This window comes from Patella vulgata, chromosome 8 (assembly GCF_932274485.2).
Source record: "Patella vulgata chromosome 8, xgPatVulg1.2, whole genome shotgun sequence".
Taxonomy (NCBI): domain Eukaryota; kingdom Metazoa; phylum Mollusca; class Gastropoda; family Patellidae; genus Patella; species Patella vulgata.
Window position 1 is genome coordinate 40,462,726 of NC_065886.2, and position 63,077 is coordinate 40,525,802.

At 37.1% G+C, this 63,077-nt stretch overlaps 3 protein-coding genes and 2 long non-coding RNA genes across 7 annotated transcripts; 3 read left to right on the forward strand and 2 right to left on the reverse strand.

Annotated features, from left to right (window-relative positions):
• The first annotated feature begins 963 nt into the window (after positions 1-963).
• On the forward strand, positions 964-3,078 carry LOC126830693 (uncharacterized). The gene is made up of 3 exons (XR_007683924.2): positions 964-1,087; positions 1,784-2,031; positions 2,744-3,078. It is a non-coding gene; the product is annotated as an uncharacterized LOC126830693 (long non-coding RNA).
• Positions 3,079-7,095: 4,017 nt separating this feature from the next.
• Positions 7,096-8,492, reverse strand: LOC126830684 (tubulin alpha-2/alpha-4 chain-like). Its single transcript, XM_056103069.1, has one exon. The coding sequence runs from the start codon at positions 8,448-8,450 to the stop codon at positions 7,137-7,139; it is 1,314 nt and encodes a 437-aa protein (XP_055959044.1). The 5' UTR covers positions 8,451-8,492; the 3' UTR covers positions 7,096-7,136.
• A 12,004-nt stretch (positions 8,493-20,496) lies between these two features.
• On the reverse strand, positions 20,497-21,856 carry LOC126830685 (tubulin alpha-2/alpha-4 chain-like). The gene has a single exon (XM_056102833.1). The coding sequence runs from the start codon at positions 21,808-21,810 to the stop codon at positions 20,497-20,499; it is 1,314 nt and encodes a 437-aa protein (XP_055958808.1). The 5' UTR covers positions 21,811-21,856.
• Positions 21,857-36,740: 14,884 nt separating this feature from the next.
• On the forward strand, positions 36,741-40,579 carry LOC126829747 (uncharacterized). Its single transcript, XR_007683509.2, has 3 exons — positions 36,741-37,016; positions 39,068-39,294; positions 40,140-40,579. It is a non-coding gene; the product is annotated as an uncharacterized LOC126829747 (long non-coding RNA).
• Positions 40,580-45,889: 5,310 nt separating this feature from the next.
• Positions 45,890-59,266, forward strand: LOC126831110 (uncharacterized). 3 transcript variants are annotated; one of them, XM_050561741.1, is made up of 8 exons: positions 45,890-45,980; positions 47,404-47,541; positions 49,479-49,564; positions 52,752-52,879; positions 54,672-54,827; positions 55,527-55,668; positions 56,491-58,256; positions 58,943-59,266. In XM_050561741.1, the coding sequence occupies exons 2-8, from the start codon at positions 47,467-47,469 to the stop codon at positions 58,975-58,977; spliced, it is 2,388 nt and encodes a 795-aa protein (XP_050417698.1). In that variant the 5' UTR covers positions 45,890-45,980; positions 47,404-47,466; the 3' UTR covers positions 58,978-59,266. The 3 variants fall into 3 exon arrangements, with proteins under 3 accessions (XP_050417698.1, XP_050417699.1, XP_055958589.1); XM_050561742.2 differs by having other exon boundaries at positions 45,895-45,970; XM_056102614.1 differs by lacking the exon at positions 45,890-45,980 and having other exon boundaries at positions 46,908-47,541.
• The last annotated feature ends 3,811 nt before the right edge of the window (positions 59,267-63,077 follow it).

The following is a 63,077-nucleotide window of genomic DNA, read 5'->3' on the forward strand; positions in this document are numbered from 1 at the left end:
AACTGAGAGATTTATTAATTTAACGATAAAAATGGATAATCGAGACTTAGACTCGGTTATCAAGCACCGTTGTTGCAATAATAAACGATCAACGTTACATCTTTAAAAAGTCATAACTTCACCTGGAATAAAGTAATTTGAATGACATGTTTAATATATTCATTTTTAATCATCTATTTAGCTCTTTAGCTCTTTATCTAAACTTTACATAATGCATCTTTAAATAATGAATAATAAATACATTTAAAAATGTGCGTCGAACGATGTTCTCCTTTAATAACCGATCTAAGATTCAGTATCGAGTCATTTAAAATGACACCACAGAATAGTCTTGGATTATAAATTACAGAGACGTTTTGTGGAGATCATGGAAATGTTACATATTATTCCAAGGCTGGCTTACATATGTTTAGCTGGTTTCTTAATAAACGGTGAGATTTTAAAGGTTTTTTTTTGTCTTTAATACAGTCATGCTACACTTGCTTCAGTTTAAAGTTTAGTCAACAAAATGCGCCTGTCATTTTAAGACTGTGTGCAATTAGATCGGGAGAGTTTTTTTCGGATCCCTTATGTTAGTCCCGAAATGACCTATTTTGTGTCGAGTTACGTTAAACCCAAATTCTCTCTCTCTCTCTCTCTCTCTCTCTCTCTCTCTGGCCCGCTTTTGATAATCAGGTTCGAAAAATCCCGACGGATTTTCTAGTGTCATGCCGAGATAATTATAAATATTTAATTCCAGATCATTTATCGCCTGTGTGTACGAATTCCAAAAAATGATTCGCGCCCACCTTCTATTATTTTGCTGTTTCGTGAATGTATTTTTAGTTTGAAATATCGGACTTTAAAACAAAAATATCATTTGGGAGAATTTAGCTAAATTTTGGCAACTTTAACTAGACATTAGTAATATTTATTTTTTTTTACTTTTAGGAATGCGTGGTTGTCAAGATGAAATATTTTACCTCGAAACCAAATTAAATCATTCCGATGCTAATACCAGATGTATAGAGATGGGATATCAAGGATTAGCAGAACTAAAAACTCAACAACAACAAAAACTTGCAAACGATATCGTTTACCACTATAAGTATGTTAAATGTTTTTTGGGTTTTTTTTTTGGGGGGGGGGGGGGTTGTTTGTTTTTTGGGTTTTTTTCTTGGGGGGGGGGGGGGAAATAAGAAAAAAAATAATCTGTGTACTATGGACCAGGAACTGGGTATGACGTCATCGCAGCCATCTTGCACAAATGTGCACCCACTAATATAAGGAATCTGTTAATAACAACATCTTTATAGTATTCGTAACAACGGCAGATCGTCCTCCCCGCACGGTAACATAATATACTCTTCAAAAAAAGTAGGGGATATTGAAATGCAAATACCTATGCAGGTTGTGATATGATAAATAGTAATTAGAGTTCCCCACAATTTTTATGTGTGGTCTAGCCTAACCCATGACCCATTTTATGTGTGGTCTAGGGTGTTTTCGGTAGTGTTATTCTTTCCGAATTTAGTGAGTTTTTCTGGGGTTTTCGATTAGTATCAAAAAGTTTTTGGGTATTTTTAGGTTTTTTCTCAAAGTTTTTTTTTTATATACTTTTAGGATTTTTTTCAGGATTTATCAGGATTTCAGAATCTTTTCGGAATTTTTCGAATTTTTCGATATTTAGTACACCCAGTAACCTTGTTAGTCAATAATGTTTGTATTTGTACTAACAGGTAACTCAGTTATTAATATTTATATTTATAGTAAAGGTAACTGAGTTAATAATTTCTATTTGTAGTAAAGGTAAGTCAGGAGCCCATGTATGGATTGGTCTGACGTATAACATGTCTACTAGCAATTGGTGGTGGGGATCTGGAGAAGAGTCGATAGAATCTAATTCATCGAATGTTTGGACCTCTGGCGAACCTAATCACATGTTCAACCAGCGTTGTGTTAGTTTGATGTACACCTCGAGCCCACATGTCGTGGGGTGGGCTAGTAAAGGATGCTTGAAATTTCACAAAGCACTGTGTCAGAGGGCAAAAGGTAAATTTGGGATTCGTTTTTCTTAAACCTTCATATCTCTATTCTCATCTACAAATCTTCATGAACCAATATCTGACTATACTGTTTGTCTCGAGGAGATCATCTTTCTAACTATGTGACTAGGAGTGGGGTCGCCTGTCCAGCCTCGTGGGTTTTATCCGGGTCCTCCGCGCATGCGAATTACTGAAATAAAATTAAACCATATGTTAATTAGTCCCGAAATGACCTAGTTTGTGTCGAGTAGACGTTAAACCCCATTTCTCTCCCTCTTTGTCTCTTTATATTTCGGAAAAAATTTGGAATGAATCCCAAACAGAAAAAATTTAATATTTTGCCTTCAGATGAACGATCTATGCTGTGTTCAACCAGTCATGTTTCTCATTTGAGTCCTTAGGCTTAACAATGTGTTTTATATGCTCTCATATTTTTATTGCTCGCATGTTTCGAATAGGCCACCTGTATGGAAGGGTATCGCTGCCAATATTAAATGCTCTGCTACAATGTCTTTTCTATTGATTATATGTAAAAAGTACAATGTACAAAGTCCTAATACCGGTAATGATAAAGTCAAAATACCTCTAAGGCAAGAGTTAAATGTAAAACGTCAAGTGTTAATTAATGACAAATGTTTTGTGGGAAAATGATTTTAATAGGTCCTGGACAATTACTATTATTGTTACAATTAACCTAGATCTTTTATTAATAATTTCAGACCTATCGTCAAATTATATGGAACTAATGTATTCAGACACAGCAGCACCAGTTGGATCAACCGCCTTTAGAGTAAGAAGTTTGATGGATTGTGTGACGTCATGTGTATTGGATTGTTCGTGTCAAGCTATTCACTACTCTGGAGATGAATGTCGCCTAATGACGTATTATTTATTAGACTCTATCTCGACCACACCCACTGATATTATCGGTAACATATATGCAAAGGTTTAAATGAACAGTCTGGGGTTGTTTAGTCAACTGCAATATATAAATTGCAATGAAGACCTTTAGTATCTTTTGTTCTTGATCAGTGTAGATCTAAGGGACTTTTTGATAGTTTATCATGGTTCAAGTTAATATGTTTTATTGTTGGTAGATATTTACCCGCACACCGCCAGTCTTAAGAAATTATATTGTAAATATTAAATGTTCAGTTGGTAGGGGATTAGCCAGCAGCAATTCGGGTAATTCGGAACGAATGGGACAGGACGTCTTGCGAACGTCTCTAACAATGTATGAAAATAACAATGTCTTCAATAATTTACTTTAATCAAAACATCATCAAGTACTAACACGTATATGAAAAACATTTCCAAACAAATATAGACAATAAAACATGACAATAATCTACTGCCGATCCCTGCCGATGATATCAACATGCTCCCCTAGACAATGGGATAAGCACATCACATAAAATGACTCGGCAACATTAAACATGATTAGGGACATGGAATTTACATTGGTAATGATTACAAATTAACTACAGAACAAGATTAAGGAAGGATAAATTCACCAAATACTTGTGCCTACGGAAATATGATGAATTACGAAGGGTACACATAAAATGGAAAGTAAGACGTTAAACGAAAATATTAACTGGTCCGGCCACAAGATGTTTGTGTTCTTAATATAGAGTAATAAATAAGATTAGTTCATTGTAATTAAAAAATCGCAATGAAAGATCTTTAGTATCCTTTGTTCAAGTTCAGTGATAGTATTTATGCGTACAAATTGATAAGTGTAAAGTTTGCTATTATTTGTGTTCTTAATATAAAACTAACATACGATAGATACCGACTGTGTACTTATATAAATCTCACATATAAGATTGATATACTGTTTGTTTTTAATATAAATCTAACATACGATAGATCTGACTATGTACTTAATATAAATCTAACATATAAGATGAATATACTGTTTGTGTTCTTAATATAAATCTAACATATACGAATGATACTCTTTGTGTTCTTAATATAAATCTTATAAAAATGAAATTCTGATACATCTAGCTGTGATGTAATAGTGGACAGTCAATTAATTACTATCGAATATAAGTTTTGAAAATCCCCAAGCCATCGTTCCAACGGAAAATTAAATCTTTCTATAAATGATTTAGAAAGTGAACGCATTTTGTGGTAAACTGAGAAGTGGTACTCGTGCACAACACAAACCCATTACTAAATACATCAATATCGATGGGGCCATACTATATACCGGAAAACACAGGAAAACACCGGAAAACAACAGGAAAACACTGGAAAACAACAGGAAAACACCATTTTATACTGAATACCGGAAAACATCCTAAATACCGGAAAACACCCTAAATAGGTAACCCGGATCCTGGTCCTCTAGTGAGCGCCGATGAAGGAAGGTCAAGGTCATTACGATGTTCGTTTTACAAATAGCGCCCCCCCCCCCTCAAAAAAAAAAAAAAAATTCCGGAGGGCCCCATTATATGCCGGTTGCGCCGGTCTCCTGATTCTTACCAGTAACGCTGGAATCAGGGTGGTACGAATTAGTGGAAGGCGCGACTAGGCCAACTCCTCCCTAGGTAACAAAAAAATCGCATCATAAAACAGCAAGTATCATCAAAAGCGAATTAATAAATCTCTGAATAGTTCGAGTTGAAGTTCCAGGTTTAACCGCTATGTGTCCTAATCACCAAACGAAATGGATGCCACGCAATTCTTGGACAGGCGGTAATCTGAAAAGTGTCTCCTTTCCAAGAGCTATCCATCTCGTTGGAAGGGCTAAAAATCTACTTGTTTCTGAGCTTACTTTCATTCCAGGATCAAATATAATCATTTGAATCATAATAATATTCAACATATTCCATGGGCCGCACACATGTTTTTTTTTCTGGATTACTTTTCGAGCTTTTTTCCCCAACTTGTTGACCAGTTTTCCTTGAGAAAACCCCAACTTTCGCCTAATTGTCCATAAGAAAAGTACATATTCTATCTTATTACATTGACGGGAAGTGGTAAGCTGGACGTCTGTAAAAAGGGTTGATCGATAAATTTTCAAGGAAGCAATTGTTGTTTTTGTTTGTGAAATAGAGGACTCTAGCCGATGAGGCTACTTTCTCCGAGAGAACCCCAGGCAACCAATTTGTTTTATGTACTACTATCGTAATAAAACATTACTGTGTTAACCACTTCCTGGTGGCTGAAGACTTACACCGAATGCGTATTCGGAAAAAAATGTTCCCGAGAAAATGTTTTTTCCGACAATCGATATTCGAGATGTCTTCTGTTGCACAAATTATACTGCACTGTGTAAGAACTTGCATCCTTTGATCTGAAGATTGTAGATCGAAAAGTATCATTTGCACTATTTCAAAGTAAACCAGCATTTTCGTATATCATCCCGTAATTTGTGATTAATGACAATGACTGTAGAAATAATATGGCTTGAGGAACGAGAGATCTATGTTCGTCACGTGACTGGACAATTCCACCCCCGTCCCACTCTGACGATGATCCCTCCCGGAGCGGCGCGGCGCGGCGCGCTCTCTAAAAAAATTTCGGGCACAGTTTATTCTTCTAAGTTTTCCGGTCGCTATTTAGTAACCCGGAGTTTGGTCCTCGTGTGTGGTTTTGGACAAGGTGAGCGCTGATGAAATAAGTTCATTAACATACAAGCGAGCGATCGCCCACGGTCAAAGAAAAATTTCTTTTCAGATTTTTTTTAACAATTTCTTCTCCAAAATTTCTCTCAAAAAAAAATTCTAAATTTTCCAGTATTTTTCTCTGTAAAATTATTTTCTATGGACTGTTTTTTTGTAAAACCAATTTTTCGGAAAAATTCGATTTTTTTTTTTTTTGTGACAGAAAATTTTTTTCGTCAAAAATTCGAAATTTTTTTCCAGTATTTTTCTCTTTAAAATTATTTTCTACTGAATGTTTTTTTGTAAAACCAATTTTTCGGAAAAATTCGAATTTTTTTTTTTTGCGACAGAAATTTTTTTTAGTCAAAAAAAATTTGGGAGAAAAAAAAATCGGATTTTCCGGTATTTAGGATGTTTTCCGGTAAAAAATGTTTTTTTCCGGTTGTTTTCCTGTGTTCCTGTGTTTTCCGGTATATAGTATTGTCTATATCGATGTCCCATCAAAGCGACATACTTTTTAGCGATTTTAGTTCATGTGGGGGACTCCTCTTGCATTTACACTGATTCAAGGTAATTGTACGATAAGTCACAGAGGCGAATCGCGTCGAAATTCAGAGTCGTCCATAATTTATGATAATATACCTTTTCATTGACCCTGATACTGAACACTTGGTTGGCAAATATCTCTCGCATGGCGACGATCATATTTCTGAAGCAATGTCCCGAGAAATCCCTCTCTGGCCATTACTGGATTGGCTTCTGATACTTGAGCTTTTGAGGTAGTGTGTCTATTCTTCCCGTTCAATCAAATCTATCCTTGACAGCCCTTCTTTTAATCTGGGTCTTTCCTAAAACTTTGGACAGTGATTTAAGGTATTAAAAACGGCGAAAGTATTGTTTGTCTACAGACAGTATTGTTTACATTCTATCCGTATTGATAGCCTCGTTTGTCATGCAATTAGTTTTTGTGCAATATTCTGCTATGCACCGGTTAATTGGACGTAATAAAATCGTGAGTCGTGACGTAACGTTATGTAAACACATTTGGTCCAATTTGGAGCTTTGTTTAAAGAGTAATCATATTGTTACGCAGTTAGGTATTGGTTGTTAATCGGACTATTGACCAGTCATAATTTGGAACAGAAATGTGCTTCCATTAAAGCAGTGTTTAGTGGGATTAACTCTAATCAAACGAAACACTGCGGGGAGTATGCGCGACGACATGTTGTTTGAAAGTGAAGTCGATCTACATGTTTAATCAGAAATGACGGTGGTAGGTGTGTGTAGAGGCGGGGGAGGGGGGGCACACACAATAAAAAGCTGGTGACTTAAACTCAGGTGACGACACATCCGCTTAACTATCATGCGGATGGATATACCAAAACCAACGGCACGACTGGATACCTTGACGAGCAGCGAACAACCGCGTCCTAAGTTTGTAAATAGACATAATATAAATAAAATCATCTATTTTATTAAACTAAAATAATTGTATTTAATATTCTTCTCCACCTTCTTCCTCTCCTTCACCTTCTACAGAATCAACACCAACTTCTTCATAATCTTTCTCTAGTGCAGCCAAATCTTCTCTAGCTTCAGAGAATTCGCCTTCTTCCATACCTTCACCAACATACCAGTGGACGAAAGCTCTCTTAGCGTACATCAGATCAAATTTATGATCTAGTCGAGCCCAAGCTTCAGCAATAGCAGTAGTGTTACTCAGCATACAAACTGCTCTCTGTACTTTGGCTAAATCCCCTCCTGGTACAACAGTTGGTGGTTGGTAGTTGATACCGACTTTAAAACCAGTTGGGCACCAGTCAACAAATTGGATGGTTCTCTTGGTCTTGATGGTGGCGATGGCAGCATTGACATCCTTGGGAACAACATCTCCTCGGTACAACATGCAACAAGACATATACTTGCCATGACGAGGATCACATTTTACCATCTGGTTGGCAGGTTCAAAACATGCGTTGGTGATTTCAGCCACGGTGAGTTGTTCATGGTAAGCTTTCTCAGCAGAGATGACTGGAGCATAGGTAGCAAGAGGGAAATGGATACGTGGATAGGGAACCAAGTTGGTCTGGAACTCAGTAAGATCAACATTAAGGGCACCATCAAATCGTAGAGAGGCGGTGATGGAGCTGACGATCTGGCCAATCAAACGATTCAAGTTGGTGTAAGTTGGACGTTCAATATCCAAGTTACGGCGACAGATGTCATAAATAGCTTCATTATCAACCATAAAAGCACAGTCAGAATGTTCCAAAGTGGTGTGAGTGGTCAGGATAGAGTTGTATGGTTCAACCACAGCAGTGGAAATTTGTGGTGCTGGATAAATGGCGAATTCCAACTTGGATTTCTTGCCGTAGTCGACACTCAATCTTTCCATGAGAAGAGATGAGAAACCGGAACCGGTTCCACCACCAAAACTGTGGAAAATGAGGAATCCTTGAAGACCAGTACATTGATCAGCCAATTTCCTGATTCTGTCGAGAACCAAATCAATGATTTCTTTACCCACGGTGTAGTGACCTCGGGCGTAGTTATTGGCAGCATCTTCTTTACCAGTGATGAGTTGTTCAGGATGGAAGAGTTGACGATAGGTACCAGTTCTTACTTCATCTACAACCGTTGGTTCCAAGTCAACAAACACAGCTCTTGGTACATGTTTACCAGCTCCCGTCTCACTGAAGAATGTGTTGAAGGAATCGTCTCCACCTCCAATAGTTTTATCTGAAGGCATCTGACCATCAGGCTGGATACCATGTTCCAAACAGTACAACTCCCAACAGGCATTGCCCATCTGGACACCGGCCTGGCCGATATGGATAGAGATACACTCACGCTGAAAACGGAAAGAGGAATATATTAAGAAAATTGATAGAATTTCAATTCATCATATCTATGGAATTGAACTATTTTTGGCCTAATATCCTTTTAGAGATACAAATTTTACAACATTGTAGTTTGCAAGGGATTCCTATATCGCTCAAATCACGCTCAAGGTCTTAAAGGAACTCTCTCATCAGAGCAGTTGTTTACTATCTTCGCCGTGTCAAAGTATTACGTCATTCGTCTGATGCTTTGAAATTCTGACGATGCAGCTGCATAAGAAATTATACTTAAATATGACGTGAAATGAACGTCCTACTTTTCTGATGTATACAGGTAACAACATGCAAATATACTTACCATATTGCCGAATAAAATATCAGTAATAAAAAAATAAATAAAGCTTGCTATAACTGATGTAGTCAGTAGACAAGTTATAATAATAATGATTTAAACACAATATAGTTTATATACTCTAATAGTAACAACTAATCTTAGTTACATACATACAAAAACACTGGGTAACTACAGATTAGTATCCTGGTCAACAACAGATTATCCCAAACACTGTAATTAATATCTACGTTTGTAAGACATTGTCCAGGTATGGATTAATTATTTGTTAAAGAATTGTCTGTTAATAAAGATTACATTATACGTGTACAATAATAAATTGATTGATGTCTTCCCGGAACTTGACAGAAAGTTTATCGTGAGATATTCTAAATTTGCTAGCGTTAAAATATTACAAATGGTAAATAAAGAATCAATCAAATAAAGGAAGCAAGAATTAATTTTAATCAAAACCGTCATAAAATATATATTATTCTTTTTATTTATTTTTTTGGGGGTGTGTGTGTGTGTGGGGGGGGGGGGGGGCTAGAATTGAGCACGAAACAAGAATAATATTGGCATGATTTTACTTTTACAACTTATGTTGGTTACGATTGGTTTCTACAATAGGCATCAATCGGAGTAAGGTTCTCAATTCGATTTCTCTGAAACTTTATCTGGTTTACAGCATATTACTGCAATACAAATTCTCCACCCATCGAAAGTCTCAAAGCTAGTAGGCTATACACGAATATTTTTTTTGTCGAGATCAAACAAGTAGAAGAGAAAATTTTTAAAAAATACCACCTTAATGAAAGAATAAAAGCACGTTACAATGATAATGAAAGATATTAAAGTTAAACATTATTGGATTTTTATAATTGCCAACCAATCAGTTCAGTAGTCCAGTATGTCTGACTCTTTCCCTGCACTTTTTGGATGGCGAGAAAACATAGACCCAGAATTCTCATGATTTATAGCTTTCCTTAGACTCGACTCAAATTAACCATTTGACCAAATCTTAATTGTTTATCTTTAATTTTACGGTTCACCGCCAAACAGTAATGTAATGTACGAATAAAACCTGTGGATATTTCGAACTTAAAAGTTAGGGAGCAAAATTAAAAAAAAAACAAGCCCAAGCTGTCAGCCCTCAGAATGGATTGCTACAAGCCCAGGGAAAGTGTCAGACATTTCTTACCACTAATTGCATAAATGTTTATGACGTAATTTATTAATAGTTTTAACAATAGTTACTGCTTCAGATAACCCAGTCTTTTATGGAAGTATTGATTAGGCTATTATACACAATACAGTAATATAGTCTGTGCTTAAAGGAGAATGTCACGTGAATTAAAAACCTCACTTGAAGACGGGCACACGCCGTGTATTGTGTCACAGAGGTAATTGACCTTGAAGTTAACGTGCATTATAGGTCTATGTGTAACACCAATGTGCTTTTTTCAAAAACAAAAATGGCGTAGTAACACAAATTGATCCAGACAGAATTGATGCCTTTTACGCATTTTACGCCTTCGTGTTATTATGTACCAACTTACACAAAATAGGAAATATACTTCCACCACATTTATTTATTTTTATTTTAATTTGCTTGTGCGTAGGGGTCTTTAGCAGTGGGAGGAAACAAGAGGACACGGAGAAAACCCACGAGGTTGGACAGGCCATTCGGTCAGCCAACCCCTTTAAATAACTAAATGCAAACCTAAATACATATTTCTCAACCTTAACTATGTCGTGTTTACGTCATAAGGGGGACTGCCAGTCATTGCAAATAAACAAACCATTCTTCCACAGCCACATATTATAGGATTTTTTTTTTCGGGTTGTGAATTGTTGAAAGTATTTTAAAGATGCATTATGTAAGAACTAAATCTGCCTATTGTAGGTCTCGTTTTGGCTTTAAATGTTATTTAGACATTATGCGCATGGCATGCCTATAATCAACGCTCTATGCCATCGAATGGCCGACTTTAAATGTATTTGAACAACTGAGAGATTTATTAATTTAACGATAAAAATGGATAAGCTTTAACCAGTCATAACTTCGCCTGGAATAAAGTAATTTGAAATAAAATGAAATGAAATGAGGTTTAACGTCCTACTGTTCTGCTCCTATGCTGGGCTAATGAAGACGAGCATACGCCATACAGTGTGCTATGAGGGAAATTTTGCCCGGGCAGCGGCACTATCGCCTACTTATATATCGAATTCCAACTGCCAAGGGATCTTTTATGTGCATTCCAATGTATACACGGGACCTCGGTTTTTCGTTTCATCCAAAGGACTAGACAGCTGTCCTTGTCAGGAAAGTAATTTGAATGACATGTTTAATGTATTCATTTTTAATTATCTATTATAGCAAGAACGGTCAGCTCTTTATCTAAGCCTTACATAATGCATCTATAAATAATGAATAATAAATACATTTAAAAATGTGCGACGAACGAGGTTCTCCTTTAATAACCGATCGAGTCATTTAAAATGAAACCACAGAATAGTCTTGGATTATAAATTACAGAGACGTTTTGTGGAGATCATGGAAATGTTACATATTATTCCAAGGCTGGCTTACATATGTTTAGCTGGTTTCTTAATAAACGGTGAGATTTTAAAGTGTTTTTTTTTTGTCTTTAATACAGTCATGCTACACTTGCTTCAGTTTAAAGTTTAGTCAACAAAATGCGTCTGTCATTTTAAGACTGTGTGCAATTAGATCGGGGGAATTTTTTTCGGATCCCTTATGTTAGTCCCGAAATGACCTATTTTGTGTCGAGTTACGTTAAACCCAAATTCCCTCTCTCTCTCTCTCTCTCTCTCTCTCTCTCTCAGGCCCGCTTTTGATAATCAGGTTCGAAAAATCCCGACGGATTTTCTTGTGTCATGCCGAGATAATTATAAATATAAATTCCAGATCATTTATCGCCTGTGTGTACGAATTCCAAATAATGATTTGCGACCACCTTCTATTATTTTACTGTTTCGTGAATGTATTTTAGTTTGAAATATAAGGGAAAATATCGGACTTTAAAACAACAATATCATTTGGGAGAATTTAGCTAAATTTTGGCAACTTTAACTAGACATTAGTAATATTTTTTTTTATACTTTTAGGAATGCGTGGTTGTCAAGATGAAATGTTTTACCTAGCAACGAGTTTAAATCAATCCAGTGCTAACACCAGATGTATAGAGATGGGATATCAAGGATTAGCAGAACTAAAAACTCAACAACAACAAAAACTTGCTAACGATCTCGTTTACAACTATAAGTTTGTTAAATGTTTTTTTTTGTTTTTTTTTTGTTTTTTTGGGGGTGGGGTGGGGTTAAATAAGAAAAAGATAATCTGTGTACTATGGACCAGGAACTGAGTATGACGTCATCGCAGCCATCTTGCACAAATGTGCACCCACTACTATAAGGAATCTGTTAATTACAACATCTTTATAGTATTCGTAACAACGGCAGATCGTCCTTCCCGTACGGTAACATAATATACTCTTAAAAAAAAGTAGGGGATATTGAAATGCAAATACCTATGCAGGTTGTGTTATGATAAATAGTAATTAGAGTTCCCCACAATTTTTATGTGTGGTCTAGCCTAACCCATGACCCATTTTATGTGTGGACACTTGACATGCTTTGAGAGTATGTTCACAGATGAAGAACTTATCGCCCCAACAGAACCACTGAGCTGCACATGCGACACGCAACAGCGCCATACACGTGGGAGGGGTTCATTGTCAAATTTGAGACTTCAAGGAAGGGTGGATGAAAACTGCCGTTTGCTGGTTTATCCTATCCATGTTTGCTTTCCTATCGGTTCTTGCATAAAATTTACTTTTTAACAGCGTATCTTTGCTTTAGTGTGTTACGTTTAATTTGATCGGGAGACGCGTTCGTCGACGTCAACGTCAAACCGACAACACTGCAAGAATTGGCCGTGGCACTGCAAGATGAGTGGGTCAGATTGCCCCAAATCGTGATTGGGCGGTTGATTAGGAGCATGTTACGACGAATTGCTGAATGTCTGAGGATTGGTGGAGCAATTACTCATTATTAAGACAAAAATCAAAAACGTCCATTTTCACATTTGACAGAGTATCTCTTTGCGAGTGAAATGGGGCCGTCAGATAAGCCGCCCATATGAACTGTTTATGTTCATGTGTAGGCAATTGGCCTGTGATTAACATACACTGGTTACCTCTAATAAAAACAGCAGTGCATTTCCGCAGTTTTGTATTGTTTCTGAATATCCCCTACTTTTTTTGAAGAGTGTATGTTACACTAGTAGATAACAACGGCCAATCACTTAACAAGGGACTGGACTGTCTTGTCTTTCTTGAGGGTTAACTTTCCCGGACCATTATTTGGCGAACGGCTAAAAGTCAATACCGATAGTAGAATTCGTCATAGGTCACAAGATGTAAATAGGGTTAGGGCACGTGATTGTTGACGGTATTGTGCATTCTTCACACAAGTCTCGCTATCCGGTGTGGACTGCAAGGGAAGACAACTCTGGGAGATTGAGGATTATGGCCAACCCTAACGAACCCTAATTATGAACATGGTTCGGTATTATCCGACCCTATGTCCCCTTAATGTTTTTCAAGACTAGGATAAGGCTCCTAGAGGGATAATTAATTTACTGTCCTACTCTTATATCAAATTCCAACTGCAGAGGGATCTTTTACGTGCACGCCAATGTGCACACGGGACCTCGTCTTTTGTCCCATCCGAACTCTGGTTGAACCACTAGACAGCTGTCCTTGCCAGGTCCTCCGTCCTACACCACTGACAAGGGGAAACCACACCGGAAAGTCCCGATGAACATTCTCGGCCAACATCGGGAGCGAACCTGAAATGATAAGGCGCCCGCGGTAATTTCGTAATTTGAAGAAAATGGAATCGGATTCAACTTTGGAAAGATGGGAGGGGTTTCTCGATGGTAATAATTGTTAAAAACTGTGAAGACGCGTTCTTCAATTCACAGAATAGCGAATACGGTCTAGTCTTTGATATAAATGGGGTCGTTCTCTGATTTCGGAAAGACGAAGGGAGATTATCAATGCTTTTCACTTAAAATAAGAGTTCCCCACAATTTTTATGTGTGGTCTAGCCTAACCCATGACCCATTTTATGTGTGGCCTAGGGTGTTTTCGGTCGTGTTATTCTTTCGGAATTTTGTGATTTTTCGGTATTTAGAGTTTTTCTGGGGTTTTTCGATTAGTATCAAAAAGTTTTTGGGTATTTTTAGGTTTTTTCTAGAAGTATTTTTTTTATATACTTTTAGTTTTTTTTTCTGAATTTATCGGCGTTTTTCGAGTCTTTTCATATTTAGTACACCCAGTAACCTTGTTAGTCAATAATGTTTCTATTTGTACTAACAGGTAACTCAGTTAGTTATTAATATTTATAGTAAAGGTAACTGAATTAATAATTTCTATTTGTAGTAAAGATAAGTCAAGAGCCAATGTATGGATTGGTCTGACGTATAACATGTCTACTAGCAGCTGGTGGTGGGGATTAATATGGGGCTCACCTACGACATAGTTTACATGTAATCATCGATAAAAGTGCCAAACACACCTTCAATGTTGGAATCTTGCTTCTGATTAATAAATATTCTGATTTTTTTAAACAATTATAACAGATATTGTACATGTAGTCGATCAAATCCAAAACTAATTACCTTTGATTTGAAAAATATTTTTGATCACCTAAGATAAATAAAATACAATTTAATGGAGGATTTACACTAAGAGTAAGACACTAACTCATTTAGTTAGAATAAGGCTACCGGTATTTGTTTCACTGGACTTATCAAAACAGCAAAAGTGTTATTGGTGCTTTAAATAAAATAATAAAAATGCTGTTTTTATTTCGCACTGGACTAAATTGTCCCTCTTTTGTATGGCCCCCGCTCTAAAATACTTGGATTTTTTCTTGCAAATTATACAGCTCTCTGATAAAACTGACTTCTTTAACTCTGATGAAGTAGTAACAAGTACTGCACCATGATGTGATTCCTTTGGTGATATTAATGAAGGAATAGGGGTGAATGAGACACACTTTTAGTTTTTAAATTTGTTGAAGTACTAGGCCTAGTAGTAGGGGTTATGGACATAAAGGCCCTAAACCAAAATGGCTCAAGTATTTGGTCATAACGTTCAAACATTTTGGTCAAAACTACATAACGGTCAAAACATTAGGGTCATAATGGCCAAAAAGAACATTTGAATTTTGATATATTATGTATCAAATGATATTTATTAATATAAATATTGCATAATATAAATACCAATATTTCTTAATAGATAATATTTTCATATACATTTCTTTAATACATAAATTTAAAAACACTGTAGACATTCAATACTTAATACACTGTATAACTATAACATACATAATTTACAAAGACATCTATTTAATATGGAGGGTGGGTGGCGAATGGTTTAACATGTACACATGAAATCATAAGGTCTGTCATTGCGTCAATGACTTAATTTCAATTCTCTGCTTGTACGTGACAAGGACTAGGGTCACTTGTTCAACCTTGTGAGTTTTCTCCGAGTCCCCCAGTTTCCTTCCTCTGCTACAGACCCTTACATGCAAGCAAATTATTTAAATAAAAAGGAACCGTGTCGACTGGACATTAATGTTCAGCTCATGTTACTTTATCAGTGGGGTGTGAAAGACTTAATTAGGGATTATCAAAAACTTTGATTAATTAGTCTAATTCCCCTCTTTCCTTTGAATCACAGCATGTAATGTTCTGGGTTGACTTGGATGGTTATATTCAATTCTTTCATTCACAAATTTTTCTGGACTTATGGTCTGTAGCCTATATATGATGCACCTTTATTTATTACATTTATTTATTACTTCTACTAGTTGGAATAGAAGTGGTCATATCTTGTTGAAGGTTTGGTGAAACCGTGTTTAAAATATTATGTTATGAGGGAATTGCTATTTTTGTCGAATAATTAATATACTAATAGTAAGTTGTTAAATAATGTTTGGTAAAATATATTATGACCACATCACAGTAATACTAATAGTCTGTATATGTATGTCGTGACAGTTTAGTTTCGGTTGGACTGAATGTAGACGCTGCCTTATCACTGAGTCACTCTCTTTCGTTCTCGCATCATTTAACTGTTTTGTTCTTAAAACATCTATAAAACGTTGGATGAAATCCAAAACCACTACCGACTGTATCTTCAATATAATATCCTTCGTAATAAAATATCCATTTGTATCGAAAAATGCTGCAATGGATTGGTCATTTCCATCCAATTGAAACCAGTCTATAGCTACCTCACGACATTTATCTCACCTTGTGTTTGTAAAGGGTTCTGCACTTCCCTTATAACACTGTCTAAGTGAACAATACAAGTTAATTGAGCCTTTGTCGCCATTTAGTGTAGCTTCTACATGTATAACTGCAATGTGTTCCTCGTGAAGCACGCCATTTTGTGTTTACCAACAACACACGCGAATGTAGACAATAACGTGATTGGTCGATTGTGGAAAAAACGATCACGTGACGCGGCGAACAACGCTGAATTCTGTCCAGTGACCTCGCGCACTATGAATTTTACTATCAATAAATAGTCCGGATTTCAACGAAGAATATCACCGAAGAACTATGGAATTTTTTGGGGAACATTACAACAAACGAATATCTCTATATGAACTATACACTGACAAAAATAAATTTCTTCTAGACCGGATTTGTAGAAACGAAAATATTTTTGCAACGACAATTTGTGCCTATGGAATGCGGCCTAGATCCGGAGAAGAGTCGATAGAATCTAATTCATCGAATGTTTGGACCTCTGGTGAACCTAATAGCTTGGAAAACGAGCGTTGTGTTCGCTTGATGTACTACACCTCAAGCCCACATGTCGTGGGGTGGGCGACTAAAGGATGCTCGAAAATTTACGAAGCACTGTGTCAAAGGGCAAAAGGTAAATTTAGGATTCATTTTTCTTAAACCTACACATCTCTATTCTCATCTACAAATCTTCATGAACCAATATCGACTATACTGTTTGTCTCTATAAGATCATCTATTCTAACTATATGTGACAAGGAGTAGGGTCGCCTGTCCAACCTCGTGGGTTTTATCCGGGTCCTCCGGTTTCCTCCCACTGCTAAAGACCCCTACGCGCAAGCGAATTACTGAAATAAAATTAAACCATATCTTAGTCCCGAAATGACCTAGTTTGTGTCGAGTGGACGTTAAACCCCATTTCTCTCCATCTTTGTCTCTTTATATTTTGGAACAATTTGGAATGAATCCCAAACAGAAAAAATTAAATATTTTGCCTTCAGATGAACGATCTATGCTATGTGTTCAATCAGTCATGTTTCTCATTTGAGTCCTTGGGCTTAACAGTGTGTTTTATATGCTAGAACTTTATGCGTAGTTAGTGCCAGATATGCACCTATACAGCGATCAACTACTCGAAATAAAATTGATGCAAATTTATTTTGGAGAGGTCTTTATCAGAGAGAGAGAGAAAGAGGGATGGTTTAACGCGATAATTGCTATGTAGTTTTATTTTTTTGAAACCCATCCTTCAAAACAAAATACTGTTTTGTCTAGCAACTCTATGTAGAATAATAGCCTTTAATATACTATTCAAAAAAAGTAGGGGATATTTGATTTTTAAGTGTTATTAAAGTCACCTAATGAAACTGACGAAGAAACAAATGACAAAATGAAATGAAGTTCACATTCATCGATTTATTCCAAATGATCGTTAGACTAAGTAAGGCACAGACTGACCATTATAAGGGTAAAATGATACCCGGGGTCAAACAGCAAAGTTACCACAGCATCACAACCAAGTCAGTAACGGGTAAATCCTCCTCTGTTTGCCAAACAAGCATTGATCCGACGTGGCATACTCATAATGAGACGTCTAAGGTCATTTTGGTTCAGATTGTCCCATTCCTGTTGCAACGCAGCAGCAAGTTCTTGGACATTGGCAGGACGTTGTTGACGTTGACGTAACCTCTGTCCAAGCATGTCCCAGACATGCTCGATGGGGGAGAGGTCGGGACTCAGTGCTGGCCAAGGTAATGTGGTGATGTTCTGTTGTTGGAGGTAACCTGTAACGATCCTGGCCCTGTGACATCTTGCGTTGTCATCCTGGAAGATGAAACGGCGGCCATGACGTCGTGCGAACGGCACAACATGGACTGCCAAGATGTTGTCCCGGTAGTACTGGCCTGTAACACGCCCTGCAACAACATGTAAAGCCGTTCTTCCAGCAACAGTGATGCCTCCCCACACCATAACAGAACCACCCCCAAATCGATCCTGTTTGATGACGTTAACGTCTTGGAAGCACTCGTTTCGACGACGCCACACCCTCCTACGTCTGTCCAAAAAATCAACAGTGAACCTTGACTCATCTGAAAACATCACATTGCTCCAGCGTCGATTATCCCAGTGTTGACGATCCCTACACCAACGACGTCTTGCCTGAATGTGATGATCTCTCAAACAAGGGATCACGCGAGGACGTCGGGCGCGAAGGTGACCCCTATGCAGTCGATTCCGAATCGTCTGGCCACTCACTCTCACACCAGTGTCTGTTTGAAGACGAGCGCTGATCTGATTTGCTGTGATGACACGATTTCTCAAGGCCAAGGTACGGATAAATCGATCCTGGGCTTGAGTTGTCGCCCTTGGTCGACCTGAGCGTGGTCTGTCCTGTACAGATTGTGTATCACGGTATCTGGACCATAGCCTGCTTATGACAGACTGAGAAACATTCATCGTCCGCGCCACAACCGCCTGTGTTGTGCCGATCTGTAGCATGCCAAGGGCACGTAACCTTTCATTTTGGGTAAGCCGACGCATATCAAAATTTGTTTTCTGGTCACTAAAACAATTAAACTGATGTTTCCACCCTGGAATTCAATGCCACAATGACTGTAACATTCAAAGTCAGAGTCGTGCAAATCTTGGGTTGAACCCCCATGATGATCCCAAGCATCACCTGCATTCCATGCGGTAGCTATTGGTGCGTTTGGGCGTCACATGTAACTGGAAATGTTTCTTCTGTTAGGTTCTATAGTGACTTTTTTCGTAGTCATTTGCATATTTTAGTATTATGCCCCCAAAATCAAATATCCCCTACTTTTTTTGAATAGTATATGATAGATATTGACTGTGTACTTAATATAAATCTAACATATAAGATTGATATACTGTTTGTGTTCTTAAAATTAATTTAACATATACGAATGATACTCTTTGTGTTCTTAATATAAATCTTATACCTAGAAATGTAATTCTGATACATCTAGCTGTGATGTAATAGTGGTCAATCAATTAATTACTATCGAATACATATTTTGAGACTTCCCAAGCCATCGTTTCAACTCATCTTATGTTCCACGGAAAATTAAATCTTTCTATGAACGATTTAGAAAGTGAACGCAATTTGTAGTAAACTGAGAAGTGGTACAACGTGCTCTAGAAAGCAAAATACATACGTACTCGTTCACAACACAAACCATTACTAAATACATCAATATCGATGTCCCATCAAAACGATTCGGGGAAAATAACTGAAATTACTTTCTAGACCATACTATTTATAGCGATTTTGGTTCATGCGGGGGACTCCTCTTGCATTTACATTGTTTCAAAGTCATTTTTCGATAAGTCATAGAGTTGAATCGCGTCGAAATTCAGAGTCGTCCATAAGTTATGATAATATACCTTTTTATTGACCCTGATACTGAACACTTGGTTGGCAAATATCTCTAGCATGGCGACGATATGTGGTTTGAAAGTGAATCGATCGACATGTTTAATCAGAAATGACGGAGGTAGGGGTGTGTGTAGGGGGGGGGGCACACAATAAAATGCTGGTAACTTTAAACCAGGTGACGACACTTCCGCTTAACTATCAAACGCTGGAACCTTGAACATTTCATTTTCAAACGAAATAAATAATTACGAACAGTTTACTGTACCAGTGTTATTTCGATGAAGACTGTAACTAGGGGTAATATGATGACAATATGGAAAAATTGACTGCCTACATCAAAGCTGCACAAATATTAATTGTTCTTGAAGTTAAGTGAATCGTCCAAAGACGTTCATTCTACGATCAGGACTGTTCTCTTTGAATATCTTGGCGACATGGAGGGGGTCATTATGCACCGCACTCGCCATCAGGTGGTTCAGTCGGTTTTGCGTCAAGGAGTTGCGCAGCCAAGTTTTGATACGGCGCGGAGTGCTGAAGGATCGCTCGGCGGAGCAGGAACTAGCAAGGTTCAGCAGTGTGAGACAGAGAAGAACTTTGACAGAAGGGAATATCTGCCTCACTTCAGGTGACATACTGAGGAACGTTTCGTGCACAAGTGAAATAGATTTGGCCGAAAACTGGCGCTTGATACGTAGAATCAAGCTCACCATCATGTGGATATAAACCTAAATATCTGTCTTTGCGATCAAAATCATGGGGGAGGGGGAACGCGTCCACGACAATGGATATACCAAAACCAAAAGTCTTTTGTACGACTGGACACCTTGACGAGCAGCGAACAACCACGTCCTAAGTTTGTAAATTGACATAATATAAATAAAATCAGATACAAGTTTCATATATTTTATTAAACTAAAATATTTGTATTTAATATTCTTCTCCACCTTCTTCCTCTCCTTCACCTTCAACAGAATCAACACCAACTTCTTCATAATCTTTCTCTAGAGCAGCCAAATCTTCTCTTGCTTCAGAGAATTCACCTTCTTCCATACCTTCACCAACATACCAGTGGACGAATGCTCTCTTGGCGTACATCAGATCAAATTTATGATCTAGGCGAGCCCAAGCTTCAGCAATAGCCGTAGTGTTACTCAACATACAAACAGCTCTCTGTACCTTGGCTAAATCACCTCCTGGTACAACAGTTGGTGGTTGGTAGTTGATACCGACTTTAAAACCAGTTGGGCACCAGTCAACAAATTGGATGGTTCTCTTAGTCTTGATAGTGGCGATGGCAGCATTGACATCCTTGGGAACAACATCTCCTCGGTACAACATGCAACAAGACATATACTTGCCATGACGAGGATCACATTTTACCATCTGGTTGGCGGGTTCAAAACAGGCGTTGGTGATTTCAGCCACGGTAAGTTGTTCATGGTAGGCTTTCTCAGCAGAGATAACTGGAGCATAGGTGGCAAGAGGGAAATGGATACGTGGGTAGGGAACCAAATTGGTCTGGAATTCAGTAAGATCAACATTAAGCGCGCCATCAAACCTTAGAGAGGCGGTGATGGAGCTGACGATCTGACCAATTAAACGATTCAAGTTGGTGTAGGTTGGACGTTCAATATCCAAGTTACGGCGACAAATGTCATAAATAGCTTCATTATCAACCATAAAAGCGCAGTCGGAATGTTCCAATGTGGTGTGAGTGGTCAAAATAGAGTTGTAGGGTTCAACCACAGCAGTGGAAATTTGTGGCGCTGGGTAAATGGCGAATTCTAACTTAGATTTCTTGCCATAGTCGACACTCAATCTTTCCATGAGAAGAGATGAGAAACCAGAACCGGTCCCACCACCAAAACTGTGGAAGATGAGGAATCCTTGAAGACCAGTACATTGATCAGCCAATTTCCTGATTCTGTCGAGAACCAAATCAATGATTTCTTTACCCACGGTGTAGTGACCTCGAGCGTAGTTATTAGCAGCATCTTCTTTACCAGTGATGAGTTGTTCAGGATGGAAGAGTTGACGATAGGTACCAGTTCTTACTTCATCTACAACCGTTGGTTCCAAGTCAACAAACACAGCTCTTGGTACATGTTTACCAGCTCCCGTCTCACTGAAGAATGTGTTGAAGGAATCGTCTCCACCTCCAATAGTTTTATCTGAAGGCATCTGACCATCAGGCTGGATACCATGTTCCAAACAGTACAACTCCCAACAGGCATTGCCCATCTGGACACCAGCCTGGCCGATATGAACAGAGATACACTCACGCTGAAAAACCAAACGATAAAAATAACCGAAAAATTGTCTAGAACTGTACGAAAATGGCTAAACTTTTAAGATGTATTGCAATCTTGATGTCGAATACGATTTATATTTAGAATATGACAACTAGAATTAGAACCTCTTTAAATTCAAAGTGATAGAACCCAAGAAAATATCTTGCCTGATGAAACATGTTATATTGATTAAGTGCTACATGGATAACTATAACTTCAAAAACATATAAAGGCATAATAATTTTACTTTAAGTTCCTGGAGCCATGTTGGCTCAGTAAGACACTGGCTCACTAACCAGGAGGTCTACGGGCGGTTCCCACGTTTTGCCGACAACGTTTCCCTCTTGTCAGTGGTTCAGGGCTGAACAACGCTCGAATAGACGAAAAACTGAGTCCCCGTGTACACGTTGATGTGCATGTTAAAAGCCTTGACGGTTGGAATTGGATTAAGAGAAGGTTGTAGTGCACTGTCTTAGGCAAAATGTCCCGCATAGCATACTTTATGCCAATCTCCATTACATACCATTTTATTTCTTACTTTATAAAACATAAGAAAATATCAATATATAATAATAGAAAGTTAACTTACCATAATGAAGGATGACGTTCAACTTGTGTATACAGTAATAAATAAATAAATAAAGCTTGCTATAACTGATGTAGTCAGTAGACAAGTTATAATAATAATGATTTAAACACAGTAGTTAATAGTTTATATACTCTAATAGTAACAACTAATCTTAGTTACATACATACAAACACTGGTCAACAACAGATTAGTAACACACACTGGTCAATAAGAGATTAGTACCAACCACGGTCAACTAGAGATTATAGCAAACACTGTAATGATTTTGCCTTAAATTAAACATTTACATGCTACAAATATATGGCGGTATATTAGATTCAAAATTCTAACGTGCTTTCGCCTAACTTCTAACTTCTGTTCCTGTAATTTCTAACTTCTATTTATGTAATTTCTAACTTCTATTCGTGTAATTTTTAAATTAAGACAATGTATAATCCAACTTCTTTATTTGTTCTGTGTAAATTGTAATTCTATTCCATCTTATTTCTATTATTTAGACGAAAAACGTCTTCTTAATTTTTACACGTCTGCCTAGCAACCATCATTATGAAGTCGTTTGGTGTCGCCACTGCGTGCTCATTTGGTGATTGCGCACCTGGTCGGGACCATTATGTTGATTTAAAATACAGATGTGACGTCATCCTTTGATGTTGGAGTACCATTATTTCAAATAATCGTACGGGCAATGTGCCAAGCGTAACTTGGTAAAATATTGAACTCGAGTGACGGCCTTGATAAAGACGAGAGTATCCTCGTCCAAACTTCGCTTAGTATTAAACTCAGTAACTGTGTATCCATAAAATTGTTTCCTGTGTTAATATAGACTAACAGTATATAAATATTAATTGGCTCAACTGTGAAAAAAAAATCAAACAAAATTCTCCAAATCCTGCACTTGTCTTAAAAAAAAAATGAACAATTGCTGTTTAGCTTATATTTGAAATAGAAAATGAAATGAAATGAGGTTTAACGTCCCACTCCGAACTGAGCTAATGAAGAAATTTTTCCCGGACAGCGGCACTACGGCCTTCTCTTATATCGAATTCCAACTGTCCAGGGATCTTTTACACGCACGCCAGTGTGTACACGGGACCTCGGTTTTTCGTCCCATCCGAACCACTAAACAGCTGTTCTTGTCAGGTCCTCCGTACTGCATCACTGGATGGACTTTCTCGCCAAATGCAGGGATCGAACACCCGACCTCCAGGCTAGTGAGCCAGCGTCTTACCCATTTAGTCACCGTATTTGAAATAATATTTGCAAACCATATATATATATCACGTTCAATGCTGTTTGGGGGGTTGGATGGCCGAATGGTTAGCACGTGCGCGCTGTATCATAAGGTCTGTCATTGAGTCAACCGGTGTGGTTTCGATTCCCCAGTTGTACGTGACAAGGAGTAGGGTCGCCTGTCCAACCTCGTGGGTTTTCTCCGGGTCCTCCGGTTTCCTCCGACTGCTAAACGCCCCGATGCACAATCGAATTATTGAAATAAAATTGAACCATGTTAATACCGAAATGACCTAGAATGTGTCGAGTAGACGTTAAACCCCATCCCCTCTCTCTCTCTCTCTCTCTCTCTCTCTCGGTGTTGTTTTTAATTTTAACACTCCGCCAAACCATTCAACCGGAAGAAGAGCGAGTCGTTTATATCAACAGAATGGTCCCGATCGTGTGCTCAATCGCCAAATTGTGCACATGGTGGCGACACCAAACGACGTCATAATGATGGTTGCTAGGTAGAAGTATCAAAATTCTGTTTGCCGTTCATACTTAACATGTAAAGCTACAATGAAGTAGACATTTTTCGCCTTAATAATAGAAATAAGATGAAACAGAATTAAAATTTGCACTGAACAAATAAAGAAGTTGGATTATACATTGTCTTAATTTAGAAATTACATGAATGGAAGTTAGAAATTACATAACTAGAAGTAAGAAATTAGACGATAGCATATTAGAATTTTGAATCTAATATACCGCCATACAAATATTGTTAATTGTCCTGTGTTTATGAGATAATGGTAATCAACCAAAATCTGATAAAGAAAATAAATTGATTGCCCTTGTTATAATAATAGAAAACAGAATTAAAAATTAATGAGAAAAGAGGATGACATAACTATTAAAACGGCTGGTGACAACAAAGTATTCACGTACTATATTAAAAATGTAATTTGTTGTATTCAAATTATCTATGACAAATAGAAGCGATTTAGTTGATTGATGATGCAGCGGCAAAACATTTACTGTGCGGTTTCGTGTATCTGAATGCAAAGGATTCAGAAGCGAAAATGTTTCGAACCGATGACTACATCTGCAAGGTGAATCTTCGGAAATGTGTCGCAAAAATGTATATCAGTTTGTAGTCACTACAAAAATGCCTTTAGTCTGCTAATGCTCTGATTGTTTCTTTTGCATTTGGATAATAAGATCATTTAGATGTTCTTTAGCATTGGAAATATGAATTTGGAATGTTAAGATCATTAAATTTAGATTTACAAACAAAGCAGTTTCACCCACCCATTGTAATAATACTACTACACTGGTAAAGACACAAAATTGTGACGAATTCAATCGAGATTCGTTTCAAGAAGTAAATATTTGGATTGTCAATTTTCACCGGTCCATTTATTTTGATATACCTATCAGCAAATTTGTGAACGTTTCAAATACAAGGTAATATTTAAATCGAATTTCTTGCTTCGAGGCTACATTTGGTTCCGTTTCTTAATCAAATTCCAGGTGTCAAGAAAAGTAGTTCCATTTACCCCAAAAGCCAAATGAGAACATTTGTGACGCAGATATTTCAGACACGTGACCTCAGTCTTGAGAGATTTTAATGTTAAGCGCCCTCCTTGTGGTATGATTGTGATACCAGTGGTAGCGGTGCGTAACATCCCAGTAACGTATACATCATCAAGCCAGAGAAATGGCACTACATAAGACGCACGATATAGGGTCGGGATTACGTTACAATTACAAATCCGATACAATATTTGAATGGGTAGTTCTTCTGGCCTTTGAAATAAACACTATCAAGTCCCCACTTGCCATCTCGAGGGATCGTATCTCTATTTCTACAAATACAATATATGGTATTGGACACATACAAATTCTTGGCGTGAACCAATTCTAGAAACCTCCACATATCAAACATGACGTCATCATCGGTTTTAATGACATATTTCACTTTAGAACAGAAATGTGACACCCAATGTAACCCCATAACTGCCTTCAGTGTTAAATTATGGTAGGCATCAATAAAATTTCCTTGAATTATGTCACCATATTGTGAATTTTCCCTTAGGATCTGATTCTGCATTTCCAAAGTTTTTACTCGCCCCAAAAGAAATATGACACGAATCTCGATTGGTAGAAACAATTCCCTAGAACCATAGGTTACACGGATATTTTGCCTTCGGTCGAAATGATCCGGGGCTGTGTGAACAACAACTATGGCGGTTATTGGTGTAGGTCCGCAGCAAATACTGTTATTGTTCAATAAATATTCCCCATTAAATATGGGATTCTTTCTTTTATCGAAAGTACTTAAAGATGCATCTCTGGAGCAACTGCGGAACTTATCCACGGAACTTTTTTCAGCTGGAATTTGGTTATGACTTGCAGTCGCTGCATCTGTGGAATGACTACTTCCATATTCTAAATTGATGATAGATTCGAAATTGCTGATCTTATTCGAAGAACTATTTCCGTCATGTAGATGTTGATTATTTGTAACCGATGTATCTGTGGGGTGATTCCTGTCTTCCAAATTCCTGATAGACTTTAAATATGACGGCAATCGCGTTCCTAAATAATGCGAGAGTATATTGGAGTGAACTATTAAAATAATTATAAAGATTCCAGCAATATATTTGAGGTATTTTACCATAAAAGACGAAATGTAACCTGAAACCATGCTGACAAGTTTCCAACGATTTCCTGAAAAGATAAACAAATCAATTATCTGGGATTCGTTGACTATAAACGAAATAATGCAATACACGCTATCGGTTTTTTTGTATGTATCCCAATGCGACTCCAATAATTTGCTTTAAAACTTATTATCGAGAAGCCCCACACGGCAAGTTTTACACAGTAAAATATTTTCCAAGTTCTAACAGTCACAATGTCATCGGAAAGATAACTCTGCACAACGGGTGCGATATTTACAATCCCACAATTCTGAAAATCGATATGGTTGTTACTTATTACGTGATGGACAATTTCACCAAAAGGTTTAAATAATTAAACGATATTTATAGAAAGTATATTATGAACTGCCCCAAGTGAAAATGAAGACTAAAAGATCATTTCACAAAAATCGTTCAAACTCTACTATCCGAAAAGATCGAAATTCATTAGGTATTTTTTTATGAGTTGCCCCAATGAACATCTTTCACTGTTTGCATTTACAAGTTTTCATAAAGCTGGGAGGTAAAAGAGGGGACTGACTTAAAAATTTACAAAGAAAATATTCTGAATTTTGATATGCCAAAATAAACTCTCTGTTTAATTTATTCTATGAAATGAGGTGGTGGGGTTTAAGGTCCTACTGTTCTGGCTGCATCGACTGGTCTCGTGATGTCGGACATACGACGTACAGTGTGCTATGAGTAGAGATTTTTTTTGGCCCCTACGCCCTTCTCTTATATATCGAATTCCAACTGCCGAGGAAAAAAATAAATTGAATATCGACTTACCGTAATATCTAAAAAGACTTCAGAATATGTTTGCTATGGAATGGGTTATTGGATCAAGTAGATTGTAGTGAATAAGGACATGTCTTTGCAAATAACAGAATATCCTTTCTAACAATTTGATTGTGTAGTCAATAACAGGACAGAATATCCTTTCTACCAGTTTGATTGTTTAGTCAATAACAGAATATCCTTTCTATCCTTTTGTCTAGCCAACAACGGAATTGCAGTTTAATTGATACATAGAGTACCACAGCTTTCAAGTAAGTTGCGGTTCATAACACGGTATCCAAGCTATTTAGAGAGTATGTAACAGAATAATATCCACTCCATTATTGCAGTTCAAACAGAATATACTACAGTTTCTGTTACAGATTATAAGATCTTGTTCTTTTCTCAGAAGTGGATTTTATGTCAGTCGTGGCTGAACACATCCAGTCACTCTGGCGTCAGCGTAAAAAATGTATGTAATATTAATAACCGCAAATTTGTAAATAATTATATCGATAGCAACATCTGTTGTGTAATATGATAAATAATTTCAGACAGACTCTTTCATCGGGTTAAAGGTGCCTTATTACTTTGAATGAGAGAAGACAATTAGAGGGATAAACGATCGCATGAGGGGTTGTGTGTGTGCGTATGCGTATGCGTTTGTATATGGTGTATATCGAGGATACACATCTGAATACACACCTTCTAATCGCGGACCTGTGTCAACCGAAGGCGTCCTCGGTTCATCCCAGGACTTTTTGAACTAAATCTAGGACTGTAACGGTGTTCAGACGCCCGGATTTAATAACCCATTTGATTTTAAGGTCGATCTGAGGTGATCCGCGTTAGGCGGTATTCTACAGTTGGGGTGTATCTTTCGTGTGTGTGATCTTAAAAGGGAAAATATGATTATGTGTATCAAGTCCGTGGTGAGTGTTTATTGGACAGCGAGTGTATCAAGTCCTCAGTTAACCGATGTTTACCATACACATCATATATGGTCACGTGGGAGAAATAAGTTATTATTTATACCATATCTAAACTTAACCGTTTTAAACCCGTACGATATTAAAAATCTAGCCATCTAGTCATTATATTACTTCTGACTGAAATTTCGAGATTTTTACCTAGCGTAACATATAAGATTATTGCCGAAATGATAAAGATAAAATAATGAGTTATCAACAGTTGAAATATCAATAAGTCGCGCAATTTCAAGTAGTGACACTTGTTAAAGCATATTAAGCTAGTTACAATTGTCTTATATAATGCGTAGGTACCACTGGGCAATTTTTGCCTTGCCGATGTACTAAAGATAGAAGGCGTCGGGAACAGGTTTTCAGGTGTCCTAGGGGAGCTCCTGGGGCATCGCGAGCCATGTGGACCCATCGGGAGGTGTAGCACTATCATCGTTGCGACATTGTTTTTAAATTTATAGACAAGGAATAGAGAAATAAGATGGGTTAAACAACATTTTTTATCTTTACAAATTATTCTCTATTGTCAGTATAGTAGCTGTAGTATGAGTTTATTTAAAACGCAAATTAATTGTTTGTGAAATAGCGTGAGAATAACAGGAAAGGGGTTCTAAGTTCAAGGATAGATTGTGTCGAAAAACATGTGACGGAAATTTACGATTGCGTTATTTGGCTTATTTGACCAATCACTGTAATTATTTACATCATATTTGACTAATTAGATAATTGAAGATCCAAAGCCAAAAGCTACAAAACTATCATATTTGTGAGAATTCGTTAGACAGCAGCTTGGTTCTAGAAGGGAAAAGATGTAGAAGTTTCTATTCAGCAGACTCGCCCATATCGAGTCTGGCTGGCTAGGGTTTGAGATCGACTTTAGTATTGTAATCTATACTATGCTTATATGTATCCAGCTTGATATATAAAATGTAAAAACGAACAGTTGCATTGTTATAACTACTGAGAAGACAGACGTCTTAAGAAAACAGTAAGAAGTAAATACACCACGTGAAGCAGAAGTAAAGACAGCTAGAGGCAAATTCTAGACGATCACAAGGCTACTAAGATATGTAGTAAGAAAAGATGCATGGGTCGTATGTAGGATGTGGCGACCGATTAGGATCTCCCGCTCTCCACGTCTGACAGAAGGCCCATGGTGCTACAGAGGTCACGGAAGAACTGCGAAAAGTTCTAATGCTTGCATTGTCAGGAAAATAGATCGGGAGGCATCGATAGAGCTTTCCAGATTCACAAGGAAGTTAGTCCTACGTCTATAAAGTGATTATTTTATCGTGATTAACATAATGGGCCAATTTATTCTGGCGTTAACCGGCACGGTATTAGACTAGGAAAATAGTCCCGAAACTCGATTTGCTTATATCCGTTCTACTGCACGTCTTGGAGGCCTACATAACCATACAACTAGTGGCTGTAATCATTTATCTAGCACCTACTTACCGTTGAAAGATTTAAAGTTTGGGTTAAAGTTAAGTGAGTGTAGATCGCCAAAATGGCGACCAAAAATGTCTTTTTCGAGAGTTTTATCCTCGAATGGGCCAGATATGTGTAATAATATTTATTTTAATATGTTTTCGAGTTCCAAAAATTATACTCCAACGTGTTTCGAGCAATGGCGGCCATCTTTGATCCAATATGGCCACCATTTTGGCCGAAAATGGATAACATAAGTAAATTCTTTGATTATCCTCTGCCAAATTATTTTTCCGCCGTTTGATTGTAGGGTCTTCTGCACATTTAAACCACTCAGTGTTCCAAATACCACTTAACTGTTTGATTAAGAAATAGTAACAGCTTACTAAGTTAATCTGGCAGACAATAAGCCGTTGGGCTAACAGTAAGTAATACCCTGACATTCTTGTCCAGTGCCTGCCCCATCCAGTATTTTTCTAGTAAGATTGGGCGTCTCTACGTTCCATATATACCAAATTTGCCATACTTCTATTGGAAATAACTACCCTATAAATACTTTCGTGAGAATGTATCTTTCATATCTTAAAAGTTTACGTTAATATCTTAAAAGATTAAGGTCAAGTTGAAATTTGAAAATGTTAGTACTTTAAAAGCTCAAGTTAATATCTTAAACGGTTATATTTTAAGATATTAACTTTAAATTTCCCCCATCTACACTCGCTGCGCTCCCCCGTCTTGCCTCCGTTTCCCCTTCGTTTCAGTTCACTGTCCTTCTGGTCTCATTTACCAAATAATTCCTTAATTAATAATATAGAGTTAATTAGAGATTATAATTTTCTCGTGTATTCTCACCCATCGTCCACAGCCTTTCTTCTACTTCTCCAATCATTTTCAGGCCATTACAAACTGATAATGACGATGATATGTTAATGTGATGCTGATGATGAATTATGTTACTGTCGCAATGTAAATGTTGGGATTACATATTAGAGATCCAGATTCCCATAAATAATTTTCCCATGTATTTGATTGTGTGCGAGTCATCGATTGTTCACATACAGACTGTAAGACCTCACTTATATTGGTTCCGAAAATTAGAAGTTTCAGTGGTTGAATCAATAATAAAAAAATTCTTTCAATGAGCTACTTCTGTGGACAAAGGGGGCCTGTTCTCGGATATAGAATGTTGAACCCACCCAATTTATATTATTGATATACACTTAAAAAATCCTCGGATGTGAGTGTGTGTGTACTCGGTTGTTGGTGTTCACCATACACAAAGTCCCCATTTGTCCGTACGTCCTCGGTTGGTCACGTTAATAAAAAAAACCCCTCTTCTATCGCAATATTGCACCGCAAATCAATTATAACGGTTATGTTGTCTTTTTTCCCATGTGTGGTCAAAGGGAGAACAAAAACGTAGTTATTTACGGGTTAAAGACCACAATAAGTGTCAAGAACACAAGTCCTCGATTGTTCACATACAGTCTGTACGACCTCAGTCAGACTGGTTTAGAAAATTAAAAGTTTTAAGTGGCTGAATCAATAAAAAATGTTCTTTCAGTAGGCTGATCATGCGGTCAAAAGTCGCCTGTTCTCGGATATAGAATGTTGAACCCACTCAATTTATATTATTGATATACACTTGTAACGTCCTCGGATGTGAGTGTACTCGGTTGTTGGTGTTCACCATACACACAGTCCTCAATTGTCGGTATTAAAACATAATATGCGTCCTCTGATGATCGCATTAATAAAAGACTGTTGTATCGCGATATTGTGCCATACATCAATTTTAAACAGTTATATTGTATTTTTTCCCATGTGTGGTCAAAGGGGGGGGGGGGGGACTAACCTATGGTTCAATTTTATTTCACTATCGGACTTCTTTTCTTGTTGTGTTTGTTTCTTCGTGATCGTAATAACACTACAGAATAAATGGTTCTTACAACTTTATTGTTAAGCTGTAATGGCTTTGAAGGTTCCTCGTTCTCAATAATAATAGCTGCTAGGAATATCTGGATGAGCTCTGTTCAATCTCGCTCTACACCCTGTTTTATAGCCCCCTAATTTCTGCACATCTTATATAGCCTTGACGTTAATTTCCATCCCAAATATGGAATAAACCTCTTTATTTCACAAGACTAAAGGTGGAAACTTTACCTAGCATTTGGTCTACCAACCACATATAGAATTTGATGGATATTTTGAGAATGGTTATGATTTTACCAAACTATCACTGTTTTTTTTTATGTTCATTAAGTACGTGTGATTTGACTCTATAGACAGGGTGAAGCAACAATTTTTCAAAGAACCAAAATTGTCTTAAGGACCAAAGTGTTACATTTAGCAGTGAGAGGAAACCGGAGGGCCCGGAGAAAACCCACAAGGTTGGAAGGCGATCCTACTCCTTGTCACGTACAACCGGGAAATGGAAACCACGCCAGTTGACTCAATGACAGACCTTATGATACAGCGCGCACGCGCTAACCATTCGGCCATCCACCCCTTGCTTGATAGCGAAAATTGATTTCTCCACGTAATTATCAACTAAGTTAATATGGAAATAATCTTGTTAATTAATGAATTAAAATTAATACAACTAAAATAGTATAATTCATTTGTTATTTGTCTTATTTTAGCATCTGTCACCAACAGAAAAGAGAAATTTATTCAGGCATGAACAACGACAGATCAAAACATATGTATGAAACGGAAACATGTGGTAGTTATTAAAATACATCATTAGATTTTTATCGAATAAAGATAAAGGCTAACGAACATGGTAGGGTCGATTAACGTTACCATCCCATGCTTATACTTTCAAATTATACAGCTAAATTTAGTCCCGAAAGTCACAGCTCTCTCTCTCTCTCTCTCTCTCTCTCATACCGACACCTGTCTATTGAGGACAAAAATAAACGACTTAATAAAACGGAACGAAATTGTTTTCATTGAGCTGATTCTAATAATTAACCACAAAGAGAGTCCAACGATTGCTTTAAACTGTAATGTTCTTTTTTAATTTAAAAATACATTATGTTAGAGCTAAATCTGCCTATTACAGGTCTTTCTTTTGGCCTCAAATGTTATATTATTTATTCACTTTACAAGCCCATAATGAACTCTCCAAAACCCCACGATCGCGATTTTCAATGGATTGAAACACGATCGCCATTTAATAATCTAATTTAAAATTGAATAATCGTGACTATTTTTTAAACTATAATAGTGAGAACTGTTAACTCTTTATCTAAATCTTACATAATGCATCTTTAAAGAATTGAGTATGAGATACAAAAATAAACCAAACATATTTGCTTCCTTGGGAGAAGGGGGGGTTGGAAGGCTGAATGGTTAGCGTGCGCGCGCTGTATCATAAAGTCTGTCATTGAGTCGACTGGCCTGGTTTCGAATCCCCGGTTGTACGTGACAAGGAGTAGGGTCGCCTGTCCAACCTCGTGGGTTTTCTCCGGGTCCTCCGGTTTCCATTCCACTGCTAAAGACCCCTACGCACAAGCGAATTATTGAAATAAAATTAAACCATATGTTAGTCCCGAAATGACCTAGTTTGTGTCGAGTGGACGTTAAACTCCATTTCTCTCTCTCTCTCCTGGGAGGAGGGTGAAAAATTAACATATGATAACAGATAAAGCATTATTATTGTATTTTTAGTTATGGTACAGATAAAACTGAAAAGTGTGCGGTGGTTTCAGGTAGACTGCTCAATCTACAGCCCAGTTACGATAAAAAAAAAACCCACATAGTCTCGATTATCCAGTTTTGCACTTAATCATCAAAGAGCGTTGAGCAGCAGATCGGATTCAAATCCAGTGAAAATCCGACACATAAGATCACATTGAGTTGATTATGGTCTGGATACGTTAATTAATGTCTAATTATAAGTTAATATAACATTTCAGGCCTAAAGAAAGGCATGTAATAGGCAGATTTAGTTCTTGCATAATGTATTGTTTAAGGGAATCTACAGTCCAGTTAATCATTAATAAGGTTTTCAATTATTGTTCTTCGAATTTGTCGGATAATAATATACTTTTCTCTCTGATTTGCCGACATTTTCCCTGCAGATGTGTCTATAGTGAGTCTTACTGCGTTTACACCATGATCCAAGCCTACAGGCCAAGAGTATTCTCCCCTTTTTTTTCAAAAAAAAAATAACCCCAACCCACAAACCCATTTCTACATTTTAACATGGCCGGCGAACAAATTTCTGGTCAAGTCGCCAACTTGTGTGTACATATCATCGCTTACACATTCTGCCTTCGATAGCATGTTCATACTTGGTTGCCTGTTGCGGCGTTTCAGTCACGTGACAGATTTAACTATGATTTTCAGTTAGCCTTAGGTCTAAAGTGTCCAAAATTGGTTGATGGACTTTCGGGTCACCTTGCCAAATGTCAGTTTGGCGGTCACCTTTAAAAATTTTATTTGAAACAGTGCGAGTCGGGAAAACCTTCATAACTCCTCAGCAGTTTCACCTATGGATATGTAATATGGCTCAAAATGTTCATAATACAATTCTGTGTGTACATGATGGTTAATCAATACTATCAGTTTCCAAATAAAAGATTAATCTGATAAAAGCGACGTTTTCGATTTGTTTCATGATGTCTGTTCATAAATTTACTGGGGGCGGGGCGAATGGTTAGCACATGCGCGCTGTATCATAAAGGTCTGTCATTGAGTCAACTGGCGTGGTATCGATTCCCGTTGTACGTGACAAGGAGTAGGGCCAATTAATATTAATTGATTTGAAACTTCATAAGTATCACAGAAGTTTACTGCAGTTTTATTAGGATACAGCTTAATACGGTATTTAGTTCAGAGAGGGAATCAAACAAATCCAATGTTTAATATATTTGTGGATTTCCGTGTAAGTATTATTGTTTGGTACCATTCCTTTTGAAAGCCATCAGGGCAAGGTTTGGAGGGTGATGGGGGATTTCTTTCTATTTTGCTGGAACATTAGTTTATCCAATCATCCATCCACGAGATATTAGACATAGAGAAAAAAATCGTTTTGTTCACAAATTTCTTCTCAGACCCCCTATATGCCTGTATTGTACCACATTCCACAAGATTGTCGACTTAGAATAAATTAGATAGAATGTTTTGGGTCTAGCGGCTATTTTGGATTTCGAAATTAATGTTTTGTGATTTGTATTCGACCGATTGATAACTAAAATCGTGTGAAAGACAAAAGGGAAAAATAACGATTAATTTAAAATACGCCATTTTGAATTTCTACCATGTTTGATTTTAAAAATTCATTTTTAAAACCAGAGACATCGAAAACCATATAAAAGACATAGTAAAAGTCATATCTTATGAGTTAGTGACTGGTTATATACGGGGAAAATGCCATTATATTAGCAAATTTGGCATCCATTTTGAAACCAGGGGTTGCCAGGCAAAATACGCCCACATTTTGCAAGAGATGGATAGAGAACAAGCTAAAAACAAAGGCGATTTTTTCTACAAACAATCATGGGCTATAATCCAGAAAGTTATGGTCTGAAGTACGCAAATATGGAAAGGGACCGCGATCTTCGGGATATAAACATATATTTTAAGTTTCGTCTAGACTAGAGGGCCCATAACCTGTGTATTACACACTTTTACACAATTATAAACTGGTATTTCAGGTTTCATTAAAATCGTATTATACTTGTGGCCTCTCGAAGGACCACAATCTAAAAACGCGATTGTTCGTAAAATCTGGGTCCATAATTCAGGAAGTTACTATCCGATATGCGCGATTATCGACAGGAACCAAGATCTTTGGGTTATAAACATGTATTTCATGTTTCATCGAAATCGGATCAAAATTGTGACCTCTAGAGGGTCCACAAACTTGATATACCATATGTTAACACTATTTGCGAACGAGGGGTGGCCATTTTGTCCGACAATTTTGGTCCGATTTTCACGAAATTCGAACTCAACCGACATTGTGGTGTAACGGGGATATATTCGAACGTGTTTTTAAATCTAAAAACGCGATTTTTCTTAAAATTAGGGGCCATAATTCAGGAAGTTATGATTTGATATGCGCGAATATCTACAGACACCAAGACCTTTGGGTTATAAACATTCATTTCAAGTTTCATCAACATCAGATGACAATTGTGACATCTAGGGAATTATTGAAATAGAAATTGAACCATGTGTTAGTCCCGAAATGACCTAGTTTGTGTTGAGTGGACATTAAACCCCATTTCTCTCTCTCTAACGATAAGTACAGTTACTAATCATCTGTTTTCAGAAATGCGGGCACTTTTTTCAGAAGAGAGGGCACATAGCCACAAACACCCCTATACCCTAGTAGGAAATCTCATCGGATTCGAGCTTTATCACCCATTTCCGGTTTCTTTTGTTTTTGCATATATGACTATAGTGCACCTTGGCCGGGGCCCCTGAGATCTTGAGTTCCTCGGTTCCAGCTTGCCAAGCATGTGGGTAAATCTGGCACCGCATGTCAGTGGTGTTTGAATGGGTGGCCTGTCAATGACCAGCATCTACCGAGGTTCCGTGTACACGTTGTTTGAAATACACGTAAGGAAACATCGACACTTGGAGTTCGATGTTGAGTAGGCGGAAGCGCTGCTGTCAGGGCAATACATCCCCAGCCCACCCCTGTCCCTCAGCATTACCTCATTGTGTTTATTCGTTTTCCACTGCAGTGCGTATTTGAACTCAGTGCAATTTAAAAATGTGCTTTTCCATTGCAGGTATTCGGTAGAAGAAAGCAAGTTGGCTTATTTCTACTCACTGCAGTGATAGTTTATTTTGTGGTACTAAATATACGTCCTGTTCACCACACCCTGTTCAATGATGGACAAATGTTTCAATCACCTGACTTGCACGAGAATCAGTATTGTGAGTTGCTACTGAAACGCCCAAATGAAACCCTCATAAGACAAGCTTTACATTACACACAACTACACCCAAGAAAATCTATAATCCCAGACGCTTACCCATCTTATACGTCTAATTGCACCAGATATGTAACCAATAGAGGGTACCTGCTAAAAAACAGTACTGAAGTGGAGAAGAAGTTCCCCGTCGCATTTACTTTACTGGCTTACAAGCACGTGGAACAAATAGAACGACTGCTAAAGGCTATTTATAGACCGCATAATGTCTATTGCGTCCATCTTGATAAGAAAGCATCGCCAAGTGTATTTTTGGCTCTTCACTCCATTATTTCGTGTCTTCCTAATGTTTTCATGGCTTCCAAAAGAATTTTTGTTACCTGGGGACAATTCAGTGTTTTGGAACCAGAAATAAACTGTCTGAAAGAACTATTTGTTCACAAAGTAAAGTGGCGATATGTGATCAATTTAACAGGACAGGAATACCCTTTAAAAACGAATTATCAGCTTGTTCGAATTCTGGAGGCTTTTAAAGGGGCGAATGACATACGAGGGTCAGCGAAAGAGTAAGTATAGTACACTATCCTTATCGCCAGAAGTAGTATCAGTTTGTCCACCATCCTCATAGTCGTACGGGCTCGATGACACACTGATCCGCAGTGAATATTTGCTTGGCCGCGACAATCACTGATAAGGATGACATTGATGCGGCTTAATGAGCTAGAAATATTAACTTTTTTCCTGCGACAAATTAAATTCTAAAACATTTTTTGTATATATTGGAAAAATAAATAAAGGGGTTTGACGTATTTGTAGGTAAAAATTATTTCCGATTTAGTGTAAATGGGTATTAAATTGACTAAAATGCAGCATTCTCTCCGAAGCAGTTATGTCTTATGTAAACAATGCACGCGCCATTCAGCCAATGATTCACACCGCGTGCTGTGACAGCACGTGTTAAGGCAGTCATCTATGACAGAGATATTATACGAGACGCGTAATTCTCTGTGAAACAGATTGGCTCGATGACTGTTACGTCGGGGGCAGAACCCGAAATTCCCGAAGACATTTTGGGTTACAGACGGCAGCGCCGGTCTTCTGCGAGAGGCGAAGGAACGGATATTACCGTGTATCGACCCGCAAAGAAAATTTCGAAAAACTTTTCTTTTAATTAAATACCACGAATTTGTACTGCATTGACTATGGATGGTTGGAATTCAGTTCGGCATAGAGTGAGATTTCTGTTACAAAACAATTAGACAACTTTGAAGTTGCTTAACTCACGGGCTAAAATAGCAGAAAAACGCGTTTGCGGGGGTTATATTTTGAAAACTTTCTCCGGGAGCGTGAGGCCCCCATACCCTGCGACGATTGATTGGTTGTTTGGATTCAGGTCAACCATCTAAGGTAGGCTATAATGGACCACATTGAAATTGCTGTATTCAAGGGCTGGGATAGCCGGAAAACGCGTTTGTGGCAGTTATATTTATTGATTTCGGGCACTTTATTTTGCCAACTAGATGAAATAATAATTTTTGTTTTCACTTTACCCGTCTACACGAAAGGTCATAAAATGCTCCCCCCCCCCCGACTTGTACGCCTATGACCATCATAATGAGCGGGGGTGAACGGTGGTTAACGGGATAAGATGTTGACTCGTTCGTCTGGAGGTCGCGGGTTCGCTCCCGGTTGTCTAGTCGTTCGGATGGGACGAACAACCGAGGTTCCGTGTATACATTGGCGTGCACGTACAAGATGCCTTGGCGGTTGGAATTCGATATAAGAGTAGGCCGTAGCCCGTCTTCATTCTCCCAATCGGTGCAAAACAGTAGGACGTTAAACCCCATTTCGTTTCATTTCATTTCCTTGAGATCTGCACCATCAGCATCCCTATTAAAGGTGCATTATGTAAGAGATATTGCATGTCTATTTTCTAGCTTCTAATGTTATGAATTATGATTTAGACATTTTTTCACTTGAAAAGCCCATAACTCTCTATGCCATAAAGAGGATTATAACATTAAATAATCTAATCGAGACTTTGTTTATTGCTGTAGCAATGATTCATGACGATCGAGACTATCCTGTCCCATCTTCAAACACTGATAACTTCGCCCCAAAATAAAGTAATTTGACTGAAATTTTCAGTATATTAACCATTATCTATTTTTGAACTAGTATAGAAGGAACGACCAGTATCTAAATCAGTGATTCTCAACCAGTGTGCCGCAGAATTTTGAACGGCACACTAAGAAAATGCGAAATACCACATGATCCCAATTGAGTATTCACTGGTGTCTACTGATAAGTTCATATCTGTGTTTTTTCTTTATTTAGTTCGAGTCCGTCTATGTGTCTATTACCAGTCTCTGTCTACGGTTTCATAGCCAGGTGTGCCGCTATGTTTTCATGTGTTCCAAGGTGTGCCGTTGGCAAAAAAAGTTTGAGAACCACTGATCTAAATCTTACACAATGCATCTTTAATATGATATGTATTAACAACAGTTTCATCACCAACTCCACAGTTCATCATCCTCATCTCATTACAATCGATATTTCCTTCTTAAAGAGTGTAATTCCTGAAACCCTACTGTTTAGGATTTTTTTTTTATTGCAGGTTAAACAGAGAACGTATTGCAGGCCGACCCCGTGCTCCGCATGGTATCACCCCGTGTAAAGGGCCTGTGCATTTTACAGCTTCCAGGGAATTTATTGACTACGTTTTGCATAATAAAACGGCTACAGATTTTTTACGGTGGTGTAAACTGACAGGCATACCTGACGAAACATACTTCACATCCTTAAATAATAACAAACATCTTCAAATACCCGGATCGTACACAGGTATCAACTGCTATATTTAAATTAAAACAAAACTGAGATCTTTGGGATCTAAACACTTATTTTAAGTTTAAAAAAAATCGGACAAAAATAGTGACCTCTAGAGGAGGGTCAACAACCTTTGTATTAAGTACTTTTATACTAAAAGTATAAAATTGTGATAAAAAGGATACTAAAAAGGGTAAAAATTGTGACATCTAGAGGGTTCCGAGGCTAAAAATGTGATTTTTCGTACAATCTTCGGCTATAATCCAGAAAGCTATGGCTTGATATGCGCGAATACCGAAAGGGGCCGAGATCTTTTGGATATAAACTCATATATTTTAAGCTTCTTCAAAATCGGATAAAAATTATGATCTCTGCAGGGTCCACAGTCTTGATATTACATACTTTTACACTATTTGTATTCAAGGAGCGCCATTTTGTTGGAGAGTTTCGGTCGGATTTTCACGAAACTCAACCATCATTAGGGTGTAATGGCGATACATGTCGTATAATTAAACGGTTTTTAAAATTAAATAGAAATTGTGACTTGTAGGGGGTTCACAAGCTAAAAACGCGATTTTTCGAACAATCAGTGGCCATAATCCAGGTGGTTACGGTCCGATAAGGTTTTTAACATGTGCTAGTTAGATCACAGAGTCTGCCATTGAGTCAAGTGGCGTAGTTTCATTCTCCGCTTGCACGCGACAAGCAGTAAGATCGCCTGTCCAACCTCGTGTGGTTTCTAACAGCTAAAGACTCCTACGCGTAAGCCAATTACTGAAATAAAATTGAAATGCCCTAGTTTATCACGAGTGGACGTTAAACTCCATTTCTCTCTCTCTATATATATATATATATTACAGGTACTATTGAGAACAGAAGAAGGGACTATTTTACACGGCATAAAATCTGGTTTAACAAGACTGAATGTGGTAGTAAACGGTTTGTTCGTCAAATTTGTATCGAGGGTGTCGCCGATTTACATGTGTTGACAACAGGCAATAAGCTTTTTGTTAATAAATTAAACTATGAATTCGAACCCCTCGCTTACGATTGCTTAGAACATTGGTACTTTAATAAGGTTCAATCAGAAATGAGAGGTAGATTAGAATTTGATACCACTGTATACGAAAAAAGTACTGTTGTCAAATATAGATATATACCTAAAAAAATAACAACAATCAATGACGAGCTATCCAATCCACAATGAATGGTCAACAATTCCCCGCGCAATTCGCCATTTGGGGTATTTCATAGGTAATGAACAGAATCGACAGAAATACATTGGCTCGTGGTATCTGGATATGGCAAGCTTTCAATGGCATTAAAAATATTTATTTCTTATCATGCATTTTTGTTTGCTTTGTTTATATTTAAGGCCATAACACCAACCATGACAACCATAAGTGACGTACATGATTTCCATGGATAGTAGTTAATCAGGAGATAGAAGACTATAGTCAGGGTCACCATAAGATGCCAACCATAATCACATCTCCAAATATGTCACCATATATATATATACTCTTCAAAAAAAAAAAAGAAACACATAGTGACATTTCGTCGTCGGTATACCCACGCTCTACCATCGTCTCAGGAACCAACTGTTCTTCAGCGTTGCTGTGGCCATAACCTGTATGTCTGAACCCGTTGAAGTCGGATTTGACGGTGTCGGCGTATTTCAAAACAACAGCTCTGTCTCGTAATACGGCTTCACGTAAGCGTCTATGGACTGTCTGGTCCGAGATTCTACGCCGTAGAAGTCGCTGTTGTGAGCCATTTCCGCAAATAACGTAACGGGGTGTGACGGTCCAGGGCAGGTGGGATCACTCTTGTTTGACCTGAGCTAGGCGGTACCTATCCCAAAGGCGAAAAATGGCACTCTGGGAAACATTCAGCAGTCTGGCTACATCTGTCTGGTATTCACGTGCTTGTAACCGACCAATAGCGTTGTTGCGTTGGTCTTCGTTCAATTCTTCGTTAAGTGTTTACATGTGCAACTGATTTTGAAACCGAGATCCCCGGGATTTTAAAGGACTTGTATTTTGGTTTCCTGCGAAAAGCTTGCGAAGTTGTTAAAATCATGTGTCTTGGTGCAATCAAGCCAAAAAGAAAATTTCGGCAAAAAGTATGACCAGTCACAACTAGTGACCTTACATTTAAAACCAACCATGAATTTCTTTTCTCCTTACATAATGACATTAAAAACAAGTAAGATCTATGCCTATGGAAAGAACGACCCCGTTCAAATAAAAAAATGATGAAAAATAGGCTGTGCGTTTCTTTTTTTGAAGAGTATGTATAATAATACAGACACTAAAATGTTCCAGTGGGGCATCATTAATATGGGGCATATATATTATATCAATTTATATACCCCACCAATTTGATGCCCCATTTTGTTAATAGCATAATGGAATTGGGGCATATAATTTCTATACCCCATAAAACACCAAATTTCCGCCTGTAAGCACCCAGAAGCACCTACCGGCGGGTTCCGAGATTGGGTATTCTTGGCGTATATTGACCCCGGGGAGTCCCCTGGTGCCCACAAAATTTTCTCCCTTGACCGAAAGTGGATGAAATCGAGCTATGTTGCACGAAAAGGCCACTGGGAATGAACGGAAGTGAATTCTGAGAACATACCCGGATTGGCAGGTCTTAAAAACCTGTCCGGCCATTTGACCTGATATAAGACTATATCGTACCTTTAATGTGTCTTTAACAGTTTTAATGCATATCATTTCGATTGTCCCTTTAACAGTTTTAATGCATAAGACCATGGGAAGTACTATAGGTGTACGAAAGTGCATTAGCGCCGAAATGGACCAATATTGTACCTAGTGTAAATATCGTAACAGATCTAAAACGGTTTGCGACCGACATAAACTTTGATATTCAAGAGGCCAGAGAAAATTTTAAATGTAGACGCTAGAAGAGAGGATTATCTGCAATTAGTTGTTGTTAGACATGAATCTAGAAGAGTGGTTTTCAACCTTTTTAGCCAACGGCACACCTTGGAACACATGAAAAAATAGCGGCACACCTGGCTACTATATATATTTGAATTTTGCAAAATAAAAACATGGAAAGTCAGACGGCATACAACTGTAGACACAGACTAGTCATAGCCACATAGAATGACTCAAAATAAATAAATAAAAACACAGCTATAGTCAATCTGCTTCACAGAGAATTACGAGTCTTAGCGGCCTAGCAAATATTCACTGCGGATCAGTGTGAGCTATAGTAGACACCAGTGAATGCTTAATTGGGATCACGTGGTTTTTCACATTTTCATGTGCTCGATTCACAGTCCAGAACGTCCCGAATTGACAGAATTGCAATCGAGTAACGCGGAATTCAGTTCTGTCAGTCCCAACAACGGAGGTGGTGTGAGTAGAATCGTGACGTAATTAAAAGGTTTCGGCTGCATGGTTGGTTGAGATATTTACTTATTCAGTCAACGCATGCGCTGTAGCCCGAAATCATCTTTTCACTCGATTGTCACTATTTTTGGAATTGAAGGAATTCAATTCCGGAACGTTCAATCGAGTACCCCCTTATAGTGTGCCGTTCAAAATCGAAGCGCGGCACACCGGTTGAGAATCACTGATCTAGAAGGTATAGGAAGAATATGTGTATATCAGTATGTCGGTATGGGTCACGCACGTGCATACGTGGCGCGTGGCTTGTCTTTAGCTGTGGTTGATAACTCCAATACCGTAATAAATGTCTGTTTGTCTTTAGCTAAATCTACCTATTGCAATTCTTTCTTTAGGCAATAAATATATGTTATCTAAATATTAATTAGACACTAATTAACTTATCCAGACCATAATCAACTCTCGATGTTATCGCTATCCTGCGATATTCACTGGATTAGGATCCGATTTGCTGCTCAACTTTCATTCCTGATTAAATCATGAAATGGACTTTAGTAATGATGGTCGAGGCTAGGCCGAACATTCAATCGCTAAATTCTTAGTTCAGTTTTTAACTATTATAGTGAGAACTGCCAGCTCTTTATCTAATCTTCCATAATGTATCTTTAATAATATTGCGTGAGCCTGTCAGCCTTTGTTGTTCAACAATCTAACGTGGAACATACACCAAGGCAATCTGTTTCACAGAGAATTACGAAAGTCTTCTAATACTGTAGCGGACTAGCGAATATTCACTGCTGATCAGTGTGCCACCAAGGTTGCCTTATTTATTTCTACTGTGTCGACAAAAAGTAAAGTGAATGTTTTCTTTAATAATTTGTGTGAGCCGTTTTCAGCCTTGTTGTTCCGTTATCTAACATTGAACATACACCAGGGTAGTCTTATGTTAGTATACCGCGCCGGCAAGTAGTAAAGCGAATGTTTTTCTTTTATAATTTTGGGTGAGCCTCTTCAGCCTTGTTTCTGTTTAGCCTTGTTCCACAATCTAACATGTAACATACACCAAGGTGTGGAAGCGAATTAAAGGGCTTACCTGTGTGGAAGCAAATTAAGGGTGCTTATGTGGAAGCAAATTAAGACGGATTACCGCGTGGAAGCGATTAGAGAGGATTGCCGTTGTAAAATCAAAGAAAAGGGGCACCTCAATACGGGTTTAGTGTAGTCATCTAAAATAGTATATATGATCTTTTAGCCTGGGGCATTAAAATTAGCTATTCCTCTGAAATCATTGGTGTTAGCAATTTATCGCGTCTGCAACCACGAAGATGTCCCAAAATGGGAACTGAAGGTATAAAAGTTCAAAAATGGGGTACAACGGAAATATGTGGTGGGATGAAGTGTGTTGTGGGGCGAGGTGTGTTGTGGGTTGAGTTAGTATTGAGTGTTTCAGATGTTAATAAAGTTCATAGTTTTGTCATTGTCTTAGTTTTGATATTCGTAAACTGGTTCCGGAGTGGAAGCACTGTGCCTGCAATACTTACATCTATAGGCAAGGAGGTACTATCGGAGGAAAGTATACTAATGATTGGTGATGACCATATTATTCCCGATCTGTAGATTTGTGAAAGACGACAAGGCATTGGACCCAAGTTGGGTTACTTCACGAGAATTAACATTAGAGAGAGAATTGAGGATTAACGTCCCCGCGATACGAACTAGGTATTTTCGAGACTAACATGTTTTCCATTTATTTCAATAATTCGATCGCGCTTTTGGGGTCTTTAAATCCGAGGAGGACCCGGAGAAAACCCACGAGGATGGACAGGCGATCCTACTCCTTGTCACGTACAAGCGAGCAATCGAAACTACGCCACTTGACTCAATTACAGACCTTATGATATAAGTCTCGATTATTCAGGAATGATTTACAACTCATAGTAAAACAACAAGGAATGAATGGTAAACCCTGAAACTCCAACTCACATTACTTTTATACAGACTTAAAAACACAATCAAAGAATGTGAAATCATATAGATAAATCTCGCGATTATTCTAATCCATGTGAATCACGATCATCCGGTGATCAAGAGAGTTGATTATAGATCCGCCATGTAAGTAAATAAATGTCTAAATAAATGTTTATTTAACATCTGAAGCCAAATTAAAGACCTGTAATAAGCTGATTTAGTGCTTGCATAAATTAGAGTCTACATTAATATATGATCGAATTTTATCAATGTTACGCAGATGAGAATTACCTCATTTACGTATTGCATGGGATTTAAAACGTCCCACTTTTCTGCATTGTGTTATGAGGGAATGTTCACCTGGACAGTGGCGTTTCCGCCTACTCTTCAACAACAAATACATGTCTTTAACGTACACACCCACTTATACACGGGACCTCGTTTTTTGTCCCATCCACACGACTAGGCGCTGTTCCTAGCCAGTTTTTTCGTCTTGCACCACTGACAAGGGAAACCAGACTGGAAAATCCTAAGGACAACATCTGGATCTAGCCCGTGACCTCCGGATTATTGAGCTAGCGCATTAGGAATAAGATCATAGGTTTTTCCTGGTCGACTCAATTAACAATATAATTTCCAATTTGAACCGTGTCAGTGTGAACGTTTAAACAAAATATTAATTCGTTTAAACGAAATGTTCCTTTGTATAAATGAAAAATTAATTCGTTAAAACGAAATATTAATTCGTCATAGCGAAATATTAATTCGTCATAGACAAATATTAATTCGTCATAGCCAAATATTAATTCGTCATAGCGAAATATTAATTCGTCATAGTGAAATATTAATTCGTGCACGATTCAGCGCTGATATACTTATTTGGTTAAAACGAAATAATATATCATTAAAACGAATTAATTATTGTCTGATCCCTAGAAATTTATGTGCGGGTTATTTCCCTTCCCTATTATCGAGCGCGCATGGGAGCCAAAAGCGCTTGAAGTTGGCCTTATCAAATAGATCTAACCCAATTTTGTCAAAAAAAATGCTATTATTATTTTTTAACCAAAAAACATATTTGACACTCGAAGAACGGCCAAGGCGAAACTGCATGGGTTGAAATAGTAGTTGATTCGGGTGATTTGGGTATGGGGTATTTCGTGCTATCGGTTGAGTACGACATGTCTAAACTGATTACGACTACTACGGGACACGACTACCTCTGGTTACGAGATGTCGCACGTAGCGTCTGAAGTACCGTTATTGTATGTTGACGGAAGAACAAACTAAGAGTTTGACGAACATCTAAATCATCGTTGCTAGACATTTCACAGAACAATGTACATTATAGTATGATCTTGAATCCAACATATGTATGTAAGGCGCTATTGCACTTTCGTACCTCTACCAGTTCCCGTGGTCGTAGGCACTTGAAATTATGACTATGAGAGGATGTTGAGGGGGACTAGCAATGACCACACACCGAATGGTACGAAAGTGCAATATCGCCGTATGTAATGGGTTAAAAAGATATCGAGTCCTATCGTGTTAAATTTGCTGTGAAAAATATTCGGCTAGATTTTATCTAAACTTTAATCGTGGATCATGTACGCGGAATAGAATACCACACACGTGTATCCCAAATATAAGTTTTCTTACATTATTAATCATCATCACTGTAGTCTAATACCATGGGCCTTATAATAGATTGCCCATTGCACTTTTGAAAAAAATCCTAGGGGTGCGTCCATAGTCCATGATCGAATCTGAAAACACCGTTAGTTCGAAATATTGTTTTGCACTGCAGGTGGTTTGAAAAACTTTTTTTCTGTATTTGTTCGGACCTGCTGGATTCCATTTTTCGCTACTGAATCACTGTCAGGTCTGGATGGTTTTGCGTAATTAGCTAATTAATAATTAAATGACTAATTAAATCATATTTGTTTAAATTGACACATGTATGTCGAAATATGCCGCTGTAATAATGGTTTTAAATATAATACCGGTAGTACTAGGCTATACCGTTAAAGATGCGTTATATTATGTAAGATTTAGATAATGAGCTGGCCGGTCTTGCAATAATAGTTCAAAAATAAATCATTAAAAATGAATACCAGTATAATATAATAATTGAAATTTTCAATCAAAAGTTAAAAGTTTTGCCAAGAAATAGTGTAAATAATCTCAGTTGCTACAAATACAATTAAAAAAAAAATATCTATTTTCCATTTTAATGTGAAATTATTCTATTGGGCTTTGCAGGTGTTCTAATACATTAAATATCTAAGCCATCTGATAGTCTAGAGAGTTGATTATGTCTATAATATTATAAATGTCTATATTATAATTTATATAAAATTTGAAGCCAGAAATAATACCTGCAATACTGCATTTTTCATTTTTAATGTTTCACGTTTGAGCCACAGTGGTTCAGTGAGAAGGTACTGACTGGCTGTACCTAAGTTCCTTAGGATTATCCGAAAAGGTTTCCCATTGTCAGTGCTGCAGAACAGAGGGGTTGGCAAACAATGAATGTTGTATGAAAGGCAGACGAAAAACAGAACCCACAGCAGTTGGATTAGGAATATCTGGAAATGCCACTGTCGAGGCAAAATTACCCTCATAGCATGCTGCATATATGTTGTACGCCTACAATAGCCTACAGGGTAGTGAAGAAAAGTAGGACCTTAAACCATTTAATATTTTAAGATGTTAGGTTGACTTCTTGTCAGTTTACATCGTATCATATTTTTTTTTTGTCTGTTTATTACAGGTAGTAATAGAGATATACTGTAAACGTTTGTAGAATAAATGAACTAGACAGAATAACAGAAAGATGAGTACAGAAAAGGGTGTACCCAAAGATAATTATTCTGTTTTTGTTGGTCATCTTCTTCCATCAACTACAAAGGTAAGTATATAGTATATAATATAGTCCCGGGCTTGTAATAATACAAGATTCACTCTACATAAAAACAAACTCATAATAAAAAAGAAAAACCTTAGCGATGATGAATGAATACACGAAAGCCACTCCATCAATTTATTTCTATCCATAAACATTAGGCACAAGATGGTATCTATCCTAGATTTTTTAATTACTATCTAATGAATACTTTTCAACCCTTTTCTAATAATTACCTATAGTAGAGTTCTGTGATTGAACAGTTAACGGGCGTGCGAAAGACCACAATGTCTGTTTTGACTGACTCACACTATGTGACAAGGGAAAGAATCACCTGACCAGTCATGTTGGTTTTCTCTGGATCCTCCAGTTTCCCCCAAACTACTAAACCCCCCTATGTGCAAGCGCATTATTGAAATAAAATAGAACCATATATGTTAGTCTTGAAATGACATAGTTTGTATTGAGTCGATGAAATAAAATAGAACCATATATGTTAGTCTTGAAATGACATAGTTTGTGTTGAGTCGATGTTAAACCTCATTTCTCCCTCTCTCACCTGGAGAGTTATTGCCCTTTATTACACATATGTCATAGAGAGAGAGAGAAATGGGGTTTAACGTCCACTCGACACAAACTATGTCATTTTGGGACTAACATATGGTTCAATTTTATTTCAATAATTCGCTTGCGCGTAGGGGTCTTTAGCAGTGGGAGGAAACCGAGGGACCCGGAGAAAACCCACGAGGTTGGACAGACGACCCTACTTCTTGTCACGTACAACCGGGGATTCGAAACCACGCCAGTTGACTCAATGACAGGCCTTATGATACAGCACGTGCGTGCTAACCATTCGGCCATCCAACCCCCCACATATGTCATAGATTCTTGTCATTACTGAAGTGATATTATTTAGATTTTTCTTTTTATTTACCAGAAGATACACAATGTGACAACCTTAGGGGTGATGATTTTCCGTTTCAGAAAATAGCAAATTCCGTTTTAAGTATTTTTAATTCCGTTATTTTCCGTTTCAGAGCTGACCATATTCCGTTTTTTCGAGATAAAATGTTATTTTATGAATAAATGAATAAAACATCTTAAAATGCCTTTTATTACAAAACGGATCATTTTAAACCAATGATAACAAATGTTGAATTGTGAATAACATGTAATGATCAATGACTAGTTATTCTTTAAACCTGTTTCCCGAATTAAATAACAGAAAATTACATCTTGTGAGCTCGTTTCATCTTTTTAGCAGACGAAGCCATTTTTCTCAGCTGCTAGGTGTAGTCGCGATTTATCCAGACATCTTCGTAGTTACTACCGTTTCTTCGAGAATAAGGGCTGGATTCACAAGGCTACGGTATATTTCTGATGTCACGTGGTTAATGCGGATAAACACGAGTCACGAGCCCGGCAGTAAAATAAGAAGTAAATGAAACGATTTTTACTTTTATGAAGTGACAGAAGTTTTTTTTAAAACATATATATACATTACAATGTTTAATTCAAGTTAAACTACAGAGTAATTTTATAATGGGATACATGAAAGACGGGTTTTCGTTTCGATTAAAATTATGATTCCTAAATGATGAAATGAAAGTAGCGAAATACTAAAATAGACAGTAACAAAACCACGCGATATCATTCAATATTTCCGATTTTTATGAATAAAAAGATGAAATACTTGGATAACTGCAAAATTATTTTGAGTTTGTGTTTAGTATCAGCAAATATCGGCTTTTACGTCTTTTTCCGTGTGAGATTTCAAATTCCGTTTTGAGTGGACAATTCCGCGATTTCCGCGTTTTTTCCGCGATCACGGAAAATCATCACCCCTACAACCTTTGTGGATGTCTCAGACGACAAAGTTTCATTGCCTTAAGTCACCTGTCTTTTAAATATTAAATATCAACCATAATTGTTTTATTTTTCAGGCAGAGTTAAATGATTTATTTCAATCATGTGGTACTATAGTAGAGGTATTTGCCTTACAATCAAAAGACACAGCTTATACATATGGGTAACTTTCTTTATAGTCATAGTAGTCAATATTAGTGAGTAAGAGATTTCAGATTCGATCCCGGTGTTATGACATAGAAAGTTCTCAGGATTTTCCAGCATGGCTTCCTCTTTTTAGTTGTGCAAAGAACCTTATCTTAGTCGTTGGGATGGCACGAAAACCAAAGTGCCATGTACACGTTGGTGTGCACATTAAAGAATCCTTGACCGTTGGAATTCGGGATTAGAGTAGACCATATTGTTGCTGTCCGAGCCTAATTTCACTCATAGCACACTGCTTGGCATATGTAGTCTGTAAGACTTTAAACCCCATTTCATTTCTCTAATAAGGAAGAGAAAGCACTATGGTGCTCTAATTCATCCAGCAGTAATTGGTCTTGACGTACACATCAGTCAACTTTGTGACTAACATGCTCCTACCATTGCTAATCTGCTGTTGTAACTCTGGCCAATTATAAGTCTATACAACAAAAATATTCTGGTTCTCAGACAATCCCTACGAAAAAGCTGATGCGGGAGGGAGGATTTATTTTTGTGTTTTTATTTTGTCAAAGGATCACTACATTGGCTTAACCATCACATTTCAAGGCACTACATTTATCTCATCATAATGTATGATTATCCAGTAACATTTATGAGTTCTTGATAAATGAGCCTATGCCACATTCTGGATTATTTTATAGAGCTACTTCCTGTAACCAGAGAAAAACATCTGTTTGCGGTAATTAAAATAAAAACAAGTCATGTAGCCTTATTTTAAATGATGCAGGATTACCTGGGAACCAGAATATTTTTTCTGTATGGCCTAATGTTAGACTAGCACAGTGGTTCTCAACCTTGTTTTGCCAACGGCACACCTTGGAACACATGAAACAATACCGTAGCTAAATATATATGAAAAATATTTGAATTTTGCAAAATAAAAACATGACAAGTCATAGACGGCATACAACCGTAGAAACAGACTAGTCATAGACACATAGAATGACTTTAAATAAAGAAACAGCTATGAACTTACAAGTAGACACCAGTGAATACTCAATTAGGATAACATGTTTTTTTGCATTTTCTTTGTGTGCCGTTAAAAATTTTGCGGCACACTTAGGAAGATCTTGCGCCACACTAGTTGAGAAGCACTTGACTAACATAATAAAATCCATTGGTCATTGAATAAATAATGGAAATGAAGAGAGGGTTAATGCCCTACTTTTCTGCACTAAGGAGGCTAATTGAGGCGGGAATAAATATCAGACAATTATGTTAGGGATTACTAAACATCATGAAGTGTTAATTATTTAGATATCCAGTTCAGATATATACTATTGGCCATGTCCCCCATCTGTGAGTGAAAGCAGGGGGCTATTAAATTGGGTCTTTCATCCTTTTTATACGCCCACATTTTCATGTGGACGTATTATGCCGTCGCCCCTGTCCGTCCGTCCGTCCACAATTGTTTGTGGACTCTCTACAGGTCACAATTCTTATCCGATTTCGACGAAACTTGAAATATAGGTGTATCCCCAAAAGATCTCGGCTGCTTTCGATATTGGCATGTATCGGATCGAAACTTCATGGATTATGGCCCCAGTTTGTACGAAAAATCACATTTTTAGCTTGTGGACCCTATAGAGGTCACAATTTTGATCCGATTTTGTTGAAACTTGAAATGTAAGTTTATAACCCAAAGATCTCAGTTCCTTTCGATATCGGACAGTAACTTCCTGAATTATGGCCCCTGATTGTACGAAAAATCACGTTTTTAGTTTGTGGACCCTATAGAAGTCATAATTTTTATCCGATTTTAAAAACCGTTCTATTATATCACCGTTACACCCTAAGGATGACTGAGTTCGAATTTCGTGAAAATCGGCCCAAAATTGACAGACAAAATGGCCGCCGTTCGTTCCCAAATAGCGTAAGAATATGGTATATCAAGGTTGTTTACCCTATAGCGGTCACAATTTTTATCCGATTTTGTTGAAACTTGAAATGTAAGTTTATAACCCAAAGATCTCGGTTTCTTTCGATATTCGTGCATATCGGACCGTAACTTCCTGAATTATGGTCCCTGATTGTACGAAAAATCACGTTTTTAGCTTGTGGACCCTATAGAAGTCATAATTTTTATCCGATTTAAAAAAAGGTTCTATTATGTCACCGTTACACCCTAAGGATGACTGGGTTCGAATTTCGTGAAAATCGGCCCAAAATTGACAGACAAAATGGCCGCTGTTCGTTCCCAAATAGCGTAAGAATATGGTATATCAAGGTTGTGGACTCTATAGGGGTCACAATTTTTATCCGATTTTGTTGAAACTTGAAATGTAAGTTTATAACCCAAAGATCTCGGTTCCTTTCGATATTTGTGCATATCGGACCGTAACTTCCTGAATTATGGCCCCTGATTGTACAAAAAATCACGTTTTTAGGTTGTGGACCCTATAGAAGTCATAATTTTTATCCGATTTAAAAAAAAACGTTCTATTATATCACCCTAAGGATGACTGGGTTCGAATTTCGTGAAAATCGGCCCAAAATTGACAGACAAAATGGCCGCCGTTCGTTCCCAAATAGCGTAAGAATATGGTATATCAAGGTTGTGGACCCTATAGCGGTCACAATTTTTATCCGATTTTGTTGAAACTTGAAATGTAAGTCATTATTTTTATCGATTTAAAAAACCATTCTATTATATCACCGTTACACCCTTAGGATGACTGAGTTCGAATTTCGTGAAAATCGGCCAAAAATTGGCCCTTGAATTATGGCCCTTGATTGTAGGAAAAATCACTTTCTTGTTAGCTTGTTCTCTATCCATCTCTCGAAAATGTGGGCGTATCCTGCCTGGCAGCCGCTGGTTTTTTCTGGTCGGCACATCAATACCATCTGCACATATTTGATTAGCCTACTACAATCTGAATGATTGATATCAACAGGACTATGAATATATGATCATAATAAATTTCTAGCTTCAGTCCCAATATCAATCTGCACATGATTAAATTACCCCCCTTTAATTTGATTGTGTGTTAGCTGAATTCACAGTAATCTACCCTTCCTGTTAAATCTGAATTCACAGATAAAATACTAGGTCAGGAGTCAAAGCTAACTAAGTTTGCTAATTTCCTAATTAAAGTTGAATCTGTTGTTCTAATTTCCTAATTAAAGTTGAATCTATATTGTTCTAGATTTGTGAGGTTTGCCGAAAAGGAAGCTGCCATTAAAGCTGTACAGGAATTGAATAAATGGCCAATGCGAGGTGTACCTATGATTGTAGATTTATCACGAGAAACTAAACAACGGTTAGAAAATGAGGGTAAGTCTGGCTCTGGGGACAGTGTTATTACTTTCACAAAATTTAAATGTTTTTAATTCTACCCACCTAACTTTCAAAAAGAATATGAAACACCAATGTGCATCACAATTCATACACAGTACATGTGTGTCATAATTAGGCTTGTAACAGTTTACGGGTATATCTGAAAATATTTCACTCTTTGATCATCATGGCTAAGTGAGTAAGATGCTGGCTCTCTAGCCAAGAGGTCAGGGGTTTGATCTCGGTGTTGGCTGAGAAAGTTCATTGTGATTTGCAGCGCGGTTTCCGCTTGTCAGTGATACAGAACAGAGGGCCTGACAAGGACAGCCGTCTAGTCATTCGGATGGAAGGGAAAACCGTGGTCCCATGTTCACAATGGCGTGCACGTAAAATATCCCTTGGCAGTTGGAATTCGATATAAGAGTAGGCTGTAGGGCTGATGTCCTTGCAAAATTTCCCTCATAGCATACTGTATGGCTATTGCCTGACTTCATTAGCCCAGTCGGAGCAGAACGGTAGGACATTAATTAAACCATCCATTTCATTTCATTTCATTTCTTTGATCATCGGGCCACAGTGGCTAAGTGGGTAAGACGCTGGCTTGCTAGTCTGGAGGTTGGATGTTTGATCCATGCATTGGCCGAGAAAGTTCGCCCAGATTTTCCGGCGTGGTTCCCCCTTGTCAGTGATGCAGGACGGAGGGCCTGACAAGGACAGCTGTCTAGTCATTCGGATGAAACGAAAAACCGAGGTCCTGTGTACACATTGGTGTGCACGTAAAAGATCCCTTGACAGTTGGAATTCGATATAAGAGTAGGCCATAGTAGGCCCCATTTCATTTCATTTCTTTGATCATCAAAATCATCAACAATGCCACTGCAAATGAACATTTAACCAATTGGTTTTTGTCAACAGACATTTTTAAACAATCACACCAATAACCTTTTGTCTTTAAGGGGGGGTTGGATAGCCGAATGGTTAGCACGTGCCCGCTGTATCATAAGGTCTGTCATTGAGTCAACTGGCGTGGTTTCGATTCCCCAGTTGTACGTGACAAGGAGTAGGGTCGTCTGTCCAACTTTGTGGTTTTTCTCCTAGTTCTCTATTTTCTTCCCACTGCTAAAGACCCCTGCGCGCAATCGAATCATTGAAATAAAGTCCTGAAATGACCTAGTTTGTGTCGAGTTGACGTTAAACCCCATTTCTCTCTCTCTCTCTATTGTCTTTATTTACAGTAATAAATGAAACTGGACCTACAAATTGGGTTCCAGCCCATCTAAAGTGCTTTTCGAGTGCTGATAGAAATAGGAGTCCAAAACAGAAGCCCAGTTATTACGCCATCATTCTTAAATGTTTTTCTTGTGTTTCCGTACATATGTAGTTTCACAAACTTACAAACATTGTGAATGTACTAAAGACATAGAAATATAAAATAAAATTAAGGTTACATCTTACTTACAGTAATGGCTTCTTCCTTTATATTAAAATATGATTTTGCAGTCTTTCCATTTGCTTCCTCTGGATATAGATTGGTTTAATGGAAAGTTATTCCCTTTATTAATAAATAATAATATAGCATTTAGTCATGTATCAGTACCACAGATGTTAATGTCAAGGTTAATTAAATAGGTGGAACTAGGCGCTAACTGGTCACGGTTAGATCTGGGATAGGATTAAAAAACCCAATTTACCAAGTAGCCAAATTTTCAATGTTGTAGACTATAAAGGATGAAGTCCACTGACATTGATGAGATATTGATAATCATTTATTTGTTGTATTCATTAACAGGTGTACTACAAGTTGCTGAAGTTGGTGCCTCAAAATCTGATCAGGATGTGAGATGTAAAACAAAGGAAAGTAACTCTGTTTATATTGATGATGTTATCAATCTGAGTCGATTGGAAGAGTGTTGTTCACAGATGAATCTACAAGCTACTGAAACAGGTAATATTAAGGCTTTCAGTTACTGTTTTGAGTAGGGGGGTTGGGTGACCAAAAAGTCGTAACACATGCACTTTAGATCATAAAGTCTATCATAGAGTCATGTGGTGTGGTTTGTAAGTGTCAAAGTCTGTTTCACAACATATTCCAGAACGTAGTGAGAACTAGTTTGGTGTGATAGGAGCTTGATCACCACAGCTCAAAGTGTTAAACGGGAAGAGTAATTGTAAGAACTCTGAAAGAATGTGACAAGGATGAGTTCAACTTCTCGGAACTTTGTGGTCGGGTTACAAACTAGTTAGGCCTAGTTAGAAACAATTGCGGACATATTGGGGACGGGGTACAGCTGAGACAGACATATTGGGGACTGTTTATGAACGCACTAGGATCGTATTATAGACATTATTTACAGATTGTACTCCAACCACAACCTGTTTTACAATTTTCTAGGTCCTTTTCCAGAATATAGTGAAAACTAGTTTGGTGTGACAGGGGCTTTAAGGCGCATAGGGTTTCTCTGTGTTCTAAAGTCCCCCCCCCTCCCCTATTACTAAAGACCCATTGTTGAAATTAAAGTGTACCATATGTTAGTTCCGGAATGATCTTGTGTTGTCTAGACTTCAAACCTCATTTCTCTCTCTCCCTCCGTTTTGGCCGAGTAAGTTCCTCAATGATAATTATAGTTTATTCTACTATTTACAGGTGGAAAACCAATAATAAACACAGAAAAGTTATTACATGATATCTCAGAAGCAGAATACGGATCATTTCTTAATTTTAAACCCGAATTAAATGATTATAAACCATTAGATCTACAGAATTTATCCAAACGACTTTTGAAAAGGTAAGTTTTTGTTGCATTTATTAAAACTGTGAAACATACCAGCTATTGTCGCTGTCTTGTGATTCCTTCACAGATCTAGAGTTGGGTGGCTGAATGGTTAACACCTGCGCGTTGGATCAGACGGTCTGCCATTGAGTCAAGTGGTGTGGTTTTGATTCCCTGCTTGTACGTGACAAGGAGTAGGGTCACTTGTCCAACTTCGCAGGTTTTCTCCAGGCCCTCAGGTTTCCTCCCACTGCTAAAGACCCCTAAGAGCAAACGAATTATTGAAATAAAATTGAACCATATGTTAGTCCCGAAATGACCTAGTTTTGTGTCGAGTGGATGTTAAACCCCATTTCTCTCTCTCTCTCTCGCTCTCTCTGTTCTCTTGCAATATATGGTGTATATTGCCTTGCAACTGCTGGTTTTTGATGTTTCAAGTTTTGTTTAAAGTATGTGGTGATATTTGTAGAGACTTGGTGGGATTATTTATTGGGGCCTAAGGGGAAGCCCATCAGTTATTATTCTTCAGAACAATTTTGATCATAGATTTCCATTTATTTCAAATTTATAAAATGTGGTTAACAAAATACAGAACAGAAGTCTTGATAGAATATTTTAAAATATGGAAAGATAGAATTTGGAAATTTGGATTGTAAATATTGATTGTGTTTGGTAGAGTTATCTTTCCGTTCACACTTGGACTTTTATAAATCCAATTTTCACAATATTGTAGTGTTCAGGTGATTGAACTTCCCTAAAATGACGAACAGAGATTTTACAGGGATAAGTTACTCTTCAGTTGTTACATTAAATCTGTATTTTTCTTATATTTTTTAGTGAATTTGGTAAAATGGATCAAACTGTTTCCGCTCAAGAAACGAAGGATTTTTTTCTGGCATTGGATGTAATAATGGACACTGTTAAAGGTTTTAAAACATTCTGTCATCGTCTTAGATCTGACCAAGAAAAGACGAACAACGAAAATTTCGAAAAAACTATGCAAGATATTTCTGAACGAGAAGTAGTCGTAATGTCGAATGAAAGCAAACATTCTACCCCTAAAAACAGTAAATCTTCTGACAGCATTTTAGCGTCTTCCCCTAATCCTTCTGTCTCTAAAAACTTTAACTTTTCTGGCAGCATTTTAGCATCTACCCCTAATATCACCAATCCTTCCGTCAACTCTGAAAATCAACTAAATAATCTGGTTTCATTGAATGATTTATCACGAAAAGAAAATGAATCAGGTGAGCAAGAGACGAGGCTGTTTGAAAAAAAAGATTTGAAATCACGAGAAACTAGACAGCTTGAGGTTGGTCTAAAAGAATTATTGTTTAAAAATAGACGCTCAGAATCCCCAGCATCTAACAAAGATATAAATCCATCATTTGAAAATCCAGAACCGGTACAGTATTACGATCGTGGGAGTTCCATTCACCGTCTGCAGCATTTAACTAGGCACCAGACATCAAATGCTGATTCAAGAAACTATAGTTTGGACGACAGTTCCGATTCTGACGAGGCGATAGATACTCGTAACTCACAATTGTTGGCTGAAGAAAAAGAAAAATCAAAAATCAAAGCGATGAAAGCAGCTGCAGAATTTGGTGCATCTTCAAACTTAACGTCTATCTTAGATTTGAATAATATATCGAGTGACAACAAATCCAGTGACAATAAATCGAATGACGGTAAATCAATATTAAGGAAAGGACAGCAGAAATACAGTATTAGTGAGAAAGGTATTTTAGGTCCACCTCCGTCAAATATGTCCCCATGGTTGAAACCAGGTCTTCTTGGACCTGCTCCTGATCTGAACAGACGACCACAAAAAGTATTGCATAATAGCCCCTCTAATAGTGTTACAGCTCCTATTTATAACAGTGGTGATGGTCTGTTAGGGCATGCCCCAGGTGTGGGTGACGGAATATTAGGGGGCATTTCCAAAGGAAAACAAAAGGGTTTGAAGTCTCAACATAACCAATCTTCTTTAAAGATTACTTCTTTAAATGGTATTTTAGGTCCTGCCCCAAAACAACATGGCCCTGAATCTGGTATATTGGGTCGTTCCCCTAATCAAAACGACCCTGAATCTGGTATATTAGGCCCTGCTGCAACCAGTGTGACATCATTAAGAAATTTGTCATCAAATAAATCTGTCAACGAAAAATTCACAAAATCAAAAACGAAAGTCATTGGTAATTCAGGTCAGGAAAAAAAGTCAAACACATCTGTGCCTTCGGTTGGAGGTGATGTCAGATCACTAAATGATCTTCAACAAATGGGGAGTAACATTGTGGATATGCCAAAAGCAAAAAATAACAGTGAAAGTGGCTGGTTAACAAAGACTCCAGGAAGTAACAAATCAAACAAATCTGTGCCTTCAATGGAAAGTAATGTCAAATCACAAAAACACATTGGCAATGATGATACTGGAGACTCGGCAACAGCAAAAAATAACAGGGGAAGAGGCTTGTCGACCAAGACTCCAGGAAGTAACAGTTCATCACCTAATGGCTCAGTAGTCTCATTATCCAGTCTGAAATCTCTTAAAGACATAAAAAGTTCAACAAATCCACCAACAAATCCTCCTCAGACATCAAGTAAGCTGAATTTTAAAATTGATTCTTAAACAGGCATTATGTAAGAGCTAAATTGGCCTGTTGCAGGTCTTTCTTTGGGTCTTAAATATTATATAAATTATTAATTAGACATTTATTAGTATGACAAGACCATAATCAATTCTCGATGCCATCAGATTGCTCCGATTTTAAGTAGATTAGAACAGTTCGGCCATTTAATAATTTAATTTAAAAATGGAGAATCAGGGCTTAAGACTTGAATGACCTGTACAGATGGCTCCGATATTAAGTAGATTAGAACAGTTCGGCTATTTAATGATTTAATTTAAAAATGGAGAAGTGAGGCTAAATCTCGAATATACTAGATTTTGTTCAAACTACATACGGTGATAACTTGACCCAGAATAATGTACTTTGAATGAAAGTTTCAATATATTCATTTTACTTTATCTATTTTTTTTAACTAATTTAGCAAGAACGCCTCGGCCATTTTACGTCTTTCGCAGTGTAACTGCCCCCCGTCACTGAAATCTTGTTGAGATTAATGAGTTAGTCCTAATAAGGGAACACTATAGAAATGGCCATCAATTCTACCATAGTTACTGCTCGTGATCCGAAAATTGGAAAAGAATCCTGGGGAAGGGGTGAGGATTCCGTATATTCATTGTGTAGCTACGCTATATGATATTCTATATTTCATTATTCAGGTATTGGAAGAGGAAGGGGATTCATCTTCAGGTGAAGTTGCCAAATGGTAAATATCATTACTCAAATGTCAAGTTAGAAACAGTACAATGATATAGACGATGGCCATATTAACAAACAAAATTGGAAAAGTTCATAGAATCCGAATTCAAAATAATTTGAACAGACACTATATACATGTATGTTACCAGTGAAAACGTAGGCAGGTTCAGGATAAAGAGCCTATAGTAGTTCAATGAAATAATTTGTCTCAAAATGATCATAGTTTTATATGAACATTTCTGTCTTAAAGAGCTCTTTATTAACTAGTAATAAAACTAAAATTAAAGAATCCCTGCACAACAGACTTCTACAAGTCTGTTGTGCGGGGATTCTTTAATTTTATTTTACTACTCCGCCTCGCCGGTATCGTTTTTTGATCCAGTCTCCACGCAGATGTACCAGCCTGTCCAGCTTTAATTACTCTATAAGGGAATGTTGCCGTACCCTATACCTGTTTATAGTAATAAAACTGTAGTAAAATAGCGTATCTAAAGTCAAATTTTTCCTGTATGTTTTTCATTTTTATTATATTGACATAATAATATTACTATATTAAAATTGTTATGTTATTGCTTATATTTGTTTTACTTTATGTTACATGCTTGGTTAAACCAAATAACTGTAGAAATATTTTACAAATAAAGAATATTGTCACCTCTGAGTCAAAAGGTTGTATCTAGGTTTTCTAAATTGTTCAGGAGATACCTTACTTAAAAAAAGCATAGCTATTTAGAATAGCATAGCAGTACAAATGTGTGACATCAAAATATATGTAAAATGTTGTACGGTTAGGCTACATAAAATGTATTTCTAAAGATTTTCTAAACTATGTAAGTGTGGCTGCTTAAACAACATGGAGCTGTAATTTATAGTTCTATAATGTAAAGGCATATTTAACCATATGAATATCGTTCAGTTAAGTTCAATTGAACAGATGTGTAGCTCACCAATGAACAATACTGGCTACCTTTGATTTACGGTACTTGGTGATATGTCACAAAATTGATCTTTTCATTGAAATCTGACATTTGGCTGTTAATAATTGTTGGGAACAACCCTTGTTCAACATTTTGAAACAGTACCAATGAAACACCTTTTTATTGGTTTAGAAATACAACCATATGAAAAGATGCACAAGAAAATTCTAATTATGGAGAAGGAAATAAATCATGTAAAATATGGTAGATATGACCTTAAAATGTAGTCTAATTTACATAAAATCAAGTTAAAACAAATTTGGAGCAGATAAACAAACCTCTGTAATAATGGTATCAGATACAAAAAGATGGTGGCATGAAATCAATAACCAGTGCTGCTCAATTGCATATTATTAAGCAATCAATATATATATATGACTTACATACTGAAAATGTATTTATAGAAACTACAGTAGTTGATTGGGTAATGATAAAAATATGTAGTCATGATCAATCCGGTCTAAATAATCTGTTCTTTAAATACAACAAAAACAATTCTGGACAATATAGCACAAATTTTGTATATTGTAAAGAACCTTTTCTCAGTCATCCAGTTGACAATGTATCCCAGATATTTTTTATCACAAGAGGCTCTATAGTATTATTATGAAATATCAGGTTAAAAATTTGTTAATGTTTTGTTATATAGAAAATACTAAACATTATTGTATATAATTATTTTTTTTTATATAAGATATCTAGTATTATTTCCAGCCCCCAGGCATTCTCAGACTTAAATTACAAATTTAATCAACTTTCAATACTGTTTATGAGATATATCTTCAATCCAGAAACACAATTAAAACGTTGCACATAATTTCTTATTGATGTATTTCATACATTAAAACAACATGAGGTTATAAAAGGCTATATTTTAGTCAAAATTTAGAGTACATTTGTAACTTAAGTCTGAGAATGTTTCAGGTGGAGAAAAGTATCATATAATTAGGCCATACAAAAAAATGGTCTGGTTCTCTGACAATCCTTCTAGAAAATATGTTAACTATACTTGGCACTAACATTTATTTCATCATGCTGTTTTATGGGAATGTAATTATGATAATCCTGTAACATTTAAGATTGTCAATAACATTTATCAGGGTTGTATACTTGATAGTTGAGCCCAGGGATGCTATTTCAAAATTTTTCTTATCAGACATTTCTAGTTGGGTTTAGTAGAGGCCAGAATTAGGTCACAAGACGGTCATTCCATGTCAAGTGGACCAAATTCTCAAAAAGTTGTAAAGTGACCCCTTCAGAAAATTATGAAAAACAAAATAATGTTACAGTACAGACTTCTGTAAACTCAAGGGTTATATGACTCTAGTATTACCATTGACTGAGATATGACTATTTGAATCAGGCTACCCTTTATTGAGAGAGAGAGAGAAATGGGGTTTAATGTCCACTCACACAAACTAGGTCATTCCGGGACTAACACATGGTCAATTTTATTTCAATAATTTGCTTGCGTGTAGGGGTCTTTAGCAGTGGGAGGAAACTGGAGGACCTGGAGAAAACCCACGACGTTGGACAGACAACCCTACTCCTTTTCATGTACAACTAGGGAATCGAAACCACACCAGTTGACTCAATGACAGACCTTATGATACAGCGCGGACTTGCTAACCATTCGATCTTCCAACCCTCCATACCCTTTAGCAGGCTTTCAAACTACTATTCTATGACTCGATTGTGGTGTACTGATTTTGTATCTTCCTGTTAGACAATATTCTTGAAATTATGGGATTTCTAAGAAAACGTTATATAGATTAGGAATTCACCATCAAATTTTACAGATCAAGTACGTCAACGCCTAAAGTGACAAAAATTGGTATTTCAATACAGTGTAGAAATTTTATTACACTAAAATACAGGTAATAGAAGCTATGTGTAGTCACAGGCCTGATCTTAAAAGGTGTGATTTTATCATATTTGAAGTGATATCCTGTCATATCGGCAAAAAATGTAAATATTTTAACAGGATAAAAACTTGAATTTTCCATGTTTTTAATATTGAATCATAAATTAATGGTACCCCCAGTCTGATGCATAATTGTTAAGTAAGTGCAAAACATTTTTAGAAGGTTTCGTTTCATGATGATCAGGCAATTAGAAGTATTATAATCAATCCATTCAAATTGGCAAAAAATGAAAAAAGTCGTAATTTACTGTTCAAATTTAATGAACATAAAAAAAATGAAAGGCATAAAATATCAAAGATGGGGCTTTCATCATTGATAGATAAGTGTAAATGCAACATTTACCCAAAGTTTCATATTTCATCGTGTAGGGCTCCTATACATGGTTAACATTTGAAAAAAAGTGAATTTAGCTATATCCTGTTTGAGTCAATTTTCAAAGCTAATTTTACAAGAAATCAACAAAGATATGGCTTTTAATAATGTTTGTTCAAACAATACCCATTGATACATTATACATATGATAAGTAACAACTTCTAATATAGTGTAGTAAAATTTCTACACTGTATTGAAATATTGTTGGGTATTTTTTGGCACAAGCACTTAGGGCACTCCACACACAGTTGACGTTACTTGTTCTGCAAAATTGGATAGTGAATTCTTAATCTATATAATATTCTCTTACAAACCCCATAATTTCAAGAATATTGTCTTTACTAGAAGATATAAAATCAGTACACCAAAATTGATTCATAGAATAGTAGTTTCAAAACTTGCAAAGGTATACCCCTATTCAAAAGGCCATATTTCAGTCTATATTAATACTACTGGAGTCATATAACTGGCTGGTTTACATAAATTTGCATGTACTATAACATGTATTTTATCATAATATTCTGAGGGGGTGAGTTTACAAGCACTGGTCTACTTGACATGGAATTACCCAGAAGTTGTTTGTCAGCTTGAGCCTATAAAGTTACTTCTTGTGACCAGAATGATAGTGCAGTAATTACTGAGATCATTGTTAATTATTTAATGAAACGGCATCATGCAGGGGAGTGCATCATGCATCTCTCTTTTTAAGTAATGCAGGGGAGTGTCTGAGAAACAAGATATTTTTTTGATTTGCCTTATTTTGTATATATTTATCATTGGTTCAATTAAAGAGGAAATATAATTCCTTTTATATAGATTT

Coding starts and splice junctions, on each gene's coding strand:
- LOC126831110 (XM_050561741.1), top strand. CDS start 47,467: ATGAGTACAGAAAAGGGTGTACCCAAAGATAATTATTCTGTTTTTGTT. Junction 47,542..49,478: donor TTCTTCCATCAACTACAAAG/GTAAGTATATAG, acceptor TTTATTTTTCAG/GCAGAGTTAAATGATTTATT. Junction 49,565..52,751: donor GACACAGCTTATACATATGG/GTAACTTTCTTT, acceptor ATATTGTTCTAG/ATTTGTGAGGTTTGCCGAAA.
- LOC126830685 (XM_056102833.1), bottom strand. CDS start 21,810: ATGGGCAATGCCTGTTGGGAGTTGTACTGTTTGGAACATGGTATCCAG.
- LOC126830684 (XM_056103069.1), bottom strand. CDS start 8,450: ATGGGCAATGCCTGTTGGGAGTTGTACTGTTTGGAACATGGTATCCAG.